Below are 60,948 nucleotides of genomic sequence, written 5' to 3' on the forward strand. Positions count from 1 at the left end.
TAATTTTCCCCCACTTTGGTAGACAAACTTGTGCTGTGTCTCACAGTGTGCTCGAAAACGCAGAGAGGCTAACATAATTTAAACTGGGAGCCTCTAAGTGCAGCCAGTTCCCTCTCTTCCTCTCATTGACTCACATTGTAAAGTAGGAGCAGATTTTCTGAGAAAAGCAGAAATGACCTCCTTATATTTCTTGCGACGGTGAGAAAAGTTTTTGCCCTACAAACATTTAATGCACATTGGCTCGCTCAGGAAGGTCTCCTTGCCCCGATAGTCATGACCACATTCTGGTAAGAGGTACGGTTCTCTTTTCAGAGGCTGTTGTTCGGAGCTGCACAGAGCTCAAATCTCACTGCTCTGCTCTGTGTGGTGCAGACACAGAGAGAGAGACACACACACACACAGACACACAGACACACTGGCTTACAGCTCATAATCAGCCTCTAAATGAGTTCATATCTTTGAGGGGAATTTTTAAACATCTCTAATAATTTATTTCTCTTACATACATTTCAGTTTATTCTCATAATGGAAATTTCAGGATTAGGAGCTTCTTCATGTCCTGACTTTCCTCTTTAACCCTTTACTTTGAAGGACTTGAACTTTTTTTCATTAATTCCAACAATTCAGACCATTTATCAACCATTTAAGGACTTTCACATTTTTCATTTATAAATGTATATCTTCACCCTCTTTTTTTTATACACTTGTCTTAAACAATTCTGGCATTTGCATCCATTCCATATCATTCAGCCTCCTGCTCACAAGTTATAGCCTACACTTCAGGTATTGCTTCATCTTTATACACATTTGTTCAACAAATTCTTTCAAGCTGTTAATAATATATTTATTTATTTGAGAAGACTTAAATGTTAATTTTTTCATACTAATCTTCACAAATTCGAGCAATTTTCCAAACATTTCATACAAATTCGACATCCTTCTTATAAGTTTTACTTTTTAATATTTTCTCACCTATTTCAGATTTCAACCATTCAACTATTAAACTATAAATTTGCAGGATTTCTACATTTTCCTCAAACTTTTTATTAACATGTTTAACTTTTACCCTTCAGATATGTTGTAGTTATTTTTAGTTATTCTGCCCTTTAACGGATTGTAACTATTCTACTTTTACACTTCAGATATTGTTTCATCTATATTAGTAATGGTTCAAAAAATGTTTTCAAACTGTTTCAAATAAATTGTGCACTTTAACCTTTCAATTCATTCATACTATTCTTCACTAATTCAAGTAATTAGCACCCATTTCATACATCCTTCATCTTTCATCTTCTACTTTTACTATTCAGATATTGTTTAATCTACATTAGTAATGGTTCAAAAATGTTTTCAAACTGTCAGTTTTAAGTAAATCTGAGTAGACTTCAGACTTTCAATTTCTTCATACTGATCTTCAACAATTCAAGTAATTTCAAACCATTTCATACTCTTCATATATTGTTTCATCTCTTCAAGATTTCTTCAGCAGTTTCTTAACTTAATTCAGCATAGTTTCAACAATTTATTCAGCTCATTCAGCTTACAGCTTTCAGCATTCACCCGTATTTCCTTCAGGAAATGCATTTTCTAGTTAGGGTGAATGCTGAAAGCATTCACACTATTGTTATTCAAATCTTTATTAGGGTGAATGCTGAAAGCATTCACACTATTGTTATTCAAATCTTTATTATTATTCTTTTCACTTCTTCCCTTTTTTGGCCCTTAACTACTTCTTCATACTTTCTACTATTCAAACAATTCATATATCAAAACGTGCGTCTTCTTCAGGAGATTATGGGGTACATTCAACTTTTTCATATCATTCATACTTTTCAAAATATTTAAACTTTATTGAAAATTTTTTCCCATAGGAATACATTGAAACGGTCTTCAAACTCTTAAAATCTTCTCCTTCTTTGAACTTCAACTGCTTCAACATACTTTCACCTACAGACTTCATTCCACTTTTAAAACGTTCACAAAACTTTCAAGTATTCACGGTATATTCAACTTTTTCATATCTTCTACCGTTATTGATCAGTACACTTCAACTGTTCATGATAATTTTTTGACAAAATTCAAATTTAACATGCAAGTCAATGGCACGGAATGTTCAGAGCTAGAGTGGTGATGACATCAGCTAGAGTGACAGAGGTTCAAAAAATCCTCTGACACTTTGCTCTCTAACCTGTCACCACGGCCACAAATTTCACTCTGGACACATAATTTTCCCCCACTTTGGTAGACAAACTTGTCCTGTGTCTCACAGTGTGCTCGAAAACGCAGAGAGGCTAACAGAATTTAAACTCGGAGCCTCTAAGTGCAGCCAGTTCCCTCTCTTCCTCTCATTGACTCCCATTGTAAAGTAGGAGCAGATTTTCTGAGAAAAGCAGAAATGACCTCCTTATCTTTCCTGCGACGGTGAGAAAAGTTTTTGCCCTACAAACATTTAATGCACATTGGCTCGCTCAGGAAGGTCTCCTTGCCCCGATAGTCATGACCACATTCAGGTAAGAGGTACGGTTCTCTTTTCAGAGGCTGTTGTTCGGAGCTGCACAGAGCTCAAATCTCACTGCTCTGCTCTGTGTGGTGCAGACAGAGAGAGAGAGAGACACACACACACACACACACACACACACACACACACACACACACACACACACACACACACACAGACAGAGAGACACACAACCACAGAGACAAACTGGCTTACAGCTCATAATCAGCCTCTAAATGAGTTCATATCTTTGAGGGGAATTTTTAAACATCTCTAATAATTTATTTCTCTTACATTTCAGTTTATTCTTGTAATGGAGATTTCAGGATTTGGAGCTTCTTCATGTCCTGACTTTCCTCTTTAACCCTTTACTTTGAAGGACTTGAACTTTTTCTCATTAATTCCAACAATTCAGACCATTTAAGGACTTTCACATTTTTCATTTATGAATGTATATCTTCACACTCTTTTTTTAAACGTATCTTAAACAATTCTGGCATCATTCAGTCTCTTTCTTTCTTTCTTTCTTTCTACTCCCTTTCTCTTTCTTTTTACTTCATTCCTTGTTTCCTTGTTTCTACCCCATTTCTATATATACCCCAGTTCTCATAATGGATATTTCAGGATTTGGAGCTTCTTCATGTCCTGACTTTAGACTTTTCCACCTTCAATCCTTACATTTTACTTTGAAGGACTTGGACTTTTTCCTCATTAATTCCAACAATTCAGGCCATTTCTCAACCATGTAAGGAGTTTCATATTTTTCATTTATAAATTTATATTTTCACACTATTTTTTACACTTAAACAATTCTGGGATTTGCATCCATTCCCTATCATTCAGTCTCTTGCTTACAAGTTATACACTTCAGGTATTGCTTCATTTTTATACATATTTGTTCAACAAATACTTTCAAGCTCTTAATATATTTATTCATTTGAGTAGACCTATTTTTTCCACACCAATCTTCAAAAATTCAAGCAATTTTCCAACATCCTTCTTATAAGTTCTTCTTTTTAATTTTTTTCTCACCTATTTCAGATTTCAACCATTCAACTGTTAAACTATAAAGATGCAGGATTTCTACATTTTCCTCAAACTTTTTATTAACATGTTTAACTTTTACCCTTCAGATATGTTGTAGTTATTTTTAGTTATTCTGCCCTTTAACGGATTGTAACTACTTCTATATTATTCTACTTTTACACTTCAAATTCTAACTGTTTTAAATAACAACAAATGCATCCATTCCATATCATTCAGCCTCCTGCTTACAAGTAATTTTCCAAACATTTCTTACAAATTCAACGTCCTTCTTATAAGTTTTACTTTTTAATCTTTTCTCACGTATTTCAGATTTCAACCCTTCTACTCTTACATGCTCGACTTTTAGCCTTCAGATATGATGTAGTTATTCTAACTTATCCTTCCCTTTAAAGGATTGTAACAACTTCTATGTTATTTTACTTTTATTCCTCAGATATTCTTTCATAAATTAGTAATGGTTCAACAATGTTTTCAAGCCACCAGTTTTAAACTTCTTTGAGTAGACTCAAGCTTTTCAATTCATTCATACTATTCTTCATTAATTCAAGTAATTACCACCCATTTCATACATCCTCCATCTTTCATCTTCTACTTTTACTATTCAGATATTGTTTAATCTACATTAGTAATGGTTCAAAAAATGTTTTCAAACTGTTTAAAATAAATCTGAGTGCACTTTAACCTTTCAATTCATTCATACTATTCTTCACTAATTCAAGTAATTAGCACCCATTTCATACATCCTCCATCTTTCATCTTCTACTTTTACCATTCAGATATTGTTTAATCTACATTAGTAATGGTTCAAAAATGTTTTCAAACTGTCAGTTTTAAGTAAATCTGAGTAGACTTAAGACTTTTAATTTCTTCATACTGATCTTCAACAATTCAAGTAATTTCAAACCATTTCATACTCTTCATATATTCAAGATTTCTTCAGCAGTTTCTTAACTTAATTCAGCATAGTTTCAACAATTTATTCAGCTCATTCAGCTTCCAGCTTTCAGCATTCACCCGTATTTCCTTCAGGAAATGCATTCTCTAGTTATTATTAATATTATTATTATTCTTACTTCTTCCCTTTTTTGGCCCTTAACTACTTCTTCATACTTTCTACTATTCAAACAATTCATATATCAAAACGTGCGGCTTCTTCAGGAGATCATGGGATGTATTCAACTTTTTCATATCATTCATACTTTTCAAAATATTCAAACTTTATTGAAAAATTTTTCCCCATAGGAATACATTGAATCGGTCTTCAAACTGTTCAAATCCTCTCCTTCTTTGAACTTCAACTGCTTCAACATACTTTCACCTACAGACTTCATTCCACTTTTAAAACGTTCACAAAACTTTCAAGTATTCACGGTATATTCAACTTTTTCATATCTTCTACCGTTATTGATCAGTACCCTTCAACTGTTCATGATCATTTTTTGACAAAATTCAAATTTAACATGCAAGTCAATGGCACGGAATTTTCAGAGCTAGAGTGGTGATGACATCAGCTAGAGTGACAGAGAGTCTAAAAATCCTCTGACACTTTGCTCTCTATCCTGTCACCACGGCCACAAATTTCTTTCTAGACACATAATTTTCCCCCACTTTGGTAGACAAACTTGTGCTGTGTCTCACAGTGTGCTCGAAAACGCAGAGAGGCTAACAGAATTTAAACTGGGAGCCTCTAAGTGCAGCCAGTTCCCTCTCTTCCTCTCATTGACTCACATTGTAAAGTAGGAGCAGATTTTCTGAGAAAAGCAGAAATGACCTCCTTATATTTCTTGCGACGGTGAGAAAAGTTTTTGCCCTACAAACATTTAATGCACATTGGCTCGCTCAGGAAGGTCTCCTTGCCCCGATAGTCATGACCACATTCTGGTAAGAGGTACGGTTCTCTTTTCAGAGGCTGTTGTTCGGAGCTGCACAGAGCTCAAATCTCACTGCTCTGCTCTGTGTGGTGCAGACAGAGAGAGAGAGACACACACACACACACAGACACAGAGACACACTGGCTTACAGCTCATAATCAGCCTCTAAATGAGTTCATATCTTTGAGGGGAATTTTTAAACATCTCTAATAATTTATTTCTCTTACATACATTTCAGTTTATTCTTGTAATGGAGATTTCAGGATTTGGAGCTTCTTCATGTCCTGACTTTCCTCTTTAACCCTTTACTTTGAAGGACTTGAACTTTTTCTCATTAATTCCAACAATTCAGACCATTTCTCAACCATTTAAGGACTTTCACATTTTTCATTTATGAATGTATATCTTCACACTCTTTTTTTACACGTATCTTAAACAATTCTGGCATTTGCATCCATTCCACATCATTCAGTCTCTTTCTTTCTTTCTACTCCCTTTCTCTTTCTTTTTACTTCATTCCTTGTTTCCTTGTTTCTACCCCATTTCTATATATACCCCAGTTCTCATAATGGATATTTCAGGATTTGGAGCTTCTTCATGTCCTGACTTTAGACTTTTCCACCTTCAATCCTTACATTTTACTTTGAAGGACTTTGACTTTTTCCTCATTAATTCCAACAATTCAGGCCATTTCTCAACCATGTAAGGAGTTTCATATTTTTCATTTATAAATTTATATTTTCACACTATTTTTTACACTTAAACAATTCTGGGATTTGCATCCATTCCCTATCATTCAGTCTCTTGCTTACAAGTTATACACTTCAGGTATTGCTTCATTTTTATACATATTTGTTCAACAAATACTTTCAAGCTCTTAATATATTTATTCATTTGAGTAGACCTATTTTTTCCACACCAATCTTCAAAAATTCAAGCAATTTTCCAACATCCTTCTTATAAGTTCTTCTTTTTAATTTTTTTCTCACCTATTTCAGATTTCAACCATTCAACTGTTAAACTATAAAGATGCAGGATTTCTACATTTTCCTCAAACTTTTTATTAACATGTTTAACTTTTACCCTTCAGATATGTTGTAGTTATTCTGCCCTTTAACGGATTGTAACTACTTCTATATTATTCTACTTTTACACTTCAGATATTGTTTCATCTATATTAGTAATGGTTCAAAAAAAAAATTCTAACTGTTTTAAATAACAACAAATGCATCCATTCCATATCATTCAGCCTCCTGCTTACAAGTTATACTCTTCAGGTATTGCTTCATCTTTATTTATATTTGTTCAACAAATGCTTTCAAGCTGTTAATATATTTATTCATTTGAGTAGACTGAAATGTTAATTTTTTCACACCAATCTTCAAAAATTCAAGCAATTTTCCAAACATTTCATACAAATTCAACGTCCTTCTTATAAGTTTTACTTTTTAATCTTTTCTCACGTATTTCAGATTTCAACCCTTCTACTCTTACATGCTCGACTTTTAGCCTTCAGATATGATGTAGTTATTCTAACTTATCCTTACCTTTAAAGGATTGTAACAACTTCTATATTATTTTACTTTTATTCCTCAGATATTCTTTCATATATTAGTGATGGCTCAACAATGTTTTCAAGCCACCAGTTTTAAACTTGTTTGAGTAGACTCAAGCTTTTCAATTCATTCATACTATTCTTCATTAATTCAAGTAATTAGCACCCATTTCATACATCCTCCATCTTTCATCTTCTACTTTTACTATTCAGATATTGTTTAATCTACATTAGTAATGGTTCAAAAATGTTTTCAAACTGTCAGTTTTAAGTAAATCCGAGTAGACTTCAGACTTTCAATTTCTTCATACTGATCTTCAACAATTCAAGTAATTTCAAACCATTTCATACTCTTCATATATTGTTTCATCTCTTCAAGATTTCTTCAGCAGTTTCTTAACTTAATTCAGCATAGTTTCAACAATTTATTCAGCTCATTCAGCTTACAGCTTTCAGCATTCACCCGTATTTCCTTCAGGAAATGCATTTTCTAGTTATTCTTACTTCTTCCCTTTTTTGGCCCTTAACTACTTCTTCATACTTTCTACTATTCAAACAATTCATATATCAAAACGTGCGGCTTCTTCAGGAGATCATTGGATGTATTCAACTTTTTCATATCATTCATACTTTTCAAAATATTCAAACTTTATTGAAAAATTTTTCCCCATAGGAATACATTGAATCGGTCTTCAAACTGTTCAAATCCTCTCCTTCTTTGAACTTCAACTGCTTCAACATACTTTCACCTACAGACCTCATTCAACTTTTAAAATGTTCACAAAACTTTCAAGTATTCACGGTATATTCAACTTTTTCATATCTTCTACCATTATTGATCAGTACACTTCAACTGTTCATGATCATTTTTTGACAAAATTCAAATTTAACATGCAAGTCAATGGCACGGAATTTTCAGAGCTAGAGTGATGATGACATCAGCTAGAGTGACAGAGAGTCTAAAAATCCTCTGACACTTTGCTCTCTAACCTGTCACCACGGCCACAAATTACACTCTAGACACATAATTTTCCCCCACTTTGGTAGACAAACTTGTGCTGTGTCTCACAGTGTGCTCGAAAACGCAGAGAGGCTAACAGAATTTAAACTGGGAGCCTCTAAGTGCAGCCAGTTCCCTCTCTTCCTCTCATTGACTCCCATTAAAAAGTAGGAGCAGATTTTCTGAGAAAAGCAGAAATGACCTCCTTATATTTCTTGCGACTGTGAGAAAAGTTTTTGTCCTACAAACATTTAACGCACATTGGCTCGCTCAGGAAGGTCTCCTTGCCCCGATAGTCATGACCACATTCTGGTAAGAGGTACGGTTCTCTTTTCAGAGGCTGTTGTTCGGAGCTGCACAGAGCTCAAATCTCACTGCTCTGCTCTGTGTGGTGCAGACAGAGAGAGAGAGACACACACACACACACACACAGACAGAGAGACACACAGACACAGAGACACACTGGCTTACAGCTCATAATCAGCCTCTAAATGAGTTCATATCTTTGAGGGGAATTTTTAAACATCTCTAATAATTTATTTCTCTTACATACATTTCAGTTTATTCTTGTAATGGAGATTTCAGGATTTGGAGCTTCTTCATGTCCTGACTTTCCTCTTTAACCCTTTACTTTGAAGGACTTGAACTTTTTCTCATTAATTCCAACAATTCAGACCATTTCTCAACCATTTAAGGACTTTCACATTTTTCATTTATGAATGTATATCTTCACACTCTTTTTTTTTTTTTTTTTTACACTTATCTTAAAACAATTCTGGCATTTGCATCCATTCCATATCATTCAGCCTCCTGCTTACAAGTTATAGACTTGAGGTATTGCTTCATCTTTATACATATTTGTTCATGCTTTCAAGCTGTTAATAATATATATATTTATTTGAGAAGACTTAAATGTTAATTTTTCATACTAACCTTCAAAAATTCAAGCAATTTTCCAAACACTTCATACAAATTCAACACCCTTCTTAAATTACTTTTTAATATTTTCTTACCTATTTCAGATTTCAACCATTCCACTGTTAAACTGTAAATATGCAGGATTTCTACATTTTCCTCAAACTTTTTATTGACATGTTTTACTTTTACCATTCAGATATGTTGTAGTTATTTTTAGTTATTCTCCCCTTTAACAGATTGTATCTATATTATTCTACTTTTACACTTCAGATATTCTTTCATCTATTAGTAATGGTTCAAAAATGTTTTCAAACTGTTTTAAATAAATCTGAGTGCACTTTAACCTTTCAATTCATTCATACTATTCTTCACTAATTCAAGTAATTAGCACCCATTTCATACATCCTCCATCTTTCATCTTCTACTTTTACTATTCAGATATTGTTTAATCTACATTAGTAATGGTTCAAAAAAATTTTCAAACTGTCAGTTTTAAGTAAATCTGAGTAGACTTCAGACTTTCAATTTCTTCATACTGATCTTCAACAATTCAAGTAATTTCAAACCATTTCATACTCTTCATATATTGTTTCATCTCTTCAAGATTTCTTCAGCAGTTTCTTAACTTAATTCAGCATAGTTTCAACAATTTATTCAGCTCATTCAGCTTCCAGCTTTCAGCATTCACCCGTATTTCCTTCAGGAAATGCATTCTCTAGTTAGTGTGACTGCTGAAGCAGTCACACTATTGTTCTTCTGTTTGGCCATTTTCTTCCGCCTTTTTACGGTCTTCTTCTAGTCCTTCATACTTTGTGCTATTTCAACAATTCATATATCAAAACGTGCAGCTTCTTTTGAACTTTATCGGCATTACTTTTCTCTTTTTAACTATTTATACTTTTTCAAATATTTAACTTTTTCTGATTTTTTTCAGCTTTATAATGTGTGTGTATTGCGTCTAACGAGCAGAGCCAGAGTGGTGTCAGAGTGGAGAGAGGCAAAAAAACATTCTAGAGTTTTTCTGGCTAAACTGTCAGCACGGCCACAAATTAAACTCTAGACAAATTATTTTCTCCAGTTTTGTAGCCACACTTGTCTTCTGGCTAAAATTCTGGTCAAAAATGCAAAGAGACTTAGATAATAATTTTAAATATTTTTTAAATGCAGCCAGGGAGCTCTCTGCTCTCATTAAGCTCAATGCATTTTTTTCACATCAGCAGGAGAAGGAGCTCAACTTTGTAACTTGCTGTTAAGTGCTTTTTAATTCATTTGAATTCACCAAAAAATAGTCACAGGTCACAAAAAAGTCCTCTTCTTACTTGGTGTGGCTAATTTATATTAATTTATTTTTGTTTTAAGCATCATTGAAAAATCTCACATTCATCAAAGTCTCAACCTCTCTTCTTGACAACTCCTCTGTAGTGTAGGGGTTAGGGTAACTGCCTGCCAACCCTAAGGTCACTGGTTCGAATCCAAGGGAAGAATTCTTGTTATGTTATGTTGAATTCTGCTCTCCTCCCCCGCCTTCAATTGGTTACAGGTGTTTGTTATCTCCTTGATTATTCGTACCAGTTTGCAGCACATCATCACATTACAATGAATGACAACAGTCTTGAAAGCAGTGTGCTCTCTGTAGCCGAGTGGCAGAGTAAAGGTTTAGTGATCATATGGTCACGGGTTCGATTCCTGCCTCAGTCATTTCACATCATTGCTTGACTTTTGATTCCAATTATTCAGCTGTCATTGGACAGTCTTTGATTCCTCATAGTATAAAGCTCATTGTAACTCAGGTTCTCTGTGGCCATATGGTTAGTGTGTTAGGTGTTGTGCTATTTCAACAATTCATATATCAAAACGTGCAGCTTTTTTTGAACTTTATCGGCGTTACTTTTCTCTTTTTAACTATTTATACTTTTTAAAATATTTAACTTTTTCTGCAAATTAAACTCTAGACAAATTATTTGCTCCAGTTTTGTAGCCACACTTGTCTTCTGGCTAAAATTCTGGTCAAAAATGCAAAGAGACTTAGATAATAATTTTAAATATTTTTTAAATGCAGCCAGGGAGCTCTCTGCTCTCATTCAGCCCAATGCTGAGAATTCTCCACAACTCTGTCTGAAACATGCTTATGTCTGTGCTCTCTGTGGCGAAGTGGCAGAGTAAAGGTTTATTGATCATGAGGTCATGGGTTTGATTCCTTACTTTTTTTTTTAAAGTCCCACTCCCGCGACCCTTTTCGGCCATTTTAAAACCAGCTCATTAGCCATGCACATTAGCAATGTACCTCTGGGGGGTGGGCGGAGACTGCGCTGCTCTGCACCCGCCCAGCCACCTCCTCGCACCCCACCCCCCCGCTTGCTGACAGCTGGACATTGTACAATTACAGATTCAGCGCGTTTAGCGTAAAACTCCACACTGGGATTTGATCCCACACTGGAACATAGTCCTTGCTCATGGTGCAAGCTGCTCTACCAGGTGAGCTATACCTATTATACCTAGACAGCTACACCGAGCTGTGAAGGCTTTCACCTCTGAGCCAGATGCAGAGCGGGGCGGGAGCTTGTAGCACTAGTGCCCTCCCCTGGAGCTGTGACACCCTCAACTCCAGTCTTCCTGAAACTGCCAGTTCGCGTCTGCCATTGGTTCACAGCAGTTTGAAGGCAGAAAAACTCTGAAATGCAATTTTGCACTTCCTTCTCTGCTGATAAGTGCTCTAACACAAGAAAAATGCCACAGGAACATGTGAAAAGCTCAGAAAACACGATTTTCACGGGAGTGGGTCTTTAAGCAGAAGCCAGTGATCCTCTTGTCAAAGGTTTTCTTTACCCCTCACATACTGTCTCTGTCTGTAGCCTAGTGGTTAGCTTGCTGGTCTGGAGACCTGAAGGTTGCTGGTTCAAATCTTGCCTCAACAACAATTATAGTGAATTATTTTCCCAGTTGTCCTCTGTTGACTTCTGATAACTTGCTTCATGTTGAAACTGCTGCTCTCAGCCTGAAATTCACAGAAATTTTCATTCTAAGTCATTCAAGCTTGACTCTCAAGCTTTCTTGATGTTGACAGTGTGCAGATCATTAACAGACAACAGTCTCCTCAACTGCGTGTGCACTGTGGCCTAGAGGCAGAGTGGAAGTCTAATGACCATGAGGATGTGAGTTCGATTCCGACCTTGGTCAAACATTTGTATGGTGATCACTGCTTGCACTATTTGCTAATTCTGCAACAGCGTTCAGTTGCTATCAGCAGTCACACCATTTCCATTCTTGGAAATGCTTTTTCTAGTTATTTTTCCACTTCCGGACGATTTTCGATTCGCTACTAGTCCTGCAACTCGAAGAGTTGCAGGACAAATTATATATCAAAACGTGCGGTTTGATCGGGATCGGGGTGCTATTACTTTTCTCAACAGTTTACGAATTTTTCGCGACGTAGTCGCGAAAAACTGCGCAAAAAATTTGCATGTAAGTCAATGGGACGGGCGAAAAAAAAAAGAGCGAAAAAGACCAATCATTGGAGTTTAACAAACGTCTACTGCTCAGGCATACTTTCACCTAGAGACTCCATTTAAACTTTAAACAGTAGACACAAGTCTTGTGTATTGTCGTATTACTCCACGTTTTGATAGGTCATATAGTTTTTGATCAATCCCTGATCAATGACCATGATCATTTTTGGAGAAATTATGAGTTTATAATGGGTGTGTATTGCATGGAATGTTCGTGTCAGAGTGCGTGACATCATCGGTTAGAGTGGGAGAGAGTGAAGAAACATTCTGTATTTTTTCTGGATAAATTGCCACCACGGCCACAATTTACACTCTACAGACATAATTTTTTCAGAATTTGTAAGACAAACTTGTTATCTCTCATGTCATGTGCTCAAAATATCAGAGAGACTTACAGAACTTACAGAATCAGCCTCTGAGTGCGGCCACGTCTGTCCCTGCTCCTCATTGAGTCCAATACAAATATTTTCTGAGAGGAGCAGAACGGCCTGATGTTTTAAAACTGCCAGCGTCGCCAAAATATTTACTGTAGAAACACCAAATCGTACCGAAATTTTCAGTAAGTCCTTAGAGCAACATTGATCTGTGTTTTGTTCTGATAGGAGTTACCGTTTTGTCATGCTAAGCCTAATTGTGAGGCCGGTTTAGAGGCAGAAAATGGCTGTTTTTCTCCACGTTTCTGTCTGTCTCAGCCTGCGGGGGCCCCTATCGCCGTGGTAACCTCTTTGATCCTCAGGCCAGGGCTCGTTAACTTCATAAACAATCCACCTGGCGCTCGTTTAAATGTTTATAAACACAGACACAGCTAAATCAGACTGACACAGGATGCAGCTACTAACTAACTATGTGACAAGTCAGTCACACACACACACACAGACTCTAGAGCCAGCTTCATGTGATTACAGTCACACACACACACACACACACACACACACACACACACACACACACACACACACACACACACACACAGGTAACCTAATGTGGTTACAGCTCCTCCATATCAGTGCTTATAGAAAGATGATCATGTGTCTGTCTGATCAGCTCTGTCTTGACCTTAAGATCGTGGGTTTGATTCCCATGTTGACAGAGATGGCACAACCCGCAGTAGCTCCCGTGGCCCATTCAAAATTTCCCGAGAGGAAATTTTCTAGTTCTGATTTAGTACTTGTCCAATATATCTCATGAAACTTTTGTTTTTCTTTTTTATAATGTCGTACCAGGCCTGTGAAAACATGGTAGGCTATAGCATTAGATTAGGTTGAGCGTCCTGCATTGATGCAGTTAGGAACAGTGCATTTTATTTTTTAATACAGGAAGATCTTGTAGTATATGGAATGATCCAGTATTATCATCACTTTATTCATCATTATTTTAGGCCATTCCTGTGTAATTACTGTATTATGTCTGTGTAATAATGTGTGTGGGCCGAGCCCAAGGCCACTGTCATTGTCAACAAGTGCAGTTTTGTATGTCACTAGGTTATTAAATTACCAATAACTGAACTGTTAAGAAAAAAAAACAATCCCACACCAGACTTAATATCTTTATATCAGTATTTTCTTTATTTTTGTCGGTTAAAATCAAACACATCAAAAACATACATTTGTACACAATCTTTTTTCTTAAATCTTACCTTTTCAACAGATTTCACAGAGGAACATCACACATTTCTAAGTCTACACTGTTGTACAGTAGAAAGTATATACGCATATATACTTTAATAATTTGGTCACATTTTTTGTTGCAGTATTTTTTTTATAGTTAGTATTATTATCCCAAAATAAAAGCATCTCCTTACCCTGAAAGCAACACAAAGGATGAGGCATGGATGACCTCACCATATATCATATCACAATAACACTCAAAAGACCATAGATTTTCTTTCTGTTGTCTTTTTTCTTTTCTTTTTTATTATTATACAGAACTAGCATAATGCCCTAAAATAAAGCATATTCTTTTTGTTAAACACTATAATATACTGAATTATAGATTTACATATATTTATAGAGATGGATATACTTCATTCTTTGAGAAAATGGAGCAATGCATGTTCATAAATACTCAGGATGTTCATGGTTGCCTCATCTGTAGATTTGCTGAAATATAAGGTGAAGAACACAAAAGATAAATAACCTGCAGTCTCTCAGTGTAGTTAAGTTTTTCCATGTGCCTGCTGATTAGTGTCATTTATAATGCTCTATAATGATGTCGAATGTCTGGTTTTATCGAGTGTTTCTATGTGGTTTAGGACAAAAACAAGACAAAAAATCCAGTTGGCTGTAGCTACTTTTACCCTAAAGATGCCGAAGGAGAGCTGTGATCGTGTACGTGTTGGGTTGTGTCGCCCTGTGTTCGTTGGGGCTTTGCTTGGCAGTCAGCACTAAGGCAACAGTCGAGGAAAGAAAAAGCAGGGGTTCTTCAGGGAAACAAGGAAACACTAAAACATCCACGCTTTAATTTAGAACAAAAAAAAAAAAACCTCAACAACAGAGGATACTTTGTAACACACACTCAGACACACTCCCATTTCCTGTAATGCACCTCTGAGGAGTTTTGTCAGCAGAAACTTGTCTTGTATCTGTTTGAAATCAATACGCTGTGGACCTTTGCTTGCATGTGTGTGTGTGTGTTTGTTTGAGGGTGTTTTTGAACTAACACTGATCGCAGTCATTTTGCTGACTGACGGCAGACCTCAGAAGATGAAGGCAATGTGGTCACGAGCATCGATCTGCTACAGTGTGACCATTTCTGCAAAAAAAACCAAAAAAAAAACCTTTCCCACAGTCGTCCTATTCCTGCAGACTCTCATACCACCTTTTTCCTTTCACCTGTTTTCTCCCTCTTCCCCACAAACTGGAAAGTTGCCCAGCGTTTCTGACCTAGAGACAATTTCTGTAGTTTTTTCCCTTAAGACGCAGACGTTTAAAACTCTGATACCTGAACGATCTACAGGTTTGAAATTGACTGGCTTCCCCCCTGATCACAATAGGTCACACTGACGGCTAAATGGATGAATCCTTGCATGTACAACCTAAATACAACTGGGTCAAAACCGCCATTATAATAATAATAATAATAATAATATAAAATATAATAATAAACAGTTCTGACTCCAGGTGGTGTTGGTGTTATTTTTAAAGGAATAGTTCACCAACTAATGAAATTCAGTCATTATTGACTCACTCTCATGCTGATGAATACTCCGGAGTAGTTTTTTATTCCTCAAAGTTCATCTGGAGACCCGGGAGGCCGGCTCGTAGTCCAACGCAATCCTTACATGAGAGTCAATAGCGTCTGACACAAAAGCGTCCATAAAACTACACAAAAACCTTGTTATCTTCCTCCATACTGCTCGTCCACTGCAATCCAGTGTCCTGAAGGGATATAGTCCAGAGTTTACTCGAAACAACGTCATTTAGGACATTTTTTGCCTGGGGCGTACATTCAATACAGGACTGTTTAGGCTGTAAAAATGTCCTAAATGATGTCATTTTGAGTAAACTCTGAGCAGTGTGGAGGAATATTACAAGGTTTTTGTGTAGTTTTATGGACGTTTTTGTGTCGGACGCTATTGACTCTCATATAAGGATTTTGTTGGACTACGAACTGGCCTCCCGGGTCTCCAGATGCACTTTGAAGAATAGAAAACTACTCCAGAGTATTCATCAGCATGAGGGTGAATTTCATTTTTTGGTGAACTATTCCTTTAATATTACTCTTTACCCAAAGTATGTTAACTTCTATTCTGTGTAGTGTTGAAAGTCACATGTTGCAAATGTCTAACAATGCCTTTGTAAGAGTTTGAGGTTAAAACTTGAAGCTGTGTGTAGCTTCCACTGGTACTGGGTCAGACTAACTTAGCACTGGATCATTGGATCAGTTCTACATAGGAAACAATAATAAATACTGCTCTAAATGAGAAACCTTGGGCAACACCATCCAGATCCTCCCCACTATATATGTATCTATCTATCTGTCTTTCTATACCTAAACACCTCAGTAGTCCTGACGCTGGTAGCCGCCGGTGCCATCAAAGGCCCCATCGCTGTTGGCCTGGCCCCCTCCTCCTCCTCCTCCTCCTCCTCCTCCTCCTCCTCCTCCTCCGCCGCCTCCTCCAGGGCTCTCCAGGTCATCCCCACCGAAGGAGGTGTAGGGGGCTCCAGCTGCATCCTGGCTGGGGTCCATGTATTCCTGGGAGAAGAGGGCTGAGTCAGCCCCCAGCTTGTACCTCTGGAAGCCCAGGAAGGACTGGCCCGCCTTCAATAAGACAAGACGATCGCAGCGGGCAGAGAAGGACGAGAAGGTGGGGGGGAGAAAAAAAGAAGGGTGCAGAGATGGTGATAGAAAGGTGTGGAGATAAATAAATGTTGAAGCAGAGATGCAGCGGTGTTAAAGCAAAGGGTGGGGGGGAAGAGAGAGAAGAAAGAGAGAGAAGGAAACAATGATTAGTTGGCTGAGAGGCTTGTGAAGCATATTAGACAGTCAGAGTGAGTCGTTCATTCAGTCGGAGCAGGTTAGTTCTTCAGGCAGAGGTGCAAAACAGGCTGTTTATCGATAGTGAGACAACACCCCCTCCCATTTAAACCGAGTGTGTGTGCATTATTAAACAGCCGGGGCCCCTCACGCTATAAAACCCCACAAATCTCACTTAAGACAACAATTAGAGACGTTTCAAGGCGACGGTGTGCAGAAGCCAGATATCGAGTAATACACACAAAGAGAAAAACCACAAAGACAGTCGATGTTGATTTAAAGCTCACAGTTGTGGGAAGTTTCACCAGGAGGAAGTTTTATTCACTGCTGTGTGTCTCGGCTGATGAGGTCCGTATCACCGATTTGCTTTGGGTCCCATCACATGATGGTATGTTACAGACTGTGGCCTGAATATTTCAGATGCTTTTGTTAATATGGATGCAGAACATTTTTTTTTCTTATATTGATTCAGTAATAAAAATTATTTATGGCTAATTAGCACGCACAGTTTCATAGAGCCATAAAAAATCCACTCAATCTGCAATAAAACCATGTCATACTTGGATTGTTTTAAAAACACCCTGCTTATACTGAGGAAGTCAATCTCAAAAAGCCATAAAAAACTATCTACCAGCTTAATCTCATGAAATATTACAAGGAGGGAAAATGTGGACATTTTAAGAATGAATGTATATTTTTGCTAATTTTGGGAGGAACTTGACAAATAAAACTAGAGCTGGCAGCAATGTCAGCTAAGCATAAAGAAAAAAGAGAAATAACTCCTTTAACCCTTTACTCTAACCCGTCTAATTTAAATCTCTTATACAAAGTTAAGAAAACCAGCTTTGTATTAAATATAAAGACATGGGAGTGGTACTGACCTAAACATCTGGCCAAATGTGGATAAATAATACATTTCCTAAAAATGTCACAACTATTTGTTTTGAAGTTTATCCAAAAAACCAAAACCAAAAAGAAAACATAACCTTTACAACCCTGGTTTATGCAGTGCACTTTGTAAATGTACAAATATTCATTACAAAACCCTCATAAATCACATAAAACAAATTGTTACACAGAATTGAAAGAAAACAAAAACCTTCTCCCCTTAATAGTCACAAGCAAGAAGGATGTGAAAAACCTTCATGTTCATGTTAATGGTGAAGAATGAAGTGGTAGTCTGTCCCGTCATTGGACTGTGCTTGTTTAAAAGCTTCAACTATTGACCTGATGAGTTTTGAATATGAAGTTAAAAAAGTTTCTCCTCAAGAATCAAACGTTCAAACAATCAGCATGATTTTATTGATCCTTTTTGACTTCTTTCTTTTTTTTTCTTTTTCTTTTAAAAACATAAATAGTGTTATTAGGGTTTGGTTAGAAAGACTGGGAACTGTAAGGAATTACAGCAGTTGAAGTGGGTGTTTAAGACAAATCTCAGCATTTGGCGGAGTAATTGTTGAGTCATCAGTATTGACCAACTCCTAAATCAACCCACCTGCACAGACATTATCATTATAATGTGGCTGAGTCAACATCTCACTGGCAACAGTTCTGGTACAACTGTCGGTCCTGCTGCTGCTGGCTTACACATAAACTCACATCTCATCTCTCACAGCAGCAGTTATTAGATGTTGCCTATAGGCGCCCTTTAAACAAGAGCAACCACAGTCAGGGAGTGTGTAGGACGAGCTGCAGGAGGTGGTGGTGGTAGTGGTGGGGGTGGGTTTAAGGGAGCAGAAAGAAGCAGTGTCAGACAAAAGGTTGATGAGGCTGAGGGGGGAACAGCTTGATGTATTCCTCTTCGAATGACACGTTCTTTAACTTCTCCATAGAGAAGAGAGTCTGGGCGCCCTGTTGGAACAACATCCACACACTGATGAGTCCACGTGCACACAAGCACAAAGGAATATGTCCACACACATCCACAAAGTCACCGATAAGAAGATGGCAGAACAGTAGTTGATCATAAACCTTAAAGGGATACAGTAGTTCAACATTTTGGCAAATTTGCCTATTGCCGTAATCCCTATAATTATAGGAGTAGGGTCTTGTCGGTGCAAGTTGTTTTAAGATTGACGGGGCAGAGACATGAGCTTTCCCTCAAAACTCATACACAATCCAACAACTCCAAAATGACCTACAGTACACCTACTGTACACATTCGCCACGCTATGAAATAATCATCTGTAATTATGTAGCATTACGATACAGGAAGCAAATACTCAGAACTACTTGCGTTTTTGAAATCACTCTGCCCAGCAGCCGTGTCTGGAATGTAGTTCTGGCTGCATTTGCCTTGAAAACAACTCTGTCTTGTAATGTTACATTATTATCTCATAGCGTGGTGAATGTGCAGGTCACAACTTGTCCACCAGAGCGTTTTGGAGTTGTTGGATTGTGTATTTGATGAGTTTGATGAGGGAAAGGCGAAAGTACCGTGCGCCTCCATTGCGTTAGCTGAACAGCTGGCGTCTCTGCCCCGCCAATCTTAAAACAGCTTGCACCGACAATTTAAAGTAATAAACCTACCCCTAAAACTAAAGGGATTATGGCAATAGGCCAATTTGCCAAAATTTTGGTCTGTTGCTTTTATGTAATTACTGCTGGGCCGGCCGGGTCCTGTACAAGCCAGTGGATGCTAAGGGGTTAAAGACACTGGCACAAGCAAGGGAGCATGAGAAAGTAACCACAGTTAGGCATTCAGTCTCTTCCTGGATTGTACGTCCAAACTTCAAATACAAGTGTCGACAGGATGTTGTTATGTCATATTGTGTTACACTGTAGACTAACAGGTGTCTGATGAAGGTCTTACCCAGGTGAAGATTGAGAAGAAGGAGAAGGTGATGGCCGCCCGGGCGGCGTCGCCTCCCTCCTTTAGAGGGTTGTCGTCGTGGTTGGTCACCTGCCACTGGTTGGCCAAGAAGCAGAAACCGACAAACCACATGAAGGACCAGAACGCTGCAGAGAGAGAGAGAGAGAGAAGAAAGACCACGACTGTGTTAAAATAATCACAGACATGCAACTGCCCGTGTGGTGCCGGATTTTCTTTTGTCCCACTCTCATGGCTCCACTCAAAAAAATCAAGCTCAAGTCACCAGTGAGTTAGCTAAGCATAAACGCTGTAAAAGAAAACCTCTGATTAAGATTCAACCTATTAGACAGTGCAGTTTACTGATGTACCCTGAACGCTTCACATACAGGGGAAGGTTTTGTTCATTTGTTATTGCTAAATGTACATACAGTAATGTTTGGTTCTCATGCACACTTTTCCCCCCCCTTTATCTTTGAGCAGAGTCGTGCGCTGCTTCCAGTCTTTATGCTAAAATACCTACTGCCTGTTTCGGACTTTTGGGCAGTCCCTGTTTCTTTGTTATTAGCCTGTTGTTTTTTCTCCAAACAAGGAAAATAGATACATTTACATAAATGTACATAATGTTTGGTTCTCCTGATGATGCACTTCTACTTTTTGGTGAGTTTTACACTTTTTTCCCCCCTTTATCTTTGAGCAGAGTCGTGCTAACTGTGAGCTTCCAGTCTTAATGCTAAGCTAACTGCCTACTACCTGTGTCTTTGTTGTTAGCATATTGTTTTTTCTCCAAACAAGGAAAATGTTGTGGATGTTAAATGCCCAGCTTCCTATAAAACAGATCCCAACATTATTTAAAACTTCCCAGTTCTTTAATTGACACCAGTTCAAGGGGTCATTAGTAGCCTACTATATTTTCTAAGGTTAGTTGTGTAGATACAAGGATCACAGGTCAGACTGCACTGTATTAAATGTCAAGCCGTCTGCCATGATATTGATTTTGGGCTGCACCTTGACTTAAGCAGGCCAAAAACCTCCACAGATGGAGGTCTAGGGTGATTTCAAGGATTTAGTCCTTCGAACCAGATCTGGTTTTATCCAATGGACCGGCGGTGGCAAACGCTACCCACTGCAAGTGTGACAGCGAGGAAGGAGAAAGCTTAATCAGAAACATCCAGGTCCGATCGGGACATGTGTAGCAGCTGTTCCCTCGCTCGCTCCAGTGAGGTACAAAGTGTCTTATAACACAGACACGGTCGGAGACAGAGAGCAGGTGTATGAGTGATGAGAAGAGACGGAGAGGATCTTGTGCGTATGACAGGAACGGCCTCATTAACCGACTCTACACTCGACTGTCTTGTCATCACATCTGAGTTCACTGCAGTGGCGTTGCAGCAGAGAGAGGAGAGGAAGCCACCGTAGGAGGAGACACAAAGTACAATGTGTCAGAGCCTGGTGAGAGTGCTCCTCTTCCTTATTATCCCTCTCATTCCTCCTCTGCTTTCATAAATGATGATAACCCAACTATGTATGTCATTTTTTATAGATTGAAGAGCTCGCTCGCATTCACTCTGAGGAGAGTGGATCTATTGGCTGGGAAAAGTGTACAGGAGTAAGGCAATAAACTAGAAGTGCCCGTGAAACTGCAAGAAATATGGTCACAATCTCCTCTTCCTGGGTGACGGCGCAGAATAATGGCCTCAAGTGTTTTTGCAAAACATGATGACGTCACAGTGAACCTTTGGACATAAAATATTATCATTTGTCATTATATGCTACTACTATGCTTCGTTTTTGTTTTGTTTGTCTTTTATTCTTGTCATTACCACACGTGTCTTATATTGTTTGTCTCCACACAATAATTAATCATATAAAAATAAAAGAATAACTTAAAAAATGATATGCTGCTGCTACACAGTCTTGAGATACGACATTCAAGAGGTCAGAAATCTGTTTTGTGTGGTCACAGTGACCTTGACCTTTGAACTCTGATCACCAAAACTTAAGGAGTTCATCCTTGAATCCAAATAGACGTTTGTGATTACATTTGAGACCTGCACATTCACCACGCGAGATAATAACGGAACGTTACGAGACAGAGTTGTTTTAGAGGTAAATGCAGAGACTGCTTGATGAAAAAGTGCCCCCGACGGTGGTGAATGTGCAGGTCACAACTTGTCCACCAGAGCGTTTTGGAGTTGTTGGATTGTGTATTTGATGAGTTTGATGAGGGAAACCAAGAAATCCCATTAGCCTCCATAGCGTAGCTCTGAGCAGCTCACGGCTCTGCTCCGCCGTTCTAAAAATAGCTTGCACCCTAACAAACCTACTGCTATAACTATAGGGATTATGGCAATGGGCCAATTTGCCAAAATGTTGAACTATCCCTTTAAAGCAGTATGAGAAGGACATTAGGTTAAATGAGTGAAGCCGACTGGATGAAACAGATTCTGCCTCTCTCGACTCACTTCTCCAATTTGTGATTGATAGAGCGTTTTTTTTTTTTCTTTTTTTATGATCAGCTCATGTTTCCACCTCCTGCTGAGGATCAGATTGAAGCCTATTGTACCTGGTGCTGCTGTAATATAACCTCCTTAATGTAGTTTTATCATATGAATTATATGTGTTTATTTATCTACGTGTAATTCGAGCTGCAACGCCCGGGGAAATGGCCTGGTCCAGTCACGACGCATGCTGCTTAAAGTTTGAAATAAATTACTCTTTATGTATCAGTTCCAGTTCCATAATGCTTTCAATTGACCTGCTTTTAATTCATCTATATTGAATCTCAGATGAATAAATGTCTTTGCGCTGTATTAAACCACAGCTCTGCTCCGTGCAACTTCATTTAAAAGCCTGAGAAAGTTACAGTGCAGTTTGCTTTCAATTGGTTTCAGCTGGTTTTATTTGGCTTTTATTTGGTCTCATAGCCCATGCCAGCACTAACCTGAATCTTGTGGCTCACTAAGTAATAAATTAGAGAGACTGCTGTTTTGTTGCTGTTACTGTGAGTCCTGCAGCGAAGAGTCTCCGGCTGCTACTGGAACCTGGAGAATTGCGTCGGTGGGACACGTGATCGCTGCCTTGCCCTCGTTTTGTTTTATGATCTCATGAGTGTGATTTCCTCACGAGCCGTTCGGCACTTTACTGATCTGTTTTGAAAACATTATGAAACTGGAACTTACTTTGTCTCCGGCTCATTAGAATCAATTCCCCAGCACACGGCCTGCTTACATTACACCCTCCATCTTCTCACCCTGTCTAGTCTTACATATAATCTAATATATTTCAATCTGAATACAGAACATATACTTGTGGTGCCTTTTTTGTGTTATTTAAAGGGATAGTTCAACATTTTGGCAAATTGCCCCATTGGTTTCCCTCATCAAACTCATCAAATACACAATCCAACAACTCCAAAACGCTCTGGTGGACAAGCTGTGACCTGCACATTCACCACGCTACGAGATAATAAAGGAACGTTATGAGACGGAGTTGTTTCAGAGGTAAATTCATGCAAAACTGCTGATGTGCGTTCCTGTCGGGGGCAGTTTTTCATCAAGCAGTCTCTGCATTTGCCTCGAAAACAACTCTGTCTCGTAACATTGCGTTATTATCTCATAGCGTGGTGAATGTGCAGGTCACAACTTGTCCACCAGAGTGTTTTGGAGTTGTTGGATTGTGTATTTGATGAGTTTGATTAGGGAAACCAAGAAATCCCATTAGCCTCTGTAGCGTAGCTCTGAGCAGCTCACGGCTCTGCTCCGCAACTCTAAAAATAGCTTGCACCGACAATTAAAGGTAACAAACCTACTCCTAAAACTATATGGATTATGGCAATGGGCCATTTTGCCAAAATGTTCAACTATCCCTTTAAATAATGTTAATTTGGGTATTTTAGGATGCAACATCTTATAAACTGTATTTTTGTTTTCTTTACCTGAATCAAAAAGAGACATGAAAGTTAAAACTAGGAGAAAAAGACCATAATGTGACGTAGTAAAGTGTGTTGTTTACCCGACACTCCGATATCAGCCAGCACAGCCTTCTTGCGGTCTTTGACGCTGCTGATCTGGGGGAAGTAGATGTCTAGAGCCAGGAAGGCCATGCAGCAGAGGAAGGCCATGGATCCCATGAAGACGCCATAGTTACAGGCGTTCTGGTTGCGGTTGAAGATGCAGTACTCCTCCACCTCGCTGGGGCGGTTGATGTAGCCCTCGTTGGCGATGCAGCCAAAGATCACGATGGAGAAGAGCTGCAGAGAAGAGGAGAAGAAGAGAGGAGATTGTGAGAGGAGAAGGACACATTTACACAAATCTGAAAGGAGAAAACTTTTTTTTTTTTAAGAGCAACACAACCTGAGAATGTAATTTATTTATTCATCATTTATGTTTCTATGGTTTTGTAAATAAGTACCCAGGGTCTTTATGGCTGCATGGGCACAAACATTAAAGTCAACAGACCTGGAAACTAATTATTAAGAAGAAGAAAGAACTCTACTCCTTTTGGGACATGTTAGTATTTCTTTATTGTTTTTATTTTTTGTAACTGTTGTTTTAACTATTTCATTTCTTTGCCTCTTCTCTTATTGTATTGTTGTGTATTGTATGTTCAAAATAAAGTCTTCATTCATTCATTTATTCAACACATTGTGCAACAAAAGGCCAAAATACCTTCAGAGCCTGCACGCACATGAGGACACACTACCAGGGCCGTTGCTAGTGATTCTGGGCCCCCTGAAAAAATACTGAAGTGGGCCCCCTACTGTATGTATTATAATTCTTAATTTATTTCAACCAGGGTAAAGACGATGGTGACTGACTGTAACAGACAACTTGCCTCTCATTCTGATTAATTACTTCTCCACTATGTCTCATGAAACTTTTAGTTTTCTTGTTTCTAATGCCATACCAGGCCTGTGAAAACATAGTGTAGCATTAGAGTTGGGTGAACAATTGGTTCAGTAAGGGTCAGTGCATTTTATCTTGTCAATGCAATTTGTGTAGCTAATTACTGTATTATGTTTTTGGAATAATGCACGTGGGCCCAGCCCATCAGAAAAAAGGTGCATAATTGATTAACAAAGGCAACTCCAACATCTTCAGGCCAAATTTTATAGGTATAGTTTAAAAAAACATAAGTGTTTCCAGTTTACTTGCTATGATCCCACTGATGATTCTTCAGGTTTAATGTCTATAGTAAAAGAATGAGTGAAGGTGTTTTCTGTTCACCTTGTGATTGAACACCATCGCCTCACTCGCTCCTCCACTTCCACGGTTTGTAATAATTCATAAAAGCCCTTCGCAGCCCAAAAGGAAACCACCTGCTGTAGTCTGACAGTATATTTAGACTTGACTGTGTAATTTATGAATAAGAAAACGCTCCAGTGTGACACGCTCAGCTCATAATGTCACGACAACCCTGCAGGCCACTTTTCATGAATAATGCCTCATGTTTTGTTTTGTTTTTCTTTCGGTCCAATGTGCCTCTGGGTTTCCTCTGGAATTTGGCTGTGGAGAAATTTGCCTTTCTGCTATTTACTATGACAGAGACTGCAGTGAGGTGAATCATACAGATGTACTCCGAGTCCTTAGTAAGGATTTCATATGAATAAATGCTGTTTCCCAGGTGGAGAAATCATCAATACTTTGACTAGCCTGTTTGTGTATGATATTAAACATTTATGACACTGTCTAAACTCTGTGGTAATCTGGATGGTCTCAACAAAAATGTTATCTGAAAAAACTTGGTGTTAGTATCAAAGCATGCCTATCTCTCTGTGTGTGACACTAATTCATTACCTATGCTGATAAGTAATTTGAGACATTTTGTTCCACATTTCTCTTGAAAAATGAGGATTTCAATGACTTTAAGTGTCATGAACTGGTTTTGACACAAAAAAAACCTTGTGAGTGTAGTTTTTGGTGGTAATTGCTCCTGTGTTTTATTGAAGCGCTGCATTACACAGTCCTCTTGTGACTCTTCTTGACCGTGTGAAATCCTCTTTAAAAACCAAGCGTTTAATTCATAAAAAAATGCACCATGGTGAGTTGTGAAGAGGGTTTTTATACTTAAAGTGTTCGTCTTTCCCACCACTGTCTGACAGTGGAAGGACTTTGACAGCATCTGAGTTTTACCTGGCTAGGATCCAATATGTGCAACACCAGAGTCACATGTGCAACCAAATAGGTGCATGCGGAAAAATTGACCTTTTATTTTTAATTTTTGCACTAATCCCTGTTTAATTTTTCTTTGTTTTTTAATTAAGTGCAATAAATTCCTCTTTTTTTGTCTTTTATTTTATATATGTATCCATACATGCCTATACTGTATATATACGTATATAGACATGTATGTATGGACATACATATAAGTAACAACTTAACGTAAGGGTGTATAATTAAGTCCTTCTTTGCATCCTGTTTATTTTGTTTTTTCCATGCTCCACTTTGCATCTTGCACTTTGATGATTTTGCAGAATAACAATAAAGAGAATCTCAAATCTTGAATCTTGAACCCTGATCGCTCACTCGTTCATCTCCTCTCTCCTCCTCTGTGTTTTTCTTTTCTCCTCCTCTCCTGTCTGCCGGTGTCTGGAGGAGCGGAGACACAAAGAGCTACAAAATGGAGTCAATAACAGGAGCATGTTACTAAGATACCATCTAATCCCATCTCTCTCCTCTGCTTTCCCCTCTCTGAGGTCATAAATATGAGACCACACACACACACACACACAGTGTTAGTATTCAGGCCTGCAGTGCAGTGTAGCAGTCTGCTTTCTACTTCAATTGATAACAGCAGATCAGACAACTCCATCCGACTGACAAACCCTCACACCAAACCTCCCGGGAGCCGGTTCTGTCTGGATATGGACCGAGGCTGAGTGTGTTTATGTTTGTCTGCAGTCGATTCTGCTGCTGCTGTGGTGAGTGATGGATACTCGATGTGTGTGTATGTGTGTGTTTGTGTGTTTGAGAGAGAGCTAGGAGCTATAGGAGCGGACCTTGGGGTTTGTGGGTATAGTTTACCCAGCTGTTGTGTCTGTATTTGTGTAATAAATGACAGCGATACAAAGGGAGAGCGCACAATAGACTATACTTCCACTGACAGCTCCCGACCATGAAGGCCGCCGCGGCGACCGGGCCGGGCAGAGACAGGCAGAGACGGGCATGTCAGTCAGGACGGGGATTACACCGCTGCTTTTTTTTCTCTTTTTCTTTTTTTGTTCACTCTTTCTTTCTTTATCTGCTTTCCAACGCCTCGGTTTCTTTCCACTGTCTGCTCCTCACTCTCTCGTCAGATCCACGTCGTTTTCATTACTGACACACACACACACACAGAGCTCAACATCTGAAGTGGCAGCCGAGGCAGACTCTGTTAAATGTACTCGCAGCAGACTTTATTTCAAGTCAGAGATTTTGAGATTCAATACATTCGACTGTGTGTGTGTGTGTGTGACTTGAAATTCAAGTCACTGTGCTTTGTAATTGTGCTTCTCTTTGAAGGAATTCCCCGTTGCCCTCGTTTTATCCCAGTCGTGGCCCAGTTAACACCAGTATGTGTGTGACTGTAATCCCTCCTCTGACAGAACAAAGAGACACTATAACTAATGTTGACTTTTCATTCCTTAACCCTTTCTGGAATCTCTTATCAGCGGCTCTATCAACCACAGCTTTATTGACCGTAGAGCGTACGGTTTTAAATGTCAACAGTTTTTTTTTTACAGTGCATTTCAGGAGAGGAAGTTATCACATGAGCATCTTTTTATACTTGTCACATTAATCAGACTTGATTTGTTATTATTGCAAATGAGGAAAACCACAGTGTTACATTGCTTGACCAAAGTGTTTAAAGGGATAGTTCAACATTTTAGCAAATTGGCCCATTGCCATAATCCCTATAGTCATAGCAGTAGGTTCGTTACCTTTAATTGTCGGTGCAAGCTATTTTTAGAACGGCGGAGCAGAGCCGCGAGCTGCTCAGAGCTACGCTACGGAGGCTAATGGGATTTCTTGGTTTCCCTCATCAAACTCATCAAATACACAATCCAACAACTCCACAACACTCTGGTGGACAAGTTGTGACCTGCACATTCACCACGCTATGAGATAATAACAGAACGTTACCAGACAGAGTTGTTTACGAGGTAAATGCAGAGACTGCTTGCTGAAAAACTGCCCTCGACAGGAACACGTGTCACCGGTTTTGCATGAATTTACCTCAACTATCCCTTTAACAGAATAGAAGTTAAGCAGCACAAAAAGGACAAGACAAGATTTCAGTGTTTCCTCTACAGCTCCACCCATCAGATCCACCTGGCCTGGGAGTGAGAGGGTTAAAAACTCTGGTGCCAGCGTTAGGAGTCAGAGGCAATTAACATGGGGACTGCTGGGCTCGCCTGCCTCTCAGCCTGTTCTGTTTTCATCTCTTGTTTGTGTCTTGATTATTTCTCCATAATGTTGAATAAACCTGTTCTTATTTTTAGCAAAAGTGTCCTATTGTGGGTGTTTTTTTGGGTGGGTAGCCTATCTGTTGTTACACACCCTTACAAAAGCTGCCCCAAAACAAAAAACAAAAACCACCATGCCACAGAAAGTCAGCTCTGTCTGCTGTAAATCTCACAACATAATCAAGTTAATCATTTATGTAATCAGTTGTAGTCTATAAAGTAATATTGTGGTCATTTTTCACAAATTCCCAGTGTAAGGAGGAGGACACGACACACTGAGTGGAGACCTTTGTCTCCGTGCAGCCTGGACACGGGAATCACGAGTTGGCATTTGGAGCCTGGATCTTGACAACATACTGGAACAGTGTGTTAGCAGGCGGCTCAACCTCTCTGCTTCCTCCTCCCTCCCTCCCTCTCTCCGTCCGTCCATCCATCCACTCTCTGTCTCTCTGGTCCGTCTCTCTCCAGCCTCATGAAGGGTGAGTGCAGGAGGATAGTAACACCTCAGCTCCCTCCTTCATCTACCTGTGCTCTTTCCCATTGAAGGGGAAGATGATGATGAAGAGATGCAGGGATGAGCGGAGGGAAGCGTTGGGGGCAGAAGGGGTATGGAGGCGGTGCTATTTTTAGAGCGGCTGCATCATCGCTCCCTCCCTCCCTCCCTCCCTGCCTCCCTCCCTCCCGTCTTCTCCCATCTCCTCTCGTTACAGGCCCGGCCTCTGCCCACGAGTGTTCTTGAGAAAAATGAGTGCGCTCCAACACACACACTCACTAACCAACACACTAACGCACACACACTAACGCACACACTCAACCATATACAGCTCAAACACATGCACAGTTTGTCCACTGCTTCACATGCCTGGCTTACTTTAAGATTCGGGTCAGAAAACACAAAGTCACACACACAAACACACACACACTGAATCACATGATGTCGGTGGCCGTTCGAGCTCATGAAATACACCTAAACATACTCATAGACTGTAGTTCTTCTCCTCCCTCTTTGGAAAATACCTCTGTCTTTTCAGTTTATATTTACTTTACTACATCACAGACTCACAGACACAGAGTGTGTTTCATTACATAGTGTTGTAGTAGGATGTAGTAATACGAAGGTGTGTGACCTGAAAACTCATTTTTGAGTATGCTAATCACAATATCTAAGTTTCCCCATTGGCTGCTGGACAGCCTGGACCGTTTCCATGGCAAACAGTTTCAAGATGCCCCCCACAAACAAATATGGAGAATAATGAACTCACACAGACTCACTTCAGAGACCATTTGGAGCAAAGCTAGGTTTGTTTTAAATAGGGTTTATGACCTCTTATCTTTTTTTAATATACTGTATGAATGAGAAGACTAAAGCTGCACACACGCTCATTATTTATTGTTATTACAGCAAACGGTAATGTATTGTTAATGTTGCATATAACTTTATGGATCATCATAATTATTTTTATTGTTGAATCACAGTGGGAGGGAGGGGGGGGGGGTTCTGAAATAAATAAATAAATAAATACTGACTCCCACTAGGATTTACTTGTTTTGTTGTGCTTCCCCCAAGTGGGGTACTGTAATACTGTACACCCCAGCTACATGTCTATATGATGTATGTAGAAGTATGTTAGTTATGTGTGTGTGTGTGTGTGTGTGTGTGTGTGTGTGTGTGTGTGTGTGTGTGTGTGTGTGTGTGTGTGTGTGTGTGTGCAGGTATGCATGTATGAAGATGTAAGTGCATGTACAGGCGCGTGTACCAATACGGTGCATGTACATATTCGTTGATATTATTATGTACTCACTTCTTTTTTGTATTTGCTGCTCTTTGAGACAGAAATGTGCTACAGGTAAGTCTGTCGCTAGAGTTAATTCTTAGTCTAAGTTTGCCATGTACCAAGCCTGAAAAGTTCAATAAAGACTTGAATGAAAAAAAAAAACCCATAAAGCTGAAAAATTAATATAAATAGCCTACTACTGAAATTACTGCACTATGGCCAAGTGTAATAACCTAATTGCTGTTATATATATACTGGGATTTTTCAGAATGGGCAAACTGTGAGATATAAAACCTGAATATAAAATATAAAAATTCACATGATCATTATTCAAAATATAACTGCTGTACGATTTGTGTGGGTGTGTGTGTATCTTGTTATGCCATGAGCTACTGTATTGAAATATGCGGCAATACCTATGTAAGTCACACAAAGCCATTGTTTTTATTACAGAAAAGAGCACTGAGAATAATACACAATGTTAATTTCAGGGAACACTCAAATGGATTATTTGTTAAGTCAGACCTGTTGAAGCTCGGAGAGTTGATTAAATTGGGAACACTGTTGATTAGTAAAAAATTTACTTTTACCTGCAAATTTGCAGAAGTATTTTGTTTTAGTTCTGCAATATATCAGTCACAGAAGGAAGTTTAATTTCAAACATCAAATGGTGAGGACAAGTTAAAACAAATGTGTTTAGGTGTTAAACTTTGGAACTCACTAACAGTTGAAGAGAAAAATGTGTGGAATTTATATAGAAATGCTTATTTATTTGTATTTTTACTTTTTTTTCGTTGCATATTGTTGGCTGTAAACTGGCATATCATCTGATATAATGTGTTATTTTGTTTTAAAGGGACAACGAGGAGTTTCTAATCGGTTATAAAAAAGTCTCACGTTAATGTGGATGAATCTCCGCTACCCACACTTGTTAATGGGCCCATTTTTGATAAATATATCATTCTGTCTCTATCGTTATTTTGTTATTATTAGTGGTGGCGAAGATGCTGGTCGAGCCGACCAGCGTTTCTTTACTTTCAGTTTCGCAACGAGTCATGAGAATAACGCTGCTGAATCGCCGTTTATGGTCGGAACTACGGTGGTATCTGAACCTCTTTGAACCTCTGACTTTAATTATTGATGAATGAAAACATGAGTCTGTCTTGCGCCGGTCAAAAGAATTTTACGGTGCGCGCGGAGGCTCATAAAGGTAGTGTGAAAACGCTTCGCTTTTCCAAAACTCCTCGTTGTCCCTTTAAGAAAGGAGCAGGTAGCCTACTATGATTAATTATTAAGTTTTCTTCATCCTGCTCCTTTTCAATCCTAGGATTGGAACGAATAATAAAAATGAAAATGAAATGAAATGAAATTGTTAAAAATGCTTCCAGTCATTTGTCTAATTTGACAAAAACGTACCTCAAAGAAAAGGTTTTTGTATGTTTGGTGTAATGGTCATGAGAAGATCAGAGCTACGCCACAACAGGGGTCAGGAAATGCTAATGCTAATCAATGCTAACACCTTAGAGATATTAACAGGACAACTATGACTCGATTTCAAACTTTTATTTTGAAGGCAAAAGTCCAGTACTTCTGTATCTATGAATTCATTAAGCGACTATATTTGGTTCTTTAGTTATCGTCATGCTAATTTGCTCTGGAGCTAAAAGTGATGAATCAGCCAAACTAAACTAATTGCGTATTGCAGTTCAGCCAATAAGCCAATTAGCAGAGAAATGTAAAGTTTTAATTCTGCAGACACAGTGGCTGCGTGTCCCTCACTGCTTTAGATTTAGATGCAGAAGGCGGTTTGTTAGCGTCTGTAACAAGGACAGCAGGACCTGCAGGGCCGCTGGTTTTTCGTGGTGTGACACAGTTTGGTTTTCAGTTTCCTCGTCTGAGAACCTCCACTGGGAAATAAAAACCCACCACCAGGGACTCTCTCTCTCTCTTTCTCTATGGTATAGTGCTCTTCTCTTTCTCTCTGCTTGCTCTGGTTACACAAACACCAAACACACAAATACCCTTACTCGAAGTAAGGATCTTTGCTGGGTTTGAAAACACACATCGTGTTCAGGGTCAGAATTATATTTGCTGTCACATGTTCAGGGTGGGTGGGTTGGTTGTTTGGTGGGGTGGGGAGATTGAATTACTGAGCTTTTTCTTCGGCTCCCGGCACGAATCCAGCCGTGTCCTTCACACGCACATCTACTAGCTACATATCGCAAGGTGTAACTGTCTTTGTATTCACTTTAATATACTTTATACACAAAAGCATTGAAACAAATTGGATGCTTGAACTCGCTGCACCTATAAACATTCCTCACTTGCTCAAGAGCCATGAAGAGTTGAGCATGTGATACGGTTTCATACATGACTCTCCTTCACTTCCACCCTCTCCTTTTTTTAACTGTGATTCTGTCAATATATAAGACTTCTCTAGGTGTGTGTGTGTCTGTGTGTGTGTGTGTTCCCTCGCCCCTCTGATCCGTAGACAGATCACAAGGCTTGTGGAGGTGATGAAAGCAGGCACTGTGAAGAACACCACGTGGGCTCCTGATCTTGTGACCATCAGAGGGTCACATACAAATTGCACATTAAGGACGCCGATTGCCAGAACTAGAACTGTCTATGTGTGTGTGTGTGTGTGTGGGTGCATGCTAGTGAAACTGCGTGCATGATTGCCAGGACTGTGTGAGTGTGTATTTATGCTTGTGAAACTGTGTGCATGTATGCGTGAATGAATGTGCTTCCTCCAGAAACTCCCTTTCTCTGTCTTCATTTCTATTTCTGCTTCACTTTCTTTTGCATCTAAACCTTACCTGTCTTTCTCTACATTTTAAATCTGATACATGCAACACACACACGCACACACGCATGGGCGAACAGCCATGTGAGCCACCAGGTAGGTAGGACAAAATCATATCAGTGCAGTCTGGCTCATTGTGAATGATTTAGAGCTGCTGTTGTGTTCGCTGAAAAGCCTTTTTGGCTCCATTGTGGACACCAGACAATTGAGCCGGGCCTCATATCACCCTGGTATTCACACTGTACCTCACACAAAGTCCTAAATAGCCACACACACACACGGAGGCACACGACAGAGCGTGGCCTGGCATTGCATTCTGTCCTGGCCTTTGTGACTGCAGCAGCCTTCATTACTGTGCCCACAATCGAACAATAGCTAAGTGAAATGCCATCCACGGAAAAGAAAAACAAATCTCTTTATTGATTGATTCATCACCTGATTTACATGGGCGATATTATTTTCACCTTAAAATTTAGTGAAGCAAATTGACAGATTTTTTTTTTAAGACACTGACTGTGATCACACTATTTCTTCTCAGTTGTTCTTTGAGGTCTCAAAATCTTATGGAAGTTGATTTCCATGAACTTTCCCTTGTTTGCAGAATAAAAATAAAAATAAAAACCAAAATTCTTCAAAGCAAATATTAAAAAGTCCTTATGTCCTGTCTGAGCGCTACAGTGACTCGGTATCGGAAAATGATGACGGTCTGACAGGCTAACTGGTTAGCATGATAACTTCAAGTACAGGGAAAGAAGTGATAGAAATGAGGAAAAATAAAGGAGTTGAGAATAAAACTGAAGCTTAATTTGTCATTTGTCTTTTAGACTCATAAGTAAACAGCTTACAGTATGGCTAACTTTGGCTACATAGCAATAGCAAGCCTTAGCTAGTTTAAATAAATCTATTGGTATTACCAACCAGGATATATTTGAGAATTTGCATAATTTGCTTTGACAAAGTTAAATTTGAATGACTCTTGCATTTTTGTTCACACATGTAGCCTAATGTTCAGATCAGGTGCAAGACTCCAGGCCTTCCTGCTGTGAGGTGAATAACAGCATCATAATGTCACCTTTAAGCATCCGCACTGTCATTGCAACTTCAACCATTAACAATTATTAATGTCACTGGACAGAGAAGCTTGTGTTTTTACAGAGATGGTCGTGTGGGGGTTTAAAACACTAGACAAGTACCACCATTACCTTTAAAGCAGAAGTAAGTGGTCCGGTCGTTTTCGCTAATGCTGCGTTCCAGGCAGGCTTTTGAAATCGTAAATTACAGCTTCAAGTCACAACTTATGACTTTGTAGTGTTCCAGGCAACCCACTCGTGTTTTTCCGACCTGTTTTACCGGTGAAAGTCACTATAACGGCCACTCGTAACTTCCGACCGGTGAACTCGTACCAGATCGACCTGGTACCACTTCACGGTCGGAAAAATACGAGTTTCCTTGAACGCACCATAACAGTCCTCGTCCCTACGACGCCACATTCACGGCGTCCCTTGGCTGCACACACAGCCCTGCATGCCGTTCTCTCTCTCCTCATTGGATAAAAACTGTAGGATACGATAAATGTTTTCTCCTCGACTCAGAGCAGAGCAGAGTGACTGACAGACCCGTGTTTCAGTCCAAACACTCTATGTAAGTGATTGCTGTCGGAAGATATAAGTATTTAAGACTTATATTAACACAAATATATCACTTACTTCTGCTTTAAACTCTTGCATTTTTGTTCACACATGTAGCCTAATGTTCAGATCAGGTGCTTTAAGTTAAGTCCAACACAGAGTGGCCGCATGCATCAAGGAAAGTCGAATGCACACACAAGACTCATTATATTGACAGATGAAGTAGTCAAGGTACATTAGCTGGGAAGGGATCTGCCGACCCTTAGCTGCCGTGCTCTGGAAAACCTGGCATCTGTTGGTGCTGGGAAATAGGGCACGGGTGAATCCTGACAAGTCTGTCCACGTCAGCCTGCGTTGACAAGACATCATCAGGATGTCGTGGGAAACAATGGGTGCATCATACGGCAGACACGATAATGGTTTAAATGGGGATAGTAGCACACGGGTTTGAACAGTCTCTCCTACGAGGGGGCATTTATGGCATCATACTTATTTGTCCAAACAAGAAGTGACAGAAGGGGGATGTGTGAGAAATGAGAACAGATAGCTTGAGAGAGAAGTTCATTCTGCTTGATTTCATCCCTCTGCCCACCTGATCAATTTCTGTGTTAAGTGAAGGCTGCTCCGACGTCAGAAGGCACCAGCCATCTACAGTAGTGAGCACTTCAGCCAGCCTCCACAAGTCTCCTTATGTTTTTCATTTCTTATGTAAAGCTACAATACTACAACCAAAAAAACAAATATGTGCAAAATCTAGACACTCTTGAGCCCTTATCCCCTTTGATCACTGATCTTACACTTCTTCATAGTTAGTGTAAGAATATACACTACTTTACAAGCTTTTGTTGCTCACTGAAGCCACTCTGGGTATTATATTGATATTATCCACCACACACAACACAAGAGGACAGTACCAGCTCTGCACAGCATTATATTACATAGGCTACATTCATCAATGACAGATGACAGAAACCTGATCCTCTCTGGCGTCACGGACAACCGTTGTGATTTTCTAAGATTTGTTTTTGATCTGCTGTCAGGAGCAATCAACATCCCCCCCCCAAAAAAATGACAGTCAGTGAATGATCAGCAAATCGCTTGTGAGCAGAGACAGACGTGACAGAGAAAACTGATGTTCACTGCAGGTTAACAGCTCAATAATACAGGATCAATGCTGGAGGATATTATATACGATGTGTGTGTGTGTGTGTGTGTGTGTGTGTGGGCTTATTGTCTGCTGCGGCGTGTTACTCTGGACTGGGGATACCTGATTGCTGCTGTCACCATGGCAGCAGCTGCTCATGTAATGAGACAGAGAGAGGCAGAGAGTGATAGAGAGAGGAGAGGAGACCTTGTCAAAGTACGATTCAAGGAGAGCCGCTGCAGCAGCAAGGTTACACAACGACACAGACAGACATAATCACAGCCACGCTCGTATCCGCACATCCACACTGTGTTCTGCTCTGCCCACTCGCTCATTCACACACACTCTGCTCTCCTCAATGTTCCTCCCTCACTCTCTCGCTTTTTTTTTTATTATTATTATTTATCATCCCTCTCCATCTGAAATTGGGGGGAGTGAGTGAGAACATGAGCTGCCCAGAAAAACAGGGTTGTATCACTCTAAGGAAACAGACGGTTCCTCAATCTTGTAAAAGCCCACCCTAACAGAATCAAGTGGGAGCAGGACGGCAATCTGGACTGCTGCTCATTCAGTTACTTATGCATGTGTTTCTTGACTGGTATGACAGGTCCATTATGCATAAGGAGCTACGCAATTTCAGTGTATCGTATATTTCTATACACAGGAATCGTACAACTGCACTGAGAGTCTTTCAAGGAAGGGGTTTGATCGGCCTAAACCTGGGTGAAGGTGCCAGTGATTTCATTTCGTGCTGCAGATCGGTCTGGATAAGAAGCCGATGACGCCAACTTCCAATTCCCAGAAAACTGGGGAACCCGATAGTGTCAGAGAAGTGATGTTTAGCAGCTTTTATTTACATGCAACATGGCGGCCACCACTATCTGGCAGCTACTACACTTTCCCCAGACCCAGAACCTGTCCACACGGATGCAGGTTTGGGTGAATCCGCTTAGATTTTTGATCGTTTCGACGTTTCATCCAGACGGAAACCTGCCTTTTTCGGGGTGAAAACTGTATTTTTTGTGTTTTTGTGTTGTGTTTTCCTGGCCTGGCATATGTACTAGCTAGGAGCGTTTTCAGTCATTTTCAGTGGATCCGTGTGTACGCAGATATTTCTTGAAACGCTGCCATGTTTACAGAGAATTTTCTCAAAACGCACAAGGAAAAGATCGTTTTGGGTGAATCTCCGTTTCCGTGTGGACAAGGCCCCAGACTTGATCTCAAATGAGACGTTGTTAGCCAGGCTACGGCTGGACCACAAATGAAAACTAAAGCTGTTTGTTGTGGGGATGTGACTTCACTTTGATCTGAAGCCAAAAGTACAAAATCAACAATTGCTAACAGCTAGCTCCTTGCTCTTTACATGGCTGACAATGAGATGTTTTCTGTGTGAAAAAGGGACTGAGCCAAGTGGAAAACCCAACAAGTTCATTGCAACTCATCCAATGATGTGGATATTACCCTTAAAGAACCGTGGCTTTGCAAGTCTCACTATGAATTGCAATGCACATTCTTCATATCTGGCCATTTTGCAACTATGCAGTATGCAGCCATGTGATGCATCATGCATGTAGGATCTGGTATCTAATCAATTCTATATCGTATGAAAATCTGTTTGTCTGTTCGCTCAGACAGTTACAACTTGCTCGACCTGTGCAATCACATATGCATTTCAGTAAATGTAAACTTCATGATTGAAACAACATTTTTCTTACATCCTGCTACTATTGATCAAAGGTTTTGAACCTTTCTTTACATTGCATCTTCACCTATCTTCACCTTGCCTCACTCTTTTCATCATTGGACACTGACTGCAGGTCCTATTGTCTGGATGCAAAATCCATTTACCACACCTGCATTGCAGACTGTTTGATCCTTTACCTCTTGGCCCGCTGTGTAACTGTGCAACCTTTCCATTGTGCCGGGTGTAGCTTAGCCAGTCAGCATCAAAAGACCTTGAAAGGTGCATCATGCATTTGAATGGAGACAGTTTACAGAGATAATTAGGGAGTTAAAACATGGTGGCGTGGTCAGTGGGGTGCTTGCTGCATCCACCTGTCTGTATTTAGAAGAACAGATTGTAACTAATGTTTTGCATGTGTAGTGACTGAAATCTGAAGCATCCTCATTGTAACCAGCATCACTCACACAAACCACAGCCTCCAATAAACTGTGCTGCCCACATCTGATGTGAAGCTGCAGTGTGGGACATCTCTTTGTGACATTTACACTTATTTTGTGACATTTATATCCCAATGAAAAGGGCAGGGACAGTAAGTCATTGTGGGAAACTGATGACAATAGGCCGCTAGCTGGTTAGCAGGCTAACTCCTGTAGAGGCAGTCCACATGATGGAGACAAGCAGAGAGCTCTTGGTGAGTAAAGGACTGCATTTTTATGATTCATTTGTATCGTTTCTTCTAGACTGGATAGTGAACAGCTGTTAAGAATAATTGTACTATAGCAATAGCACTACTATTATATTAAAGCAGAAGTAAGCGATCCGGTCGTTTTGGCTAACTTCTTGTCAGCCGATGGAGTTAGCAGTCCCCGCCCTCGTCCCTACGTCACCACATTCACGCGCATCCCTTGGCTGCACACACAGAGAGGACCGCCCCTTTATGCCATTCTCTCTCCTCATTGGATAAAGGTTGTAGGATACAAGGAAAGTTTTCTCCTCGGCTTACAACAGAGCAGAGTGACTGACAGACCCGTGTTTCAGACCAAACAGTCTATATAAGTGATTGCTGTCGGAAGATATAACTATATAGACTTATATTAACGCAAACATTCTGCTTACTTCTGCTTTAAAGCCAGAATATGTATAAGTGAGCCCATCCTTTGTTTACATATTCACATTTAAACGTAGCCTATACATTTACCACAAAACAAGACCACAATCAATCAATACTGCAGGATGTTGAGCAATCAGTGAAGAGTTTAGGGACCCACACTGGTACTGTGCTGCCAAATGCCAAAATGTAAATAATCCTATTTAGCACAGCAGCCAGCTGAGCTCATTTGTAAATGTTTAAGGCTTATTTAGTTAATACAGGATGTAGGCTACTCACAACATGATGGCATATTACAATGCAAACATGCAGCCTGCAGGCCAGCAGCTCTTAAAATAGTCTGCAAAGTGTGTGTGGATTCTGACGTCCAGGCACTAACGCACTGCGGCTGTGTGTTTCTGTTTTTCGACACGTAGATGACAGAATGCGCTGCGTTGCAAGTCTCTGTGTTTGTAAATGGTGAGTAACTAGTTCATATTAGCAATAACAAACTCTCTTGACCTCTGAGATGCTAATCATCATCATCACGGCTAAATTTAAAACGCAAACCCACGTTACTTACATAAGCTTATTTAAAAGACAAAACTAGTGTTATACAAGTATAAATCATACACTTTATTATAAATCTGCTTAGAAACATCACTTATGCTCCAGACAGTGTTAAAAAGTCATGAAAGAAAAGAATAATCTGATGAACTATAGACTTCAGGCAAATCTTATAATCTCTGTGGAGCTGGTAATTTCGGAGTCTCGACACAGTCAATGAGCAAATGTTTGATTTTAACCTTCTTATGCTTTCAAAGAAAAACACACACATGCTGCAAATATCACTTTCCTTTCTGCATTAAAGCCAAACGCTGAACTTTGATCTGTAAATTCATCAGGCGAGAAAGGGAGCAGCGCCGCTCTGGGTATGTTGACATCAGGAAGTAGAAGTGCTATTGCTTTTCTTTAAAAAGAAAAGAAGAAAAAAAGCAGAGCCAAGCAACTAAAAAAACACCACATTTAAGTGCATAATGATTTGATGTTGCCCAGGTATTAACCTTGATCTTTAAACAGCAGCATAACTTAAGAAACTATGCTTGAAGCAAAAGAAGAAAAAGCTTCAGAAGTAATTCTCTTTCAAATATAGATCAAAAGCAGAACCAGAGGCAAGAATGTGTCATATCAGCTCATCAAGTCGACCTGACAACGTTCAGTCTAATTCAATACATAAGTGAAATTCTTCTTTTTTTTTTCTTCATTTAGAAAACGATCATTAACACACGAGGTGCTCTCCTCCCATCTGTCACTGTGTTCACTCTTCCTCTTTCCTCCATGCGTCGTGCACCATCATAGACACACTGCACTGACTCCCTGAGGCTGAATCACACACACACACACACACACACACACACACATACTCATTAGCACCTCCACATAGAGTCCTCCTCACTAAGAAGTAGGTGAGAGAGGGGGAGAAAAGTGAAGGAGTGGGGGAAACTACACACATACACATATATTTGACGTCCCCCATCACCAAATGTTTAGAGCGCTGATAGTTTCCTCCCCCTCGGTCCACAGCAGACTGGATATTAGCACCATCACACAAAACATCACAACTCAGGCTGTGGCTGTTACTATGGAGACGTGGTGTTGCTCTGGGGGCAGGGCATCTGACGAGGGCCCATAGGTCGTTGTCTGTGCAGGTTTTCTGTGCAGACCTTTAATCAAGTCTGTCGTGTGTAACAAAGGTCAAACTATTTGTTGATGAATCATTTAGTCAATCAATAATATTAAACCAATCAACAACTACTGTCATCATGATCAAACCCGTTTAAGGCTTTAATCAAGAAAATACACAAAAACATTAGCTGGTTTCAGTTTCTACAATGTGAAACTTGATTCACTCAGTTTTGTTTGAGATTTCCACTGTTGTAAATAGACGTATAAAGTATAAATAGTTCATCTATAAGCATATAAATATCAACAAAATGTACTAAATCACACATAATTAACTTATATTTTGATGTAGCAGTCAAATAAACTATAAAATGTTTCATCGCAATAGTAGCCTATAATATAACACAACTTCAGAAATCTACATCTGCTGCTGCTCACACGACTGTGAGGTCTTTCACGGGTTCACTGCGTGGTCACATGACCTGCACTTCCCACCGCTCCACAGCTCAGGGGTTAACACACTCACAAGCTATTTGCACTCTGTTGCTTTCATGTGGTTTAGGTTCAAGTGATGCAGTTGATTGTTTTAAGGTTTCAACATGTCACATAGTATCAGTCGGATGTAAATACAGAATACAGTAGAGCCACTGTTTGAATAAGAACTGCATTTACAACAATAAAACAAAATGTTCACCGGACTAATCACTAGTCTTTATAACTGGTGACTCAGTGAACCAGTGTCAAATCAGATCCTTGTGACCCCCGCCCCAACCAAACCACCAGCACTTGATGTTATTTAAGGACACAAGGGGCAGACACACTCCTATAAATAAGAAATACTCTCTCAGCTATGACTTTCTGCTGTATAAAGTGGTGAGACAGGAGCAGCCTTCACACTTCAACCTACACAACATACCAACTATCCATTGTGTTCAGTGGCTTTAAGAGAACCTGAGGTTTGTTTGGTTTCTGGGTGAATTTCACAGTTACCAGCAGATTTAAAGAGCAACTTCACTCAGTCCCTGTGGAGACAAACAACCAACCTGCAGCTTAGTGATCTTCAGTCACCAGTGGAAAAAGTGTGGGTGATTATCATGTGACTGACTGCCATCATGGTGCAGGCTTCCTCTGCAGCTCTCAGACAAACTGGCTTTTATACAAGGACCTATCTTATATTTTGCCAAATAAATGAACTTTCAGCATCACTAGGAATATACAATTCAAACAATAGACACAGAGGAAAGGAGTGGCTGAGATTTTTCGCCTTGTAATTCTCCATTAGAGGCCTGTATATCTGTATCTTTAATCATATATCTGTATCCTTTGTCCCAAATGAATGTGATGTTTGATACAAAAATAAATAATGTTGAAGCCATTCATTCAGACTTCAGTTGTGGAGTCGTGGAGACTTTGGTTTCCAGTTCTTTACTTCACTTCCTGACAGTGGTCGCCAACTGTTGCTATCTGTTTCCCCTCTAGTGGGAAACAGATGAAGGTTGTTTTTTGTTTTTTTTAACCATCCATGAAATTATTTGCCATGAAACTACTTTGAGCTCTCACTTTACCTATTTGAAAACATTTCAACAAACTAAAAGCAGTAAATCATAAGGGCCCCTCTGATGAGGAGGACCTTTTCCAGGCCTACTTCAACTCACAATCAGAAAACAACTTACTATTGAGCAGCAGAAAATATGCAAATGTAACATAGTGCATATTGAATAACATAAAGGCTGGAATACTATATTGTATTTTAAATAAAGATAGTGTAATTTTGAGATTTTGTAATTTCTTACTTTGTTATGAAGCCTTTCTGGGCCCTTTATAGGCTCTAAGGAAATAAAAAATAAGCTCTCCAAACCTTTATATTCATTTAAAGTAATAAATACAGCCACTGCATTGCCCAGAAGTGAGAACCAAACCAAACCAAACCAAATGAGAGCGGCCACTCACCCAAGACACGATGCGGAGAATGGTCTGAGGCTGCTGGAAGAAGGTGACGGGGTCGAAGGCTCCTCCGGCTTTCCCTGCTCCGTATGCCTGCATCCCCTCCATGGTCCTCCTCCTCTCTGGACAGCCTCCTCTCCCACTCCTGCTGCTAAGCAAAGGTACAGGGCGACAGGGTGTGTAGCTAGAGAGGAGCACCGGGTAACCGACACGGAAAAATCCCCGAGTCTGCTGCCTCCTGTCACTGCTGCTATACCTGTACTGTTACTGCTGCTGCAGGGATGGATGCACGCACGTCTCTCCTCGGCTCCTCGGCGCTCAGCCTCCCCTGCTCTCTCCTGTTGTTGTTTTTAATTTAACCTCTAAATTCCCCTGTTGTTGTCCTCTTCCTCTTCCTCCTCCTCCTCCTCCTCCTCTTGCTGGATGATGATGATGATGATGTCCGGACGGGCAAAGGCACAGGAAGCTGCCGGATGATGCCAGTGTTTTGATGATGCTCTCTCTCTCTCTCTCTGAGCGCAGCGCAGGCAGGAGCCGGTGGCGACCACGTGAACGCGCTTTCGTTGTCTGACTGTCACGCCTCAGACTGCGTATGTGTGTGTGTGCGCCTGACTCCTAGTCCAAAACACACTCGTAAACCCACGCAGCGAGCACGCGTACGTGTTTGTAAAAAAAAAAAAAAAAAAGTGTGCTCACAGGTTTGGCCATAAGGAGTCACGCGCTTTCCCAGTCAAAGCAAAGCCCCTTCCTGCCCCCCCCCCCCCACCCCGCCTTTACAAAGAGTAGACAAGAGAAAGAGACGATAAAATGATTCATGTAGAAAAGGACATAATAATAGGACACAATAACTAAAGCTAAGTTATATAACTAAGATGCCCGAGGCTGCTCAGTAAAGATTGGTGTTTTAAAGTGGCACAATAATAACTCAGGTCATTGACTTACGTCTGAAACTCACTGTACTATTCCGGATATAGATTTAGAAGCCATATAATATCGTTAAAACGCCATATAAAATAAAATAATAAGCCCATATCAATAAGTATAGTTATGGAAAGAAATTCTGCCCTCTGGTGGCCTTCCTGGGCTTTACTTTTGAAATTACCGGCCCTTACTATTAAAATGTTCCTGCACCACCGTCACAAGTTAACAATAACAACGATTATCTTTGTTCTAGAGCCGTAGTTTGAGTTTGAAAACGTAAATCCCATCACTAATTTGAAGAAAATGTACCTGACAGACACAAACAAGGGAGAGAATAACCCGTGTTCCTCTTTCTTTACGTCATCATAATTAGCCAATCAACGCACAGCAGCGCGCTGTACGTGCTCTCTCGCAGGACCAATGAAACGCCTCCCTGCCTGGTTGCTAAGAGACGCGTTGTGTCCATGTTGCCGAGGTACAGAAGCTGCACAGAGGAGTATCAGGAGGTTTATAAACAGTTAAAACAGCAAATTGGGCTCGTTTTTTACTTCGCTAATGAAACAAGAGAGTTTAGTTACAGCACCGTCAAGTGTCCCAGCGTCATGGTGAAGCTGAGGGCGAGATGTCTGCTCGTCGGTAAGGTTTTTTGTAAACTTAGACCGTCAGAAGGGGGGCTATCGGTAACTTACGACAGCTAAAGCTAAACACTGTTTTTATCAGACTCACCAAACTACTGCTAAACTACCGTGCTACAGTCAATGTAGCCTAACTAAAAGACCAGAACAGCTCTCTGTCAAATAATCCCATAAACATGTAAACAGCCTTTCCTTCGGTACACATCAGATACTGAATACAAATACTTACCTGAATACAAATACTTACTTACCTTACCTGATTGGCATGGTTAACGTTATATTGGTTGGTTTGTTTTCTGCTGTTGTGGTTGTTTTGTTCTCTTTTTTGTGTCTTTTCCCTATTTATTATGTGCAGGATAGATACATGTTAGTTTTTCTATGTGTATGTAGGGGGAGGACTAAATAAGTGTTAATGTTACACTTCCTCCTTCTCCTTTTCAGGCTTTTTAGGAATGTTGTCTGTGAGCTTGTCTGTTCGTTGAGTTGGTTTTCAGTTAATCTTGTCTTTTGTCACATCACTTTATATATATATTGTGAAATGAAATGAATCCTGTTACATGGGGCTGTGTTTGTTTGCTGGATAATTTAGCAATAACAGCTTTAAACTTTGGCTATAGGCTACTGTACCAACGTAATGTGATGGACGTAAAAATGACAAAGCATTGAGAAAAGCTTCGAAATTATGGACCACATACACTATGTCTGACTTTTCCCCCTTCTATTCCTCTGCCTGTGTGTGTGTGTGTGTGTGTGTGTGTGTGTGTGTGTGTGTGTGTATAGGAGATGCTGCAGTGGGGAAAAGTGCCCTGTCTCACATGTTCCACAGTGATGGTACCCTCTTCCAGAAGACCTACAGCATGGTGAGAGCATTAACACACACACACGCACACACACACACACACACACACACACACACACACACACACACACACACACATCAATAAAAGATCCCTGGTTTGTTCCCTGATGTAATGTAATGCAAGGCAAGAGGATGCGGCCGTTTCCAAAGGAACAGCCGGTGCACCACAGTACCACTGCTCATAATAATAAGGATTTAGTGTTTATATTCACATCACACGATGATAACAGAGGAAGGAGGTTGTGAAACAGCTAGTTGGAGGATTTAGGGATTAGGCTATGCTCTGCTACATTGCTTTTTCTTTTACATTCAGGTAGGGTAACTGAGGTTTTCGACTGGACATGATGAAGGAGTAACTTATGAAATTTTATTCTGGATCATCGCCAGCCCAGAATAGTGTTGGGATAACGCCAAACCAAGTGCTATGAAGTGATCCAGTATTTATTCAGTATTCAGCTGTTCAGTCCTGTCTGACTTTGCAGCAGCAAGATAATCAGAAAGGTCTGCTGTGGTTCAGTCTGCATACCTGATGGTTTTCAGAATTGCATTTACAGGCAACAGGCAGAGAGATCTTACCTGCACAGACAGCGCCGTTAAGAATTAATAAAGTAGCTGCAGAGCATTGAGGTTGCACAGTTAATCATGTGTAGTCACATCACCAAAATGCACTCAATAATTTTAGAAGTAGGCAATAATTGAAAGATCTAATTTAGTTTGAGGTCATTTTCCTGAGGTCAATACTTTTACTTTACTCAAAATGTAATTATGCATCGGCTGTAAATCATCCAGACTTATGATACTGCATGTAGTTTTTTCTCCTTAGTGGAACTCCTTGTAAGCTTTTTCAAGGTCCCGCCGAGGTCCCTTAAATCTACCACAGGAATCACTGAAGTGCAAGACAGCATAATGTACCAATTAATGCTGATGCAGAGTGGGCTAATCTACATTATTTATGCTAATCTGCATGAGGGAGGGAACCGTGTCATTAACCTCACTCTGTGATATATGGGGTCACGGGCTGCTCGCTGATTCCCTCTGTCGATGTTTCAAGGGCTTGCGGTCTGGAAATGCATGCGCCGCACATGCGAGGAAATGCATTCACCTGTGATAATCAATACACACGCAGTGGAGCAGCTTGCACACGTTCGCTCGGTTTGGTGCGTTTTACTGAGTTGAGTTTACTACAAAGCCTCGCAAATGGTTAAGGTATAGAACAGGTTGGTGAGTGAAATAACGAACAAAAGCCAAGTATGTGTGTGTTTGTGTGTGTTTGCGTGTGTGTTTGTTCCGGCTCTTACTGTGTCAGCAGTATCGGGGGTTTCCGAGGTGACAGGAACGTCGATAATTAATACAGCAGGGTTTCTGGAGAGCCACCAGAACAGGTACTTAACAAGTGCACAACAACAGTTTCTGCTCTGCTCCTCCGTGCAGCCTCAGACCTTAAACCCGTACCCAGTCCACCTCACCCACTCGCGCTTGTGATGCAGTGCATGTCTTGTTCGTGTCGGACTAGTGGAGTATTAGCAGAGTAGATAGGGGCCTGCAATAAGTGCTGCATTTTTAATTTGCACTGCTGGCATACGATGTGCACTGTGCTGTGCTGAACTCGAGCCAAGCTTTAACACGTTACAAAAAACACAAACTGCATACAGCATGACTGTGTTTATTAAAAAAAAAAAGAAGAAGAAGAGAGAGAGAAGAAGAGAAGAAAAAAAATCAATGTAGTAATTTAAAAATGGGAAAAAGAAAAAGGGATGCTGTATTGACAGTAGGTGGGGGAGAGATGCAAGTTAGCTTTGTGCACCTGTAGATCAAGGGCCCGTGTCCAGCAGACACGGCTCTATTAACTGGATGCACTGAAAGAAATGCCCATGGGAAAGTGCTGGTCACGGTCTCTGCTGTTGCTATGCAACTGGTAAAACACCTATTTGAAGCCGCTTGCTTGCTTTATATTAGTTGAAATATTTTTAACTTGCTCACTTGATGCCAAGTGCCTCATTTAAAGAGGAGTTTCGGCTTTCAAGACTCTGCGGCGAGGCACTGTCGTTCCTTATAATGTGGCGTTATTTAAAATGGTTTCTATAATCGTATTTGTAATAGCAATAACAAGAAGCAAGGATTTTTTTTTCAGTTCCAGGATAAAAGACATCGTCAGACTCACAGTGAAGTTTGGTGGTCTTAAAGGATGAGCTCCCAAATCCTTTTTGTCTTATTACCTGTTTTTTTTCCAGCAAATCTTCATCTTAGAATTAAATTCCTTCTGATCCTAAACTTTTCTCTAAAGTTTACCATGGATAGTGGTAGCTCCCAAAAGATTGGTCTTGTTTATTCTAATCATGATGCCCCCCCTCTCTCGTGCCAGTATTAACCCAGAATCCTCACATTAATAATTCTGCACAAGAAGTTATGATAAGAAAATGAGAAATTGACATAAAACTCACTGCTTTCAAGAGGACGAACCCTTTGAACACATGTCAGGCTCATCATGAGGGTTCATTTGGTGCTCCGAATACAGATCACCAATTGATCCACTGAGCACATTCATGTTTCCAAAGAGTCTAAACTCTAGGACAAGATCTGATTAGGGGCTAAGAACAATAATGAACATGAATACATTCACATATTGTTGCTGCTGAACAACAGAGATCATCCACTTCATAACACCTTGATGGACCAAAGAAGTAATGGTGGTGGACGGCTCCTCTCTCTTTGTTGCAGGACAAAGCGATACACAAAGATCTATACCCACAGCCATCAGACTTGTACAAACTGATGAAACCATATAGGGAATGAACACGCTGATGTTCGAACCACCTTGTCTGTATCTGTTAACAGTTTATACAATATTTTACTCATTATAATCTCAGCAGTTATAGTGGAGTGCACTTCTTTTATATTTTTATGAAATAGTATAACAGTTGTAGCAGTAACAGTATCAGAAGATAGATTTTATTATGCATATGGTTAAGATTAAAGGGATAGTTCAACATTTTGGCAAATTCTCGTCTCATAACGTTCCGTTATTATCTCATAGCGTGGTGAATGTGCAGGTCACAACTTGTCCACCAGAGCGTTTTGGAGTTGTTGGATTTTGTATTTGATGAGTGTGATGAGGGAAATCTAGAAATCCCATGAGCCCCCGTAGCATAGCTCTGAGCAGCTCACGGCTCTGCTCCGCCGTTCTAAAAATAGCTTGCACCAACAATTAAAGGTAACAAACCTACTGCTATGACTATAGGAATTATGACAATGGGCCAATTTGCCAAAATGTTGAACTATCCCTTTAAGATTTCTATGATGATCTGTTCTGAATACAAATAGAGTGATTTTGTTTTGTTTTTTATCAAGACTTCTGCCATCTGCAAATGGTAGATGAGCTCACAGACAAACTAATTTCCCTTTGGGGATTAATAAAGTCATTTGGATTCGTATTCGTATTCACATCATTTTACACTCATGACTGTAAGGTGCATTGCTATCTTAAATGTCCCAGGTTGGATTTTTACCATGTCTACGCCCTCACCATTGTGACTAACGTGAAAAAAAAGGAAGGACGTGGCGCTGTGAAGAGTTCCTCCTTGTGCAGACACCTCACTCATCCCTGATGTTCTTCAACTTTTGATTTTGAAGGGTAGCCGAGGCCGTCGGCCATTCTGCTCACGTCCTCCTTTGAAAATGTCAGACGGCCCGTTAGCCATATTCCAAGCTTATTTGTTACTAATAGGCCCTCATTGACATTCCAGCGAGAGGCTTCCTATGCATCACACCAGCTCATTAGACCGCTCCGAAGTGGGACCGCTGCAGCATCGGTGTGTGAGTGAGTGAAGGAGTGAGTAAGTGTGTATATACCACCAGATTCTTGTTATGAACTGTTTCTGTGTGAGGATTTTGGTAAATGATGGTCTGAAGTGTGTATTCGTGTGTGTGTTGTTTTTTCAGGGTTTTTCTTTTTAGTCTCTGGCATTTCGACACGCTCGGTTAAGTAAGTGTGAGCACAGGAGATCAGATCAATTTAGAGTTTGGTGCTGATGTGAAGAAACCTCCACTTTGCTTCTTCAAGGTCACCACTGATCTCATACCAGCGGATGCAGAGTGGCAAAAGGCAGCCTGCAACCATCCCGTCCACTTAGCACCGCCTCAGATCTCGCAGCCTGTGAAGACGCTGCATCTGTGACAAGACCACATTCATTATATCCTCCTCTTCCTCCTGCTCTCCTGCCTGCATCCTACAGTACCTCCTCTATTTGCCCTTTATTAATTCCTAAAAAATCTCAACTACGTACTCACCGTATGCCTCCAACCTCCGCATGCTCTTTTATATCCAGACGTTGTACTCTTCTGAAAAATTGCCATTCTAAAACTAATCTGCCATCTCCTCTGTACAAGATACACAAAAATAGAAAGGAGGACTATGTCTGTGGTCACTGACAGTTTTTGTTTAGGTAAAACTCACATGTGTGTGTGTGTGGCCGACACTCAACATCTGACGTCTTCTGTTCAAGAGGTTGCAATCAATACTTTTTTTTATTTTTTTATTTGTTTTTATCAACAGAAGCTCTTACCTGATTATTTGTGGTGCATAGCAAGCATTCACAGTTCATGACAGTCATATTTTACAGAAGGAACATACAGTACATGAATGTGTAAACTCACACACAAGGATGATTTTTGAACATCAGAAGAAAAAAAAGAAAAAAAAAAACATTATGCAATCAATACTTTTATATTAACAACTGATCATGTGAAAGGAGAGGCATGTAACATCAAATCCACAGTGAATTATCACCTGACTCCACTGAGATCACTCCAACCATTTGTTTTAATTTAAAAATAACAGTTGTATGCTTCCTGCCCTGCACCAAACAGCAGACACACAAAGTTATCAACTTACTGGTCAATATGATGAAGCTAAAGAGCCAAAGAGAGTAAATACTGGACTTGGGTGGATGCAAACACAACTCAAGAATTAGTTACTGCAGCTTTAAAGGGATAGTTCAACATTGTGGCAAATTGGCCCATTGCCATAATCCCTATAGTCATAGCAGTAGGTTTGTTGCCTTTAAAGGACAATTCCAGGCGAATTCAACTCGGGGGTGTATTTTCCTATCATTTTAGGTCTAAAAGAATGAATCTGAAGATTTTCAGTTTAATCGCTCCTGTTTTGCGGTAGCTGCGTCTGTCCCTGCATCGCCACGGCAGCAATGAATGGGAGTGGATGTAAGTTCCGCTGTTTAGGCTGTTTACATCCCTCAAAGCCGCAATTTTTTTCCACAGACAGCGTCAGATGGCTACTCAAACATGCACCGAGAAGTTTATTTACTTCAAGCAAGCCGACATGTTTGTAAAACTAGATCTAATTCAAAGTCTCCCGGAGTCTCGCGCAAGACCCAGTTGCCGTGCTTGGTGTGTTCACATGAAGTGGGAAAAGCTACCGTTTGTGTCATAAACACAGGAATATCAACTCTTGACTTGCTTCAAGTAAAAAAAACTTCTCGGCGCATGTTTGAGTAGCCACCTGACGCTGTCTGTGGAAAAAAATGTACACTTCAACCAAGTAAAGAGTTGATATTCCTGTGTTTATGACACAAGCGGTAGCTCCTACTGCGCCTGAATACACCAGCACTGCAACTTCGGGCTCGCGCGAGACTCCGGGAGACTTTGAATTAGATCAACTTTTACAAACATGTCGGCTTGCTTGAAGTAAATAAACTTCTCGGTGCATGTTTGAGTAGCCATCTGACGCTGTCTGTGGAAAAAAATTGCGGCTTTGAGGGCTGGAAACAGCCTAAACAGCGGAACTTACATCCACTCCCATTCATTGCTGCCGTGGCGATGCAGGGACAGACGCAGCTACCGCAAAACAGGAGCGATTAAACTGAAAATCTTCAGATTCATTCTTTTAGACCTAAAATGATAGGAAAATACACCCCCGAGTTGAATTCGACTGGAATTGTCCTTTAATTGTCGGTGCAAGCTATTTTTTAGAACGGCGGAGCAGAGCCGCGAGCTGCTCAGAGCTACGCTACGGAGGCTCGTGGGATTTCTTGGTTTCCCTCATCAAACTCATCAAATACACAATCCAACAACTCCAAAACGCTCTGGTGGACAAGTTGTGACCTGCACATTCACCACGCTATGAGATAATAACAATAATAATTATTTTTTAATGCATTTTTAATTATTGTAGTGCTCAAGTCACCTGCCCCAGAGACTACGGTTGAAAATTAGCCAACGTGGCTAAACCGGCATGTTTACAGAAATGTTTATTAATGTGCATTGTCTCTGTATATTTAAACCAATAAATTCAAAATTCAAATTCAAACAGTACGTTACGAGACAGAGTTGTTTTAGAGGCAAATTCATGCAAAACAGCTGATGCGTGTTCGCGTTGGGGGCAAGCAGTCTCTGCATTTGCCTCGAAAACAACAGAATCATCACCATTTCACAGAAAGAAGAGCGGTCTGCCAAAACTGTCCCAGAGATTTTATAACCACAGCCAAAGCTACAAGCATCTCTGCATGTGTAGATGTAAAACTCCACTGTTAGATTGAACCACTCACTATGTCTTAATTGTTTCCACTGACGGACTCGAGGCGATAGGGGGGTTGTATCATTCTTAGTCTTAACCAGAGCTGATCGTCCCCTCCCTTCAGGCATGTATCTTTATTGAGACATTAAGAATAATCAGACCCAGAGTAATGGAGACACAGGAGACTCAGGGTTTGGTCAGGATTCGAACATCAGAACAGAGAATTTTTTCTTGCTTTCAAGCCGAGCCAAGCTGCTAATTAGAGACGCTTATGTTTTGACATTAACGATAAATCACAGCAAACAGTTTGTTGTGTTGGTCTGTGTAGTGGTGACTGTGATAATCCCTTCTCTTCTCTTCTCTTCTCTTCTCTTCTCTTCTCTTCTCTTCTCTTCTCTTCTCTTCTCTTCTCTTCTCTCGTCTCCTCTCCTCTCTTTTCTTGTTTTCTCTTATTTCTCTTCTCTTCTTTCCTCTATTCACTTCATTTCCTCTCTTTTCTCTTCTCTTCTCCTTCTCTTTTCTTCTCTTCTGTTCCCTTCTCTTCCCTCCTCTTCTCTTCTTTTTTCTTCTCTTCCCTTCCCCTCTCTTTTCTCCTTTCTTGTTTTCTCTTATTTCTCTTCTCTTCTCTTCTCTTCTCTCCTCTTCTCTTCTCTTCTCTTCTCTTCTCTTCTCTTCTCTTCTCTTCTCTTCTCTTCTCTTCTCTTCTCTTCTCTTCTATTCTCTTCTCTTCCCTTCCCTTCCCCTCTCCTCTCCTCTCCTCTCCTCTCATCTGTATTTAACAGGTACACCTTTAATGTGGTTTGACTCTGGAAGAAAAGTTAAAATCTAAACAAATCATATGGAAAACACCAACAAATGACAGAGTTTATTTTAGGAGTTGGTATTTTAAGGCACTTTCTCAAGCTGAATGAAGATCTGTATCTTTAAATGACATAAGATGATCCTAATTAACGTCTTGGTTGGTGTTTGTTCATCAGACAACCGGCGTGGAGCTGCTGATGAAATGTGTCAACATCCCAGAGACCAGCGACAGCGTGGTGAGTCCAGTCGCTCGCTCTTCCTCCAAACCCTGCGACGCCGCTCGCTCACAGCGTTTTCCCAGCAGCCGCGTTGAGTCCGGGCTGAGTTATGCTGAACGTCGCCCGCCTGCAGACACTTTATCAGACAACCGACCCATTTTAAGCTTCTTTATTACTCTACAATCCACTATATCACAGGAGGTGGGCTGGTGAGAATTGGGAGTCCATCACTCGGCGTGGAAGTCATCCCAGACGTGTAACATTGTTAGTTTCTCATCTGTATTCAGTAAGCAATAGGGCAGCATTGTGGGAAGAACACTAATGGCCTTGCCAAAGAAAATAGGAAGTTTAAAAGCATGTAATTTGACTAAATCTCCATGTATAACACCTCCTCTCCTCTGCTTTCCCCTCCAGGAGCTCTACATAATAGACTCTGCAGGGAAGGAGACATTAGTGGAGGCCTGCGAGAAAATGGTGAGAGTTTCTCCATTTGCATGAAACTAGTAAAAATCCACCGTCTAGTTCTGCACAGTCCCCACAAACACAGAAGTAGAAAGCAGACGGAAGTGAGATGATGTCATGTGAACTGAGCTGACCTGTTGCCTCTCCGTCTTCTTCCCCAGTGGGGTGAGCCGTCGCTGCTCTGCCTGGTGTTCGACCTGACCAGTGAACAGTCTTTTGCAAACTGCAGCCGCTGGATGGAGAGAGTCCGTGCACACTGCCGGGGTCTCCACGTCCCAGGTGACACGCCCCAAAACGTTACAGAGTATTAGTTAGTGGCCCATCATCAGAAACCTACTCCTCTCCTCTCCTCTCCTCTCTCGTTTTCTCTTATTTCTCTTCTCTTCTCTCTTCTGTCTTACTACTATCCAAACAATTAAAGGCAAAAAAACCCTGCCAGAAAAAATATTTTAGAAATGAATTCATAGTAGAGAGATACAGGAAATGGTGTTTCAGAGAGAGGGGGAATGGCATGCCACCAGGGGATTGGAACCGGCTGCAGCGAGGACTGTAGCCTCTGTATGTGGGGCGCCTGCTCAAGCCCTCAGGCGGCACCGCTTACCTTTACCTCAGGTGGCCATGGTGGAAATTAGAACTATTTTACTATTTCAAATGATCTCAGACATATTTTTAGTGCAATTTGTGGAAATTTGTAGGTCCAGCCCAGTTTAAAACAATTGATACTGTATGTCTATGGTTAAATGTATGTACTGTAAGGAACAAACCACTGGATCCATCCAATGGCTGTGCACAGGTCGTCCCAGTTTAACCCTCCTCCTGGTCTATAACCCGTTGCAGCTCCTGTACAGTGTTTACATAGATTGACAGATCATTTATTGTCATTGTAAAACATAACAAAAAAACAATGAAATTCAATTCACAAGGTAAAAGGAGCTTGTAATAAAATAACTAAGTCATACATACAGTATATAAGTCAAAAGTTTTGTCAATTTAGTGCAAACCTCTTGCTTTATGGTCACCTATGTGTGCAGGTACTTTTCAGGTAGATGGTCACTTTTTCAGGGTCAGGTTACTTTATTGAATTGATACCCATGGGTAAACTAGTTTTGCAGTCGAGAGTCGAAACAAGCAACAAAAATTGAACAATCAAATTCAGAACAGGACATGAAAAACATAAAACAAGAAACAAATTTGACTCGACAGAAAGTACTGCAATTCATGAAATAAATATAAAAGCATGAAATAAAAACAAATAATCAAAATAATTTAAAACGCCAAGAGCAAATTTCCTACAGATATAGGTTAAGAATAAAATAAAAAAATAAAAAATGCTTGAGTCTGTGTTGATGTGAACATGTGAATTGCTGCGTGTTTCAGGAGTCCTGGTGGGCAACAAGTCCGACCTGTCTGGGAGGAGGGAGGTGCAGACGTCGGTGGCCCAGGAGTGGGCCCAGAGCCAGGGGTTGGAGTACTTTGAGACATCAGCGGTGAGTGCATCGTGTCTTATTTGGCTCAGTGAGGAAATAGTGGACGTTAACCAAGGCAGCATAATACAGTATGTGTTTGTTTGAGAACACAACATTTGATATTTGTCCACGTTTGTGTCTCACAGAGGGAGATGGAGAACTGTGATGCACCGCTCCACAGTTTAGCCCGGTCCTTCCACTCTCTTTACCAAGAGCGACGGGAGACCATCCAGAACCTGAGTCCAGGCTAGACCCACTCCCACACACACACACACACACACACACACACACACTTTTCAACAGTAGGACAGCAGGAGAGTTTAATAAGCGCTATAGATAATACATGTGGAGATGTGAGACAATTCACAGAAACCCCGTGTTCTCCTGTTCCAGCCTCGTTCAGAATGTTTTTTATACACCGATGAATAAAGTTGTTTTTTCTCTGACAGCGGTTGGTCGTGTTTTCTCTTATCGGCTCGTCCCCTCTGTGAACAGATAGTGGGGTTTGCTTTCACACTGATGGTCGGGTCAAAACACAACACAATGAGACTCAGGGAGCTCAGTGTGGAGGAAGAAGCAGAGTGTGTACCTCCTCTCCTCTCCTCTCCTCTCCTCTCCTCTCCTCTCCTCTCCTCTCCTCTCCTCTGCTCTCCTCCTTCTTCCTCTCCTCTTCCTTTTTCTCCCTCTCCTCTCCTCTCCTCTCCTCTCCTTTATTCTCCTCCTTCCTCTCCTTTCCTCTCTTCGTCTTCTCTCCTTCTTCTTCCTCTCCTCTCTTCCTTTTTCTTCCTCTCCTCTCCTTTCCTCTCCCTCCTCCTCTCATTTTCTCTCCTCTCCTCTCTTTGCTTCTCCTTTACTCTCCTGTCCTCTCCTCCTTCTTCCTCTCCTCTCTTCCTTTTTCTCCCTGTCCTCTCTTTTTCCCCTCCTCCTCTCATCTTCTCTACTCTCCCCTCCTCCTCCTCTCTTTTTCTCTTCTCTTCTCTCCTCTCCTCGTCTTCTCTCCTTCCTCTCCTCTCCTCTTCTCTCCTCTCCTCTCCTCTCCTCTCCTCTCCTCTCCTCTCCTCTCCTCTCCATTCATCTCCTCTTCTTCTCTCCTTTTTCTTCCTTTCCTCCCCCCTCCTCTCCTCGTCTTCTCTCCTTTTTCTCCCTCTCCTCTCCTCTCCTCTCCTCTCCTCTCCTCTCCTCTCTTCTCTTCTCTCCTCTCTCAGATATCTTCCCCCTGATTTCAGCTGGGACTCAGGTTTAAAATCACAGTTATTTATTATCTCCTCCCCCTCCCCTTTTAAATATTTTCCTTTTTTCTCAATGTCACGTTGATCTTGGCCTCATCCTCCTTGTGTGTCTCTCTCTCTCTCTCTCTCACTCACTCACTCTCGTCCCCTTGTCCCACTTCTCCTTTTCTCTCCATCTTTACAAGTTCCTCTCCTGGTTTTGTTGCTCTTTTAAAAATCGTCCTTCTCACTTTCTGTCTCTCTCTCTCTGTCTCTCTCTTGTTGGCGTTGACTCCCCCAGCTGCAGCCCCCTGCTCCCATCAGTTCAGTCGTGCCCCTGGTTCAGCGCTAACAACCAGTAATCACCGTTTTAATCAGCGGTCTCCCTTTCAAACCAGGTCAAAGCCGCGTCCTTGTTCTCTCCCTCTGCCTCTCAGACCAGCTGCCACCATTCACAACGAGGGCGCGCTGGTTCAAGTCAGACACAATGATGTTTTTTTTTTTTTTCTCATTATGCGCCACATTGACAGTGACTGTGTTCGTGATGATGATGATGACACAGCCTCTGTCTGTCCTGTTGAGGATGCAGCGCCGTGCCAGTGTCTTCTTCTTCTTCCTTCCAGAACATATGGGGGTATTATTATTATTAGACGACACATAAAGGAACTTATCGCACAACTTCTTTTCTTGTGAAATGAAAACTGATTTCGTAATGAGCTTCTTAACAAAATCTGTATTTAACAACTTGTAATTGTTATTGCAGCACAGTGTTTTTGTACCTCTTGAGTGGGTGATCATAATTATAGCAATTAAGGATCCTGTTCTCGTTCTTTCTGTCCTGATTGTTGTTGTGTTGTTTGTAATGTGTGTGAATGTGTGACGGTGTCTGCATGTTGCATATGGAAACCAAGTCCAAATAATAGCAGTATTGTCACATTACTGAGCCTTGTTGTTTGTACCAGTATGTAGATTTTACATCTGTGCTCTTTATTCGTGCCCAACAATGAGAATATAAATGTGTGTTAATGTGCGTGCCGTTGCCAACTACAATGAATTTCCTTCAGTGCTGAGTTGGAGCTAGGTTTGTGATGTAAATAAGTAAAAAAAAAAAAAGAAAAAAGAAAGAAAGGTGTAAGACAAGTTCTTGATTATCCCTGGAAAATCACTCGGAGCTCACTTCAGCCGTATCCAACCGTCTGTCTTCGATTCATTCGAAACGGAGCATCAAGCCCTGGGAATATCACTTAATAACATCACAGGAAGGAGTGTGGGCTGTTGCTTATTGCTTTGGGAGAGACTTCTTCATTTCCACAGATATTGAAACGGGGTGGTCTGATATCACCAGAAAAAAAAAAAAAAAAACCTGTCAGGCCTGGTCTATTTCTGTGGCGCTCTTTGTATTATGATTATTATTACTCTGTCTAAACGCACTCGTCAATCACTTTGGGTATTTAGTATTCAGAACATGTGCAGACGTGCGGCAAATTAGGAACAACTGCTGTTCACCTTTTAGCCACAAGAGAGGGCAGAAGAGGTCAGTGTGAGGACGAGCTCCGCAGCTGGTGATAGAGGTTTGATTTATGAGTTTTTCTTTTTTTGGACAATCCCAGTTTGGTTGGATTCATTTTGGAGAAGTAGTAATGTAATGTTCTGTAATTAATGCAGGGCCTTTTTTTTGCAGTATTCAGCAGACCACTAAAGAATATTTTAAAACTGGTAATGCATTACGTATTAATGCCTACATGTGCCATTAGGTGGGTGCTTTTTATTTAAAGCATAAGTGCATGTATTTTATCATGCACGGCCCCAGTGGGCACAGAGCTGCTGTAGTAGCTGCCATGCTCTTTAACAATGTGCTTTTGAGCAGCCATACAGCAGAGGACATACACTATGCTTTTATCCAACTTTTTTTTTAGTGCCCCTTTGAAAAAAAATGAAAAAAAGAAAGAAAATCCTCATAGTGTTGCTGCATACAGGCTTGAAATGATATTCCCATTAAAATGCATAGGCATCTGTGCATTAAACTAGAGGGTTTAACAAAGACTGATTTATCAATGATGACCTTACATACAAAATTTCAACTGTTTAATAATCTTGCTTCATTATTTCTACAGTCTATTTCTGAGTGGTGCACCCAGGTTATATTCTTATAGCATCTTATTAGCTTAGATATACACAGCTAATTATCATTAAATGTTCCCCACAGGACCAGGACTCTCTCTGTTAGTAGACTGAAGATAGAGAGCCTCTGGGATGTGGCCCCGGCGTGGAGGGAGCTGAGCTGCAGCTGTAGCGTCAGGTTGTGGAGGACGATGCTGAAGGAGAAGCTGCAACTGAGGCAGCGGAGGAGAGAAGAGGTGAGGCTGCGTCAAACCATCTCTCTGTGCCTTTGTCTCCTCTTCAGCTCCTGTTGAACACACCTGAGCTTCTCCCTTCCTCCATTCAGTGTCCATGATAGAAGAGTTGATTTGCTCCCTCTACATATAGCTAGTGAGGTCTAAGAGCGACTGCCAGCAGTTGAGTATCCCTCCTCCGTCTATACTGCTGGGGTTGCACCACCTTTAGTTCACAAGCACAACCACCTCCACTTTTATTCTTTCAACCTAAATCCACACAAAAGTCCATGCTGTGCTTCCAGTTTGGGTTAGAGTTGTAGCAATTGTTCGGCAGGGAGTTGACAATTCACACAAGAAATCATGTTCTTCACCTTTAGCCTTTAGCTTAGCTTCTTCAGCTCAGCTGGTATGGGGTGGTGCACTGTTTCCTCCAGCAGCAAATGGACCAGCAACAACACAGAATAAAGACCAAAAAAAAAGAAGAGAAAAAGCAAACACATACTGTAGCTGTGAGTGGTGACTGCTTTGTTGTGACATCACAAAGTTACAGAAACCCTGACGGCTGGACTGGATTTTCTGAATAATTTCACAGTTTTAATATAGAATCCAGAGCTGCTTTAAAATAAAATAAAATAAAATAAAACCTATGGGCATATCACTCAATACAACTGGTTTAATGTATTGAACTGCAGTCAGAGCTTGAGCTGCTGCATTAGAAATCAAAAGCCGAGTAAACCTTAACTACTAATTACTACATTTGGATGAAACCTAATTTATTCACACTTGGATTACCTGGAAATGTCATGCAACCATATGCTCAGATTTGACTAATTATGCTCTCTGTGCTCTTTTTGTAATTAATTAATTAATTTTACATCATATAAAAATGCATAAAGCATGGTTGGTGACTCCGTTGCCGAGCCGACTGTGATTGGCCCCACAGTGCACCTGTTTGTTGCTGCTCTACACATCGTATCTCTGCAAGGTCTTCGTCCGCCTTGGGAGATCAGGGCTTTATTTTGGCGATATTTCACTGCAGTGCTCCTCACCCAAACAAACAGTAACACAGAGTTTTGTATTCATGACACAGCACGGGCACAGGGCAAAGAGTTGCAGCTCATGTCTTACACCTACACTTTGCTCTTTTTCTCAGAGTCTCACGCTCTGTTCCTGCAGATCAGCTCTGTCTGTCTGTCTGTCTGGTGACTTCCTCTCTTATTTCCTCAATCTGACACACCAAATTTATATATAACTCATATTAATGTGCTCATTTGGCTGAATTTAAAGTGAACTGACATAAACCCAGGTCTCACCCTCCCTCTCTCTCTCGCTCTATGTGTGTAGGTGTGTGTATCTAAGCATGGCTTGTTCCATAGCCCCGAACTGTCCGTGACCTAAAAAGCTTGCTAATTGCAGGTGAGCGAGGACACAGCAGCTGTTCCCCCAAATCTGCTATACCCTCCTGTCTGAACTGCAGCGTGACAGAAAAACAGCCACAATGCCTCCGAGCTCACCTGCATAACAGCAGAAATGTTTCATTACATCGTTCTCTGCCGTCTCAGAAAAACGTGACGTCCTGTCTCGCAAAAAAAAAAAAACTCCCATAGCAACCGAAAAAAAAAAAGCAATTTGCATTCACATTTTAAAGGACATAAGGTCCCCTGTAGTGCTATACTTATATAAAAACAAGCTGTAATGTCTCTGAGCTCTATCTGTTTTTTGCCACATTTTAAAATGAACTAGTTGAAGCTGTGTGGTTTGTTGGTTTAAAATACAAATATTAGCATCTATATTGTAAATTCCAACAAATCCTACTAATTTCTGAGGTATAGATGACTATATACTTAATCAAATCCCAACTACTTTAGCTCAACATCTTTATCGTCCTTAAGCCAGTTAACTAAGCTCAACATCAAGACCAGAAACAAGGGGAAACAGCCTGGCTCTGTCCAAAACTTAATTGGATGAAATATTAAACAGGACCTCTAAAGCTTATTAATGAACATATCATATTTGATTTGTTTCATTTGTGTAAAACACAACCACACAACAGCGGGTCATTTTTATGGAGAGTTATGTGCCAGACCATTTCTTGGCCAGAGCTGTAACTTCCTGCCGGCTCCTCACCACAGGTTGTCTAGCAGCTCCTCCCATCCAAAACAAAAGCAGCAGTTCTCCTTATTGTGCTCTTTTGATGAATGCTTTTAATTTTTTTGTTTGTTATTCCATCTGTGATGAATCTTAATTGTTTACCTACCTGTCATATTCAGTCTCACAACTCATGTTTAAAACTGGAAAGTTGTGCGAGCAGCAGGAGCTCTGATTACCCAAGGCAGGCTAATGCTAATGCTTCATTAAAATGTAAATTTAATTGATCGCCCTATGATAGCTTTTATTATTCTCTCTCTCTCATTCATAAACTGATAAATACTGTTAATTATTCCAGCAGTAACAGTCTTGGCCCCATATGCGTCGGTTTAGAGTCGTACTGATGTGATTGTCTTCAAAGGAAGCTCAGTCTCTTGCTCTGCAAATGAGAAACCCAACCAAATCTACCTTCCAGTGTATTTTACATTGCTGAAACAGATTTAATGCACTTCAGTGAGGTCACCCTGTTTGAAGACTGACAGGAGAAAACCATCATGTACCTCCACACCAGAGGGGGGCAGTGTGGTGCTGCTCGAATCGGGGTGAACAACTTCTCCATCCACTCCCTTTTCTCTCTCCTCCCTCCCTCCCTCGCTCGCCTCTCTTCAGTGATCACAGCAGTACTGCAGAGAGACATGCCAGCCACTTTGATCATCGCACCAGGGGAGGAGAGAGAGAGACAGAGAGAGAGGGAGAGAGGGAAAGAGGGATAGAGGGAGAGAAGGAGAAAGAGAGGGAGCACACAGAGACAGAGTATCATGCAGCAGGACATTGAGGCTGATGTTGAAGAATCTGACATTTATTCTACAACTGATGGAGGAGGGAGTGAACGAGTGAGTGAATGACAGGAGAGGGGGACAGAAGAGTGTGAGTGAGGTAATAAATGAAAGAGTGAACCAGGATGTGACAGAGTAAATATGTAGATTAGATGATGGAGTAAATTAGAGGAAGACAAAAAAAAGTCTACCAATTGATTAAAAATTGTTTAACAAGAACAAATCCCAATCACACATTATGATACACAATGTTTGCAACCTGAGGACGTCCAGGCTGTACTGCAAGTTTATTTTTGTTTTTGCAACCATAGGCCAGTAGCTAAGGCTAAAGCTAATTTGATGTTTTCTATGAGGATATGTGCAGTATATAATTAATGGTTGAGGCGTGTTATGCTATACCAATAGAGAACATAGTCCTTATGTGTGTACGATGAGGTTGTATGCTGTGTGATGTATTGCAGTGAAATCCAGGCGATGTCACAAACCTGCACCAATCTGCACCTTATAGCGTCTAAACGTGATTGCACTACGGCTAGTTTGCAAAATGTTTTTTAGCTGTGAACATTTCCATGTTTGGTGAGAAAGCCACTATTTAAATGGCACATTCTGCAACTCTGCCTGCATCACTTCTTGTTTGTCGCTGTGGGAGCATCAATACTTCGAAGTTGTGACAGTGACTTTGACCAATCAGCATTCATAGACAGAGATCCCAC

At 40.5% G+C, this 60,948-nt stretch overlaps 2 protein-coding genes across 2 annotated transcripts; one reads left to right on the forward strand and one right to left on the reverse strand.

The window, feature by feature from the left end:
* Nucleotides 1-16,212: 16,212 nt before the first annotated feature.
* Nucleotides 16,213-42,360, reverse strand: LOC146992310 (synaptogyrin-1-like). The gene is made up of 4 exons (XM_085785565.1): nucleotides 41,883-42,360; nucleotides 23,694-23,931; nucleotides 19,683-19,828; nucleotides 16,213-16,654 (listed from the first exon to the last, which is right to left on the reverse strand). The coding sequence occupies exons 1-4, from the start codon at nucleotides 41,982-41,984 to the stop codon at nucleotides 16,394-16,396; spliced, it is 747 nt and encodes a 248-aa protein (XP_085641691.1). The 5' UTR covers nucleotides 41,985-42,360; the 3' UTR covers nucleotides 16,213-16,393.
* An 890-nt stretch (nucleotides 42,361-43,250) lies between these two features.
* On the forward strand, nucleotides 43,251-54,215 carry ift27 (intraflagellar transport 27 homolog (Chlamydomonas)). The gene is made up of 7 exons (XM_085792468.1): nucleotides 43,251-43,433; nucleotides 44,213-44,292; nucleotides 51,798-51,857; nucleotides 52,254-52,313; nucleotides 52,463-52,580; nucleotides 53,679-53,788; nucleotides 53,914-54,215. Exons 1-7 carry the CDS (start codon nucleotides 43,262-43,264, stop codon nucleotides 54,016-54,018), a joined length of 705 nt encoding a protein of 234 aa, XP_085648594.1. The 5' UTR covers nucleotides 43,251-43,261; the 3' UTR covers nucleotides 54,019-54,215.
* The last annotated feature ends 6,733 nt before the right edge of the window (nucleotides 54,216-60,948 follow it).

This window comes from Trachurus japonicus, chromosome 1 (assembly GCF_045865225.1).
Source record: "Trachurus japonicus isolate A0001 chromosome 1, Traja_1.0".
Taxonomy (NCBI): Eukaryota; Metazoa; Chordata; class Actinopteri; order Carangiformes; family Carangidae; genus Trachurus; species Trachurus japonicus.

What these genes read in the sequence shown, in the direction of transcription:
- LOC146992310 (XM_085785565.1), bottom strand. Translation starts at nt 41,984, where the DNA reads ATGGAGGGGATGCAGGCATACGGAGCAGGGAAAGCCGGAGGAGCCTTC. An exon ending in TTCTCCGCATCGTGTCTTGG is followed by an intron (nt 23,932 to 41,882) that starts GTGAGTGGCCGC and finishes TCTTCTCTGCAG; the next exon opens with CTCTTCTCCATCGTGATCTT. An exon ending in GGCTGATATCGGAGTGTCGG is followed by an intron (nt 19,829 to 23,693) that starts GTAAACAACACA and finishes CTCTCTCTGCAG; the next exon opens with CGTTCTGGTCCTTCATGTGG.
- ift27 (XM_085792468.1), top strand. Translation starts at nt 43,262, where the DNA reads ATGTTGCCGAGGTACAGAAGCTGCACAGAGGAGTATCAGGAGGTTTAT. An exon ending in CAGAGACCAGCGACAGCGTG is followed by an intron (nt 51,858 to 52,253) that starts GTGAGTCCAGTC and finishes TTTCCCCTCCAG; the next exon opens with GAGCTCTACATAATAGACTC. An exon ending in AGTACTTTGAGACATCAGCG is followed by an intron (nt 53,789 to 53,913) that starts GTGAGTGCATCG and finishes TGTGTCTCACAG; the next exon opens with AGGGAGATGGAGAACTGTGA.